Source organism: Tachypleus tridentatus, chromosome 1, assembly GCF_004210375.1.
Source record: "Tachypleus tridentatus isolate NWPU-2018 chromosome 1, ASM421037v1, whole genome shotgun sequence".
NCBI lineage: Eukaryota > Metazoa > Arthropoda > Merostomata > Xiphosura > Limulidae > Tachypleus > Tachypleus tridentatus.
In genome coordinates this window covers 158148173-158220261 of record NC_134825.1, presented here as the reverse complement: position 1 = coordinate 158220261, position 72089 = coordinate 158148173, and the positions used below count along the sequence as shown (strand labels likewise).

At 36.6% G+C, this 72089-nt stretch overlaps 1 protein-coding gene across 1 annotated transcript; it reads right to left on the bottom strand.

Moving 5' to 3' along the window:
* Positions 1-16640: 16640 nt before the first annotated feature.
* LOC143256141 (uncharacterized) lies at positions 16641-34896 on the bottom strand. The gene is made up of 2 exons (XM_076512969.1): positions 33950-34896; positions 16641-17871 (listed from the first exon to the last, which is right to left on the bottom strand). The coding sequence occupies exons 1-2, from the start codon at positions 34803-34805 to the stop codon at positions 17285-17287; spliced, it is 1443 nt and encodes a 480-aa protein (XP_076369084.1). The 5' UTR covers positions 34806-34896; the 3' UTR covers positions 16641-17284.
* Positions 34897-72089: the final 37193 nt, after the last annotated feature.

The window sequence follows — 72089 nt, the reverse complement described above, 5'->3', positions numbered from 1 at the left end:
AGTGGATCACTCACATCCAAACATGCTTCTATTTTGTTTTTCACATTTTCAACAATGTAGAGCTTTGTGGTCCAAAAATCTAGCAATTTACGACGAGCTGTTATCTTATTTCCACTTCGACACTTTTAATCCAACTGTCTACACTTTTTCTTCGTCAAAAGATTTGTTTAACAGAACATTTCACATACTCAAGAAGTAGCTGGGAACTTTGGGTAGAGTTTGTTTTTTAATATGTGCATGGAGAGATAGATGAGCGAATATCTCTGGCCAGTGTTAAGAGAGAAAGAGACGTGGAGCATAGCGAGGACCGGTGTGACATCCGACAAAATACTGATGAAGTATAAAGTACAAACCTGTATAATATTACAGACGTACCATTAATTATGTAAATGTGCTATTTCAATATCACATAAAAGGTAAGACTGCTGAGAGATTGTTAGGCAAAAGCATTCTGATCAATATATGGCATCAAATATAAAGTTGTTAATATAATTTTCTACAGAACATTCTGGTCAGTGCATGTCATCAAACATATGGTTGTTGACATAGCTTCTTACAGAACTCTCTGGTCAGTATGACGTCAAACATAAGATTATTGATACAGCTTCTTACAAAATATCCTGGTCAGTGTGACATAAAACATAAGATTGTTGACATACGTTTTTATAGAAATATTCTGGTCAATATACAATTAAATTTAACGATACTGGTAATAATTCCCCACCACTAGGTGAATGGGGAAGTAATGAATATTTATTTTCTGTTTTCATAGCATATGTTTGCTTTACTTGTTTCCAGATTACGAACCTCACAGTTGTGTATTATCATTGGTTCTAGTATAGGCCAGCCTTTGCCAAAAAAATCTGGTTTGTTTTGAATTTCGCGCAAAGCTACACGAGGGCTATCTGAACTAGTCGTCCCTAATTTAGCAGTGTAAGGCTAGAAGGAAACACTTAGGCTACTCTTTTACCAAAGAATAGTGGGATTGACCGTTACGTTATAACGCTCCCACGGCTGAAAGGACGAGCATGTTTGGTGTGACGGGGATTCGAACCCGCGAACCTCAGATTACGAGTCGAGTGCCTTAACCATGCCGGGCCCAAAGAAGCTGGATTGGTATTATTATTATTATTATGGAAATCAATAGATTCCAGAATAACTGTTTGGTTATAAGATGTTTTTTGTTACATACTTTTCGGTAACCTGTTGTTGGTTTGAACTTAAGTACAAAGATAAACAATAGGCTATCTAGTCCCTGCCCACCACGAGTAAATAAACCCGGTGTCTATGGTTATAAGTCAATAGATGTGAGCCTGGCATGGCTAGATGGTTAAGGCGCTCGGCTCGTAAGTTGGGGTTACAGGTTCAAATCCCCGTCACACCGAAAAGGCTCGTTCTTTCAACCATGGAGGCGTTATAATGTTTGTGGTCAATCCAACTATTCGTTTGCGGTGGGTGGTGATGACTAACTGTCTTCCCTCGTGTAACTTTGCTCGAAATTCAAAACAAACAATCATCAGACGTACTTTTATGCCAGGGGAGCTTTTAAGTTAGACATAAGTACTATGATACGTAAAAAAAAAATTGGTCTGAAACTCACTTGTTACAACAAAATTGTCAGTAAAGTCTTGGATTTTTTTTTGCGTTGCTTTTTATAAACATCAAGAAAATCTGCCACAAAATTACCGACACTTGAGATACAGAATCTCTTTCTGGAACAGTCGGCTAAGAGATAAAGTCAAGAAGGTACGATGCAAACAGTGGAGTGACATCACACATAGTTGTGTCTCTGCCTATATTACAGGTAGAGACTCGTTCCAGTTGCTTATGTAATCCAGAGGTAAACTGGCATTAAAGAGTCATAATCTCCAGTCTATTTTGTCTTGCGTATTACAGTTATCCGACATTTAAGTACATAATTTCGCTTTGCTGATGGATTAAAAATTTAAACAACTTCATTTATTATTTCAATAGCGTTTTTGAAACTCTGAACAAACAAAGAGAAAAGATCAAAGCTAAAGGAAGAACATCTGTCAGTGTTTATACAACAATGAGTTATATTTCCAAGGACTTTATGTAAGTCAAACCCTCAGTATATCAATACCACTGCTCAACTGTTTTTCCATTTACAGTAGTAGGCTTAAGGTTTGGAGATTCCCTTTCGCATCTGATGTCGAGAATGTCAACAAACCTTCTCGACAATCACTTTCGTGGCAATAAGAACGGCTATACGTACTTGAGACTTATAGACCAATACATAACCATAGAAAACACTCAAATACTAAATAAAGAAATAAACATAAACAAACGCAAAATTAAAGAGCCTTATTTATACAACAACTTAAACCCAAAATAAACAAATACAAAGAAACACCTTTATACCTATATTAATAAATATAACCAAGCATCTAAGCATGCCCTCTACATTCCTACACTCAATTACACAACCCCCTTCAAATATGTGGTCAGCTATCGGTCAGTTACCTCTTTCTTTTTTTGTGAACCTGACTATGACCGAAGAAGGTCGAAACGTTGTTTTCTCATCCTAAACCAACCGTTTTTGCACATGTATTTTTCTCTACAGGTGGGTTTTCTTGTCATCACCGACTTGTAGAACAGTTGTTGAATAATGCTATAAGTCGAAGGCTGCTTCAGTTATTTATTTTATGCAAGATTCTTTTAACTGTTTCTCAGTTTTTTTCTTATTCATATATGTAAGCATTCCAGACAGCACTTTAAATGTTCCTTCAAAACATTATGTCAGTGTGTACATGATAATAGGAGTTCCTATATATGAACATGATTCATAATAATATTTTATTTCGATATTCAAATTTCCACCATCTCTGCAGTATTTCAAAGAGATATTCTGGTTCGTACGAATATGATTAATTGCCCAATTGGCTTCAGATTTGTAATATTCGTAGCTATTTGTGTTATTTCCTGCTCATTGATCTGGTTTTGTATGTTTTATGGGAGATATAATGGATAAAGGGAAATTCTGTTAACAGTCAAGGGTGCCCGACATGGCCAAGTGGGTTAAGGCGTTCGACTCGTAATCTGAGGGTCGCGGGTTGGAATTCTTGTCGCACCAAACATGCTCGCCCCTTTCAGCCGTGGGGGCATTATAATGTGATGGTCAATTCCACTATTCGTTGGTAAAAGAGTAGCCCAGGAGTTGGCGGTGGGTGGTGATGACTAGCTGCCTTCCATCTAGCCTAACACAACTGAATTAATGTCGGTTAGCGCAGATAACTGTCATGTAAATTTGCGCGAAATTCAAAACAAACAGTCAAGGGTATCTTGTGATATCAAGGCGCCATCTTTATCAAATCTTCTCGAAGGACAATTGTCGATTAAAGCAAAATTTTTTCAGCATTAGCATACTCTGGTCACTGGAGGTATTTTTCCTTATTTTTATTTTATTTCTGTTTATACAAATCTACAATTGATAATGAAAGATGGTACTCACGGTTTTTAAATTATTTCATTTTCAATATGCTCGCAGGAAATCTATCTTAACATTCACAGCTAGTATAACAGGTACAGTCAACGATGTTTATTCAGTTGAGCTTGACACGTTAGAAACGTTAGATTATCTTGTTGAAAAATTCGTCTCTGGAACTGCTATTACATCAGCATCAACTTCTGATATTACTACTCTGTATGACTTCGTAATCATGAAATAATGAACTGTCATATGAGGTTTGTTTGTTTGTTTTTAATTTCACGTAAACTTACTCGATGGCTATCTTCGCTAGCCGTCCCTAATTTAGCAGTGTAAGACTAGAGGAAAGGCAGCTAGTCATCACCACTCACCATCAACTCCTGGGATACTTTTTACCAACGAATAGTGTGATTGACCGTCACATATAACGCCCCCACGGCTGAAAGGGCGAGAATGTTTGGTGCGATCGAGATTAGAACCTGCGACCCTCGGATTACGAGTCGAACACCTTAACACGCTTGGCCATGCCGGGCCGTCATATGAGGTCCTTATTTCAACAGCATTTTTACATGCATTTCTCACCTGTAGTTTCTAAGTTTGTACATTGAGGAGATTCTGAAGAAATTCGTGACAACTGAAAATAAAACCAAAGAAGAATTTAATTACTTTTCATGTCCAATAATATAATATAATATAATATAATATAATATAATATAATATAATATAATATAATATAATATAAAGTTATCTTGAGAATGTTTTTTTCACGTTGGATGGTAAACAATTAATAGATATTAATAAGGATTGTAAATGTGGTAAAATTATCAAGAATAACCAACAATTTGATAAAGTAGTCATTTTAGTTAAGAATAACTGTAGCATCGTCGGACAATGTAACATGAATATTTCTATTTAGTGACAATGATTTTAAAATATTTCTTCAGGGCTTGGAGGGTTAGGGTAAATCTTAAACTTAAATTTACAAAAAGTAGAAAAAGCATATTTTTTTTATAAAATGGAAGAACATGGAGTACTCAACTTTTTTGTGTTTTCATGGAAAATCCCATATGTTAATTGACTCTAACTAGTAGATCACGTTAGGTTTTGCCAATGTAACAAGTTAAACAGTCTTCACACGTGCAGACGTAATGGGGTGGTATTACTGAGTGCCTCTAAAGCACTCAAACAATACTTCTTGTAGTTGTCGGTACAAGTAGCTTTGTCTCTGAATGAAACACAATTAATTTATATTGAGAGATTAACGTAAACGTTTCAAATTATAAGGTATGAAAGTTCCTTCTAGGGTAACAGTTAAGAAAATAATATAGGTTTAGAATGTTTGGTAAACAACAGCATAATATAGTATTTATTCAAATTAATATTCATTGAATTTTGTTAAGTTTATTATAATAAAACTATATTTGTCACATATAACTTGTTCTCGACCAAGAATATTCTCAGGAAAAGTGTCTTTATCAAGTAGGATAGTGGACACGTGTGTAAGTCAACTGTTGCTCTGTATTGTGTTCTAGACATTCAGAACTACAGCTGTATGTTTGTTGATAGCATGAGAGTATCTCAGTAAAGAAAGGTATTTAGTTGCCATGGTGATTGTCTGTTTGAAATTTATTTTATATCTAAAAGTAATTATTTAGTTCAGTATAGGATGATACATAATCCATTAAAGTTAATATTTCTCTTATATAAACAGTTAACTTATTGTTCAAACTGTCAGTAAGTTATGTGTCTTCATTCCATGGAACTAATAACATACCTCACGATCGTTACGAACTTAAGTGAAATGTCCTGCTGGATTTAGAGGGTATTTATCAAGTGTCTAATGAACAATTAACTGTTATGTTTCAGGACATTAAAATTACTTGTTAAAACACTACACATAAAGAGAACTTTCAAAATGGAATGTTTGAAAAATCCTCTTTGGAATTCTGGCTGAGATGTTTACAAACTTTAGGTTCCACTTCCATACAAATAATTTCAACATATTGTATTTTAACATTTTGGTTACCATCGTATAAAACCTACCATGCTTTCTTCCTTCCAGTATTATTTAGCCCCCATATGGCACAACACTTGTTCTACAGTTACAACGTTAGAACCAGGGTTTCTGTTCTTCATTGTGAACATGACCCGAAATCGTTTTACTACAAAAATAACACACATACAATATCGTTTAATTTTATGTTTACAAAATTGTTTATTTCTCGATATATTTTTTTCAGTAAATTGTTCACTGACGTTTCTGATCTGGATATTTTGTATTTGATATAAAGTTGTTATTCCTGATTTTATTTATAAATTAATTTTAAATATTATGCACATTATTATTTGCCATGTTTTATGATCAGTTTTATTTACACAGTTATATTTATAGCCAATTGTTTATGTTAATTTTCAGCATTTTACTGAATACGCGTCCCCCTCTTAGACAGCGAAAATTCTATGGATTTACAACGTAAAAATCTTGGGTTCGATTCCGCTTGATGGACATAGAAAATAGTCCGAAGTGGTTTTGCTATAAGAAAAAAACACACACACCAAATATGCTACAGAATAATTAGCTGAGATAACTTGAATTTTATTGGTGGAAGTGTTAATGGAAACTTTATACGAAAAGGCTTAGGAGAAAATAGATTTCTGTTCGTCTGCTTCTTTAACTCGATGAACTAAGAATATTGAAATGTTTTTGGATGAATGTGTTTGGAGTTTTACTGGCTGAGCCACATTTTATTTTGGAAACACAATGTAATAAGGTTCCCTGAATTATTCTGTTAGGCACCAGTTTCCAAGTATTTAAGTCTATACACACATAGAAAGTGATATCAGATTAGTGCACATACTCTATGCATGTTTTCATATAATTTCCGATAGAAAATCTTTCTGTTCTTACGTATACAGCTCTCAATATGAGAAAATGATTTTGCTTACCACTGGCCTTGAAACTCCCGTCTATCCCACGTTTCAACGTGATTCAGCTGAGCTGCAACATGAAAATCAACATGCATAACCTTCCACTAAAACACACCCTACTGTCAGAACTGGTTTCCTCTTTAGTGTAGAACACACTCTTTAATTTGATGTTAGACAAAAAGAAGCAACGGACGTAGTAAGTGTTATTTCCTGTCGGAAATATACTCTTCAAAAAAAGAAACGCAAAAGGCAAAATTTGAGACAAATTGTTAACAAGTTTATTCCGGGTAGTTCTGTATGACATGTGTGAAACTTTGCACATTCACTGCTGAACATCCAAAGTCTGCAAAGGCGAAGTCCACGCTCACTAGGTGAAGTTTAACGTCACTCAACGTCAATAACGAGTATGCCCCTCGTGAGCATCAATAACTGCTTGGCATCTCCTGCCCATGGAAGCGATGAGATGACGAATCACATTCTGTGGAATGGCTGTCCACTCAGCCTGCAAAGCTGCTGCAAGCTGAGGTAGTGTCTGCGGTTGAGGTTGTTGCCGTCGCAGAAGTCGGTCCAACTCGTCCCAAAGATGTTCGATGGGGTTTAAATCTGGTGATCTGGAGGCTCAGGGAAGAACGTTGATGTTGTGGTGTCTCAAGAAGACAGTGGTGAGTCGGACTGTGTGACGATGGGCGTTGTCATGTTGAAAAACGTCGTTGACGTTCACCATGATGGGTTGCACATGGGGCCTAAGAATCTCGTCGAGGTATCGTTGAGCCGTAAGATTCCCTCGAATGTGCAAAAGGTCTGTTCTGGCATTGTAGGCGATGGCAGCCCACATCATGGTAAAGAAGGTGAACCAGCCAACTGCCCACAATTGAGGATGCCATCCTCATTTTTACACCCAGTTTAGTGACCCACATATGGGAGAATACTATACCTGGTTTTTGCGCTTTCTCACTAGTGCGTTCCTGTAACAAGAGAAGTCACACTTCAGTTACATTCTTTGAACACTTTTTCAACGAGTTCTTGTCCAGGTAGATTATACACTGGTCCCTAAACCAAGTAAGTGTGAGGTTCTACGTATTCGCTGAATTTATTTAAGATATCCAATCAGAAGTTAATATTTTCTTATACTGTATATATATATACTCTTCAAAACAAGAATCGCAAAAGGGATATTTTTTTTTATTTTAAAGAGAAATATATGTAATAACGTTACAAGCTCAGAGTATGTGATGTTACACGTGTTAAGGCACTGATTGTCAGACCAAAATGACAATAAAAGTTGTGCACTTTGAAAACGGAGGAAAACATCGAATTTTTCGCCAAAACGCATTCGTGTCCAATAAATTTGTTTGAGAGATCTGGATGTTCTGCAAGTGCAACATGTGTAAAATCCCTATAAAAGTGACGGGTTCTTGGTTTTCATAGCTCAGTGTTAAGCCACCGACACGCAATACAGTTACGCCAAGACTGACTGAAGCACAACGCAACAATGTCATTGGTCGCTTGGAAGCAGGCAAATCTCGATCAGATGTTGTCAGAGCTGTAAATGTCCACAAAGCACCATTACAAGGCTATGGAATCGTCACCAACAACATGGATCAACTCGTGACCGTCCACGATCTGGCAGACCTCGTGTGACCACGCCCGCACAGGATCAGGAGTAAAGGTCCAATGAAGGGAAAAGAAATTTTCTAGACAAAACGTTGGACAGTCTAGTAACAAAACACCATTTCTGGTCTTTTCAGGATTCACATGTAAAGCCCTGTAGGAGGATTGATAATGCTCTTCATAGCTAAATAAGGTGGAAGGGGTTCTAAAGAAGATGAAACTGAACAGATTGAGATCTAATAGAAAGGGAGAATACAACTGAAGTGATAGCCCAAGTGTAAGAACAATGGTAGCCCATCCTTCAGTTGACATCTGGGACCAGAGATGTGAGAACTATGACAGACACGTATTCACAGGTCGTGGTTCCTTGAGGTTGTAAAAAAAAAACGAGACTAACAAAACAGGCGTCAGATAAAAGTGAGATGGAAGAAGGTTTGTAATTAGGAAGTAAAAGGGGAACGTCGGAAACAGAGCCAATTTCCGTGGCGGAACGGTGAGTTTCAGAAACTTGATATTCAAATGTGGTAAGAGTAGTGAGATACAGCTTCTTTCATGGATTCAACAGCATTTAGAACACCCCACAATCATCAGTGCACAGGAATGGGAAGAGGTAAAAAATCTCAACAGCGAGACAAAGAGGTTTCTATAACAAATTAGCTAACTGAGTAGACAGAGTACAAAATTAATAGAACAAACCACAGTAGAAAACATGGAGGAACAAGAATCATTCCAAAAGGACTCAACATTTTTATTAGATACTTCTGGCATGAGGTGAAACTCAAACGTAAGGAAGTTTAGACAAGAAGGATCAGGGAAAGATAGGATGACTGTGTGTTTGATAGTTGAACTGAACTCAATGGATCAGCTTTCCAAACATGCAAAATATATTCCAAAGTTTGCGAATCCAGATAATGCAAGTCAGAATAATTATGACTTGTAATAAAAGAATCTGTAAGGCTACGAGGATCAGCATTGTAAAGTTATTATACAGAACCGGAAATCACAGGAAATCTCGCGAGATAACGTGACAGTTGCCTAAAAGAAAAATCTCTAAGGTGAACAAACAGAGCAGATAGCTTATTTGTGTGTGAAAACATTTGTATTATTTCAGAAGGAGGTAATCCTGGTCAACACAACACAATCTAGGGTGAAAATCCTGTCATACCAGAACTCCAGGTTCAACCTGCAGGAAATTATATGACAGGATTTTCACCAGTCTATTGTATTCTGTGATTGGTTACCTCCTTCTGAAATAATACAAATGTTTTCACACACAAATAAGCTATCTGCTCTGTTTGTTTACCTTAGAGATTTTTCTTTTAGGCAACTGTCACGTTATCTCGCGAGATTTCCTGTGATTTCCGGTTCTGTATAATAACTTTACAATGCTGATCCTCGTAGCCTTACAGATTCTTTTATTACAAGTCATAATTATTCTGACTTGCATTATCTGGATTCGCAAACTTTGGAATATATTTTGCATGTTTGGAAAGCTGATCCATTGAGTTCAGTTCAACTATCAAACACACATCATCCTATCTTTCCCTGATCCTTCTTCTCTAAACTTCCTTACGTTTGAGTTTCACCTCATGCCAGAAGTATATAATAAAAATGTTGAGTCCTTTTGAAATGATTCTTGTTCCTCCATGTTTTCTACTGTGGTTTGTTCTATTAATTTTGTACTCTGTCTACTCAGTTAGCTAATTTCTTATAGAAACCTCTTTGTCTCGCTGTTGAGATTTTTTACCTCCTCTCATTCCTGTGCACTGATGATTGTGGGGTGTTCTAGATGCTGTTGAATCCATGAAAGAAGCTGTATCTCACCACTCTTACCACATTTGAATATCAAGTTTCTGAAACTCACCGTTCCGCCACGGAAATTGGCTCTGTTTCCGACGTTCCCCTTTTACTTCCTAATTACAAACCTTCTTCCATCTCACTTTTATCTGACACCTGTTTTGTTAGTCTCGTTTTTTACAACCTCAAGGAACCACGTCCTGTGAATACGTGTCTATCATAGTTCTCACATCTCTGGTCCCAGATGTTAACTGAAGGATGGGCTACCATTGTTCTTACACTTGGGCTATCACTTCAGTTGTATTCTCCCTTTCTATTAGATCTCAATCTGTTCAGTTTCATCTTCTTTAGAACCCCTTCCACCTTATTTAGCTATGAAGAGCATTATCAATCCTCCTACAGGGCTTTACATGTGAATCCTGAGAAGACCAGAAATGGTGTTTTGTTACTAGACTGTCCAACGTTTTGTCTAGAAAATTTCTTTTCCCTTCATTGGACCTTTACTCCTGATCCTATGCCCGGCATAGCCAAGTGGGTTAAGGCGTTGGACTAGTAATCTGAGGGTCGCAAGTTCGAATCCCCGTCGCACCAAATATGATTGCCCTTTCAGCCGTGGGGGCGTTATAATGTAACGGTCAATCTCACTGTTCTTTGGTAAAAAGAGTAGCCCAAGAGTTGGCGGTGGGTGGTGATGACTAGCTGTCTTCCCTCTAGTCTTACACTGCAAAATTAGGGAGGGCTAGCGCAGATAGCCTTCGTGTAGCTTTGCGCGAAATACCAAAAACAAAAAATAACAAATAGTCCTGACTCATTCATGACTAAAGTTTATATCTCAGATGTCTTTCTCTATATTCCCACTGTGGAGTCCTCCAGATGCTTCCTTTGCTTCATCCATTGGTGTTATATTTTCATGTTTGAAGCACTACATCAATTCCTATAATTTTAGTCACGAGGTCAAAGCCTTTTCTCCACATCTCCATTGACTTGGTCTATGATTTCGTTGTTACATACAAGATCAATTTCTCTTTTCACACTCATAGAAAGAGTCCTCTTGTCATACCATCATTCTTTTAAGGGTGGTAACCCACTTTGGGTGAACTGTCAAAGTGTCCAAATCCTTTCTCACTCCCACCCAATATTTTATCCATTTGAGGTTTTTCTTCAATTCCATCCTCAGCTATTCACAGCCTTTTCTTCTTCATTTATAAGCTCTGGAACTATCTGCCACCAGGATATGAAACTCTCATACTTTTTGAGAGGTTCTGTCAATTTGGAATCATAACATACTTTATAACTATATATCGCTTTATGTTTTGCTCATATGTGATTTTCAGAACAGTGGGACCTCCCAAGGAACCCTTTGACCCCACCACTTTGCCTGTTTCATACTGTTCTCGAGATACTTTTGTGGAAACTAGGTCAATACTTTAAAACCATTGTGGTTCCCTTACTTCGATCCATACCGGACCTACACTTCTTCACAATTGCTTAATTTACTGGTTGGGGTACATGGACCAGCATAAGCAATTCCTCTGCATCAGTGTGCTTCACGTTTGTGCTGTCCACCAGACATTTCTTACTTTTGCTTGTGGATTGTTTGATTGTGATCCATTCTGACAATTTCATGGTGGGTTTGTATGTCATTCATAGAGTAGGTACCAGATCTTTAACAGTTTGTTTGTAAACATTCGATCTTCGTTAATGGTCATCTATCGAACGGATTTGCTTTATAGATTCTCATGTATTTGGAACAATGAACCTCATAGCAAAAAAATATACTCTTCTCATCTTTACGTCATTTGTCTATTAATTCAATTTTATTGTAACTAAAAATAATGAATGACTTACTGTTTGTATAAAAAATGTTTATGAAACATTGAAACTAACGTGTAAAACCATACGAACTTGAACATTTGTCAGTGATGATCTCGTGGTCACTTATGCTGTAAGCAAACAATGATAAAATCATTTTCATAATCACAAATGCTTAGAAAGAAGAAACTGTCACTATTTTAGTGGACCATCACCTACTATTATTTGAAGAATTAGTTTACTGATATTAACATTGTAAAACTTGCCGTTTTATATTGATTATTCATTTTAAATCGTATTATGCAATTAAAACACATAACATTTTACAGCCATTATACTATGTCATTGAAAATCACTAAACAAAACATAAGATTTAAAGTTTCGTTTGAGTTAAGTAATATTTCAGTCAAACTTCGACACTGCATTCGATTGTAATGACAAATACAATGTTTTAGAAACACTGAATGTACGCTTAACGAAATCTAGAACGTGTTTCTTCTAAGTGGACAAAGTTTATTTTGTAATACACATCCGAAATGGATAACTCAACCATATTTATATGAATTATCTTTGAATTACAAATATGTAAAGATCATCAGAGTTCTGTGATTTTCTTATACGAAACTCACTTCTCATCAGAGACTAATATTCTGTCTTTAGTATGTGTAAGAACAAATTTGGACACACATATTGATACATTTATTAACAAAGCATCAAAATATATATGATACTACTTACGAAAATGTCTTGGTTTATAGATAAATGCTAAATTATCTATAAATTTAGCATCATTTTAAAGCATCAAAATATATTATGATACTACTTACGAAAATGTCTTGGTTTATAGATAAATGCTAAATTTAGTTATTATGGTTAAATTACGTACCATGAATATTAGTTTCTAACAAACGTCCATTTGATATAGGAAAGTCACGTTTCATGATAACCCGATGTAAAAGTATTAAAATATTTATGTAAAACCACATATTTACTGAAACATTTGTGAACAAAAGTTCATGATATACTGATATGTTATTTAAGAAAACTCGTCAGTTTATAAAACACTTACTACATTTCAATGTAATAATACCTGCCATATATATTTGTTCAAGTGTATTACTATAAATCAAACATAGGAGGCAAGGTTCTTTATTTTATAAACTGTACAAAAGATTTGTAAACTAACATTATTGTTCCCTGTCGTACTGACCTCACTACCTTACAGTTTGAAACAGATGCAAGCAAAATATCATACATACACAGGTTCACTGTCATAACAGAATAAGTTTGTTATTAAAACAAACTGTGTGCCCACTATACATCAACTGTAACAATGGTTTTGTATCAAAATAAATTTATATGTTCTTACACTTAATGTATCATTATAGAAAGCTAAATATATATTCACAATAATTGTTGGTTCACGAGGAAATTACACTTCTAGGTTACTACTTTCTGCTGGTTTTTATTATCTAGAACTCACATATTTGTTGTTTAAATAAAACACACAAAGTTGTATAGATAGTGTAATAACTTAGATAGGTATAGAAATGTCAGTATCGTCCATCATACAACTTTATTTGAGGGTCAGAGTCCTCTGACAGTATGATAATATTTAATATTTACAAATATATAATGCACCTGAATTACCACATTAAATTAACTTTCATACAAATTAGTGTATAATTCTTGTTATAATTCTGTTGTTTACGACATTTAGTAAAGTTCATTGTGTTAACAGGAATAAATCATTTTTATTATGATCTATATATAAAGAAATAATATAAATTATTTCATATAGGCCTTGTAATATAAATAAGAAAGAATATAAAACCCATAATATCTATCAGTCAAGGCGTTAACACTAATCCATTTGTAACGACCCTGCACTCACCACATTGGTTAACCTAAACCCTATCATTCATGAATCAACATATGTCTAAGCTTATACAACAAGAGCTAAACTTAGTAAAATTTAATGTATGAAAAGATGTTGACAGTTATAACCTACCAATCTGATGCGTCTTCGATCTCATAAACATATAACCCATAGAAGATAAAATTTCGATTACAAAAAAGCAAACCGGTAAGTATATTAGAAAGTACTAAACCATCTACTGCCCAATAAAATTATTGAAACGAGTAAAAACCAATCAGAAATAGATAAATACTGTCAAATAATCAGGGAAATCCTTCAAAAAGCGGCTAAACAAGCGATACCACCACAGGAATACAAAACAAAACATGGAAACCACCAATTAGGTTGTCCAGATAATTAATGTTAGAAATATCACGATGATATTCAGAAGTTGAATATTGAGTAACGTATCGTTGGTTGGTTTAATCAAATGCTTGTCACTTACAAGGTGTCTTAATTGTCTGCTGTTTCAACTATACTCAGAGTAAGTTTTGCAACCCCCAAGGCACCATGGACAAGAAGGACTTTCGTCTGATTTTCCTCTACCACTTCAAACTTGGACGAAAAGCTACCAAAACTACATGGAACATCAAACAGGCATTCGGCTATGGATCTGTTACTTAATGTACAGTTCAGCGTTGGTTCCAAAGGTTTTGACATGGAAATGAAAGTCATGAAGACCACGAAGGTCGTGGAAGAATGTCATCCTCAGATGAAAACACGTTAAGGGAATCAATTGAGACAGATCCTCGTACAACAGGACGTGAACTTGCAAGAAAGCCAGACATAAGTAAATTAAGCATTGCCAAAACACCCGAGTGCGATTGTAAAGACGAAAAAGTTGGATAAGTGGGTTCCGCATGAGCTGACTGAAGATCAACAAAATCGACCTTATGAGACCTGTCAAGGATGACACTTCAAAAACTGAACAAATTTGGAATAGAAGTTCTGCATCATTCACATTATTCTCCAGACATTTCCCCAACAGATTTTAATTTTCAAGACTTTGACACCTTTTCAACAACAAACTCTTTCAAACCAAGCAGCTGCAAAAAGCTTTCAAGGACTTCATTGACCATAGAAACTCTGATTTCTACAGAAGGGGCATAAACAGCATCGTTACACGTTGGCAAAAGTGTATAGAAGAAAACAGTGCTTACATTGATTAAAGCATGTTTTACAAAACAGGTTTATACTTTTCCAAACTTCGCAGTTCGAAAACGACATTTATTTCTGGACGACATAATACCTAGACATTCTAGAAAAATGTAATTTCAATCGCTCACGACCATTAAAAATCTGAAATACATTTTCTAAAGATCTTTTCTTTTTAGAGTGTGGCAGAATAAACCCTGATTGTCAACTTTTCTAGATGGCTACCTCGCGTTCTATTTCAGTGATGAAACAGCGTTGTTTTGATGTGAGAATGTTCTAGTAACTGATCATAACTGTTTACAAATGATATAACTTAAGTTAGCCACCAGTTCAATTTTATTAAATGTATGAGCAATCAAACCAATAGTCTTACCGCACACAGCCACACGTAGTTGTCTTTAATTTTTGCCCCCCGCTATTATAGCGGTATGTCTCCGGATTTACAACGCTAAAATCAGGGGTTCGATTCCCCTCGGTGGGCTCAGCAGATAGCCTGATGTGGCTTTGCTATAAGAAAACACAGAAACACACGTCTCTAATTTTGAGCTGACAAACTAGATAAAAGGCAGTTACTCGAGAGTACCCACTGGCAACTCTTGCCTGAACGAATACAGATGTAACAGAATTAGGACATCTTGATGATTTTTAACAAAGAAAATACTTAGTTTGTTGATTAGAAACGAAAAGAAAGTGAATGAATTGTTTTGTGAAATTTATTTCTTATGGACAGCTAGCTAGAAAGAAAATTAATTTTCAATGTCTAAGAGATTACGTAGTAATTATCTAGACTCTTGGGTGAGCTATTTATAAGACTTCTTTATAAGAACTTATAACAAAAAATATGACGACAACATTTTTTTTATAAACCACTTTTCATGATTGTTTGAACGACCCCTGGTGGATCTTTTATCAATAATTAGAGGTGTGTTACCGGCCATAAACATTACAATCCAAACTGAAAGATCTTTCATTTGTCCAACAATCGCATCCCTGTCGCGCCAAACATGCTCGCCCTTTCAGCCGTGGGGGCGTTATAATGTGACGGTCATTTTCCACTATTTGTTGGTAAAAGAGTAGCCCAAGAGTTGGCGGTGGGTGGTGATGACTAGCTGCCTTTCCTCTAGTCTTACAGTGCAAAATTAGGGACGGCTAGCACAGATAGCCCTCAAGTAGCTTTGTGCGAAATTCAAAACAAACAAACAAACAATTGTCCAACAAACGCCATTGTTCAGAAGGACGTTTTTTTTTTTGGTATCAGAGCTTAACAGCTCAACTGTAGCACCTAAACGTCAGTACGAAGTAATTTACGTAAGTGAAACTAAAAACTCAATTCCATGTTTTGATTTGGTTTTAGTTAGGTAGGAAGAGCAAGTGCCTTAATTTTTATGTAAAAACAAACGTGATGCTCCGAGACATTTGATAAATTTATATTAACTGAAGTTGTGTGTTAAATTTAATTAACTAGATTTGTGTTTAAAAAGACGTTAACAGTTTATTAGAATAACATCTTCACTTGTTTCTCGCTCTCTCTTCTTCAACAATTTACTGATTAGATTTAGTAAACGTTGTTTGTTTTGAATTTCACACAGAGCTACACGAGGGCTATCTGCGCTAGCCGTCCATAATTTAGCAGTGTATGACTAGAGGGAAGGCAGCTAGTCACCACCACCCACGGCCAACTCTTGGGCTACTCTTTTACTAACGAATAGTGAAATTGATCGTGCCATTATAACGCTCCCATAGGTGAAAGGGTGAGCATGCTTGGTGTGACAAGAATTCGAACCCTCGATCATCCAATTACGAATCGAGCGCCCTAACCACCCGGCCATGCCAGCTTGTGAGTGAATGAAATTCACAGAACATATGCAGTTTTGAAATAAAATGTTTATTGAGGTCACAAAAGTTTCAAGTTATTTGGGCTTACATATATACAAGAATAAACTTAACACGTAACTTCTAAAATTATGTACACTGAAATAAGATCATTCTCTTTAATGTTAGTTAAAAACGTTTGGAAATGAACAGTTTTAACTTTGGAATGGTAGCTATCTTAACAAACTTATGCTGAGATAATCTCACCCACATCGGTAAATATAAAGTAAAAAAGCTGAAATTTGAATCTAACTTATGGTTAATCTTATGCGGCTCTTTATTTCGTTAGAAATTTTGGTATTATACTTGACGCTACACAGTTAAAGAGCTTTGTGTTCGTGTGGTTCTTCAATAGGTTACGGAAGGTATCACGTCACAATGTTTACGCACTTGCTAGTATGTAGATCTATGTTTCACACTGTCGTTCATGTAAGCATGTTTGAGTGGACTATAACTGTTAATATAACGAATTTCTCTAGTCTCGTTTCTCAGTTTTCTTTGCTTCGTATTATTTTAAGAATGTCTGTAGTACTGTCCAACACAAGGAAGTGGAGCTCTTATATCTTTAGTGTTAACAAGCTGATGTCCTCCACACTTGTTTGTGGATACGTGTTTTATTTTGCAACATCCCAGACTGTGAGTTGTAAAGCACTGTTTATACAATCTGTGTTTGTGCATTGTGACTTCTAAGTCACAGTCAATATTTTTCCGTCAATGTGTGTTTTTCCTGTTTTGTTTGGATATTATTCGTGTGTCAGTACAGGAGGACAGTGAAGAAAGGTTGCAGTGTCATAAAGCGAAGTACAAGCTGGGTAGAAAAGCCCAGAATGGTATATGTCAGGATCATTTTTGACCAGATCCGCATTTGGGCAAAACTTTTCGTCTCCCAACATCTCTTGCGAGTCTTTTATCATATTCCCATCTGAGAAGAAATGTCCATCTAGCGACTTCTTCGTTCCTTTATAAAATGCCAATTCAGGTATCCTATTATCCACATCACACGTGAAGCCTTTAACTAGCGTCACGTGACTGGCTAATGCGCTGTTTTCAAATGTCCTAACAGGGCCTTTAAATACTGTCAAATCCGGCAACTTTCCGTCCTCAGAAGTAAAGTGAGACGACCTCACAATCGCCATTGCTGGATACATAGTTCCATCATCTGTTGACCTCTGGAGGCAACTGAAGTCTCGAGTGTTGTCACGATCGTTGTGCTGAGCGTACGATGATGGGGAACTCTGCTGTGATAGGTTAGTTATTGGATGAGGCGCTATCGGCTCACTGTTGACGAGAGTATCATCTGAAGATGGCGATGAGAATGGTCTTGAGGATTCTGGAATTTATTGAGAAATAAATAAATATGTATTTTAAAACGTAATTGGAATCAGATATAATATTATTTAAGAAATATCATCTTGAGAAATTAAATTCTCACTATTATTGATCTTGTTTGTTTGTTTGTTTTGAATTTTGCGCAAAACTACACGAGGGCTATCTGCGCTAGCCGTCCCTAATTTAGCAGTGTAAGACTAGAAGGAAGGCAGCTAGTCATCACCACCCACCTCCAACTCTTGGGCTACTCTGTACCAACAAATAGTGGGATTGACCGTTACGTTATAACGCCTCCACGGCTGAAAGGGCAAGCATGTTTGGTGCGACCGGGATTCGAACCCGCGACCCTTTTATTAGGGAGTCGAACGCCTTAACACGCTTGGCCATGCCAGGCCCTATTATTTAGCAGGAATAACAGTAGTAACATCTATACATACATTAAATAAAGGTTAGTAAAATTAAAATGTTCCAAAAGATTTTTAAAAATCATCCATGCAAGCAGGACACCAAGTTTTAAAGAGCAACAAGAATCCTTTTATAACGTGCAGTTATTCACTTTCTGAAATTGTGTTTTTTTGGTGAAAAAGCTAATGAAAGTTAAACGTAATATGTAATGACAATGAAGATATAACTTGTTTTTTGTTGGGATTTTTTTTGCGCAAAGCTACACGAGAGCTATTTGAGCTAGCTGTCCCTAATTTAGCAGTGTAAGACTAGAGGGAACGCATCTAGTCATTACCACTCACCGCCAACTCTTGAACTACTCTTTTACTAACGAATAGTGGAATTGATCGAAATATTATAACGTCCCCAAGGCTGAAAAGGTGAGCATGTTTGATGTGATGGAGATTTAAACCCGCGACCCTTAGATGACGAGTCGAGCGCCCTAACCACCTGGACATGCCGGGATTGTGAAGGTATTCAAATGTTTTTCAACTTTATAAAAATTATATTTTAAACTGTCTAAAACGGTAGTCTTCTAGAGGAACATAAGGCTAAACAATTTGTTTCAATAAGTTTTACTAAGCCCAATGTATTGCAGAACGTAAGGCGCCCGAGTCACAATATATGGGTCTCGGGGTCGAAACCCGTCGCTCAACATCTTCGATCCTTAATCCGCCGGAGGTGGGCGTTAATATGTGACAACCAATCCCATTATTCATCTGTAAAGAGTTGTCTATAAAGATGATGGTTGGTATTGCAGGCTAGTTGCTCTTTTTATATTTCGCAACTCTAAATGTCTCCTAGTGGGACAGTGGTAAGTTTGCGGAGTTACAACGCTTAAGTCGGGAGTTCGATTCTCCTCGGTGAATTTGCTATTAAGAACACACCCATGCTTCTCAAAATTAGGCACAGCGACAGATAATCTTTCTAGCTTTATTATATACCAAAACAAACAAACGATTTAATTCTAATTATAATGACGTCCTGTCTTACAGAAATGAAATTCTAAGCCCACGTTTCTCTGATTAAAATTTGACCCTTTAAAAAATAAACAAATATATCCTGAAATTACCCGGAATTTTCTTTAACATACAGAGGTTCGAAACCATCCCCTCAAACCTGATTTTTAACTCAGAATTAACTTTATCTATAAGCCCCAAGATGGCCAAGTGGTTAAAGCACTTGACTCGTAATCTGAGGGTCGCGGGTTCAAATTCCTGTTGCACCAAACATGCCAGCCCGTTCACCCGTGGGGACATTATAACGTTATGGTAAATTCCACTATTCGTTAGTAAAAGAGTAACCCAAGAGTTGGCGGTGGGTGGTGATGACTAGCTGCCTTTCCTCTAGTCTTATACTGCTAAATTAGGGACAGCTAGCGCAGATAGCCCTCGTGTAGCTCTATGTGAAATTCAAAACTAACAAACATACTTCATTTATTCAAAATAGAATGACCGACGCTGCTGAACCGGAACATATTTTGTGATTTTTTTTTCCCATTTGTAACAAAGTTCTGTTTAAAATAAGATTTAAAAGTAACTATTTTTATTCGCGTGTGTTTGTTTATTTATTTATTTATATGTACACTTAAGGCAAAAAGTAAAAAAATCAGTTAATTATTTTTCGTTCTTGATGTGTATATTCTCTTCGATGTACAAAAAATACAAATTTCAGCAAGAATTATTCTATTTTGTTGTTCATACAAATGGTTTTTGCACTTTGTTAAATGCAACATTAAACTTCAAATAGGCTGAAACATAAATGGTGGTAGTCCGACACTGTTTATTTCATTGCAGATATCAAATGAACAGCTACACCGTGTAATGACTTGGATTAGACGAAAATTAGGAACTTGAATACAAGATCCATTTACTCAATGCCCAACAAACTTTGATGGATTCAGGTAACTGCGAAACAAAAGCGACGCCTTAATTAGGTTTTTCTTCTCCACTTTGTAGGTAAACAAAACATTTCTGTGTTTAGCTATGGAAAACGAATTTTACGTGGTAGTAAGCCATTATGGTTTTTAAGCGTAGCTGGAAGTGCAAACGTTCCGACACGTTTACATGCAATGCGTTATTTTACGAGTCTTCATCGAACTCAGACAATATGAAACAATACGTATTAATTGCACCATTTCCTTCGTAATTCAAAAGGATTGTCTCATATTATTTTTACAGAAAATTCAGGTCTTTATTTTTATCGTTGTATGATTTGTTTATATTGCTTGGTGTTTATGACCTAGTTCATCCACTGGCTGTCTAATTAACTCGTTTAGTCTGTAACTATTTCTCCCTCGTCTTTCTCTCTTACTTTCGCTCCATGTTTATTTATTTTTCAACTTTCTCTCTCTCTCCAGTCTGGAATCTATCGCATATTTGTCTAAAGTCACTAGTTTGCTTTATTGCTGAGACTTGGCAAACAAGTCCAAGGGAACTGGCTAAAAGAGAGAGAACACTGCCAAAATACGTGGGTCGCGGGTGAGAAATCGTGGGATTAGCTGGGACAGAACAACAGTGTGCTGCACATGTTTTTAATTAACGTTTGTGTTGAGGTGCTTCTCGCCTGCTCACTTCAAAGGTGGTCTCTCGTCAGTCCGGCTGCGATGACCACGGACGGAAGGGGCGAAACGATATGACCTGGAACGAAGCTTGCGGCACAACGAGTCAAAGCAAGCTCACGCCGGGAAGGGTAGGTTTATAGTGAAATGGAACGCCAGGCATCCGAGGGGTCGAGAAACGACTAAGCACCGGCCGTTCCCACCCACCCACTCCAGATGCTCTCGTGTGTTCCTCTTCACCGTGCAATCTGCACGTGCACTTGAGAAGCGTTTTGTTATCTGAATCGTGGCCACTTCACTTTAACTTTATATTCCACTTTATCCTGTAGTCAACGTACAGACAACAGTAAAATAATTTACCTACTTTTCTGCGAATTTGCGACCCCTGTGCGAGAAGCGAGCTAATCTGGGACGACGTTGAAACAGAGAATTGGAGTTCATTTCGATGTTTTCTCACTTCTAATACTGAGCAGGCAAAACTAATAAAGTAAAGGGGGATTAACTTACGGTTAAATACGCAAGTATTTAATTTGACTTAATTAAATACTTCCTTGTGGAAATTACATTGTTTACAAAGTACAGATTATGTTTCTTCTATTTCCCATATTGTGATTTGTATTTAAAGCTAAAGCTTAATAAATTGGTTGTTCCGAAAGTTCACATTTTCTATGTTTTTTATAAATAAAAAAACAAACAAGTCAACAGTAACTGAAAACAAATTTTCGCGCGAAAAAGCTCGAAAGAAAATTGTAGTCTATTACATAGTTGTAATAGACGGTTTAAGAACAAAGTTTTGTAGTGAAGCATGTTTTAAACACGTGCTTAAAAACTTGTATATCTAGATTATAAGAGATAGTTTGCAAAATTCTGAACAAATTTAAATTTGTTTTTGGTCAGTAGGTTTATAGTGCAAAGTTACGTTCTGTCTAAAAACGAAAACTAACATTGTATTTTAAGTTTATTGTATTCAAGATTTATGAGACTGTTTTGTTTCGTAAATTTCACAAATCAAACATTAACTTTTACTAACATTCAAAGTGTTTTCTTGGTAATTGTAGACATACATAAAAACGTAACAACAGTTTTCCTTTTTTAAAGTTACTTACTTTTGGTCATTGTAGACTTACATTAAGACGTGACAACAACGGTCTCTCTCTTTTTAAACTTACTTAAATTTGAAGATGCGGTTGGACTACGAAGTCTATCTTTACAAAATCATTATGATACAATTTTAAACTAAACTTTTCCAGGTTCGTGTATCGCACGATCTGACCATAATATATCAGTTTTTTTTTTGTGTTGATGGTTGAACTCTTTTGGGGCATACATCATCACTTTCTAAATGATCTCGAACGTGTAAGTCTTTAAAAAAATAAAACAGTTAATGAGATACCCCCATGGATTATTAATCTACTAGGAACAATTAAAGCCTCATAAAAATACTAAAATCCAGAGGGTATAACTACATTATACAGATAAATTACAAGACTGGGACCTCCACAGGCACAGCGGAATGTCTGCGGACTTATAGTGCTAGAAATCGGGTTTCGATACCCATGGCGAGCCGAGTACAGATAACCAATTGTGTAACTTTGTGCTTAATAACAAATAGCAATGTACTCTTGGTGAGCCAGAAACAATTATTTTCCATTATACGTTTCTCTGTGTTTTTTATAGTAAAGCAAACAAGGTAACGTATGACGAACGAGGAGTTCAAAACGACATAAAAAGCTAAAACTCCATTACCTGAAAACCAGAATTTAATGTATTTAAATATTTTAGCTATTGGCCCTTATGACTTGTTAAAATAACAACAAGTGTATCAGTAATTCGGCTGTAGTTTTATTATGACATTAAATGTTTTTGTCGAATAATATCCAAAGGGAGCTTCATTATTATACAAATACGAAACATAGTTTCAAGACTGGCGAAAGTGTCTCCGAAACGTCGATCGATTATTTTTCTTCGTATCTATTATTTGCGATTTTTCAAGTAAATAATGCATTTTCACTTCTGATCCCTAAATACTGACGTAGTTTGGCTTGGTTTGTTTTAAATTTCGTACAAAGTTATACGAGAGTTATCTGCGCTAGCCGCCCATAATTTAGCAGTGTAAGACTAGGGGGAAGGCAGCTAGTCATCACCATCCACCGCCAACTTTTGGGCTACTCTTTACCAACGAATAGTGGGATTGACCACACATCATAACGACCCCAAGTCTGAAAGGGCGTGCATGTTCAGTGTGACGGGGATTCGAACCCGCAGACTGACGTAGTTTTGTTTATGCTTTCCTGACCGACACTTATCTGATATCCCCTGGTGGAACAGCAGTTAACTAACAGACTTATAACGCTAAAATCTGGGGACCGACTTCCGACGATGAAAACAGCAGAGATCTTCAAACAAATATACACTGACTTTTACAAAGTTATCTTTGTTCTTTACTGTCCAGTATTTATTTCGTAGATATTTAAAATAATGAAGAAAATACAGGTCATACAGTTGTGTATCCGAAACTTCTTAATTTTGTCTTGTTAGATAAGCAGCAAGGGGGCTATTTTTAGGTTCGTGCACATATCAGCATATAAAGCACGTGCTTTAAGATGAGTGTAACAAATATTTCATCCTAGCTGTTTTGTACCTCAGTGTTTTCTGATTGGACGTCGGTAAGTCTGCAGACTTGCAACGCTAAAATTCGAAGTCGGATTCCCGCAATGGATATATAAGATGCTCCAATGTGGCTTTTTTTTTTTCCTAAAACAAACACACACGTACATACATATTGTACTTCAAATTGTAAACGTTCTGTAGCATACTGCATTGGCTGGGCAAGGCCACGTGGTTAAGTCGCTCCTCCTTTCAGCTATGGGGGCGTTATAATGTGACGGCAAATTCCATTATTCGTTGGTAAAAGAGTAGCCTAAGAGTTGGCGGTGGGTGGTGGTGACTAGCTGCCTTTCCTCTAGTCTTACACTGCTAAATTAGGAACAGCTAGCGCAGACAGCCCTCGGGTAGCTTTGCACGAAATTAAAAAAAAAAAAGCTTACTGTAATAGACGTTAATACTTACTTTACATTAGACAACAGTTATAAACAATGGGCACAACAGTTGTGCAGACATGTGGTTCGGGAAATACTGCTAAAGTTGTATACAATACTATATTTCCATAAAAGTCTCTTCTGATACTTACTCAAGAGTCAACCGAGTTGATAAGGATAAGAAAAGCAATTCGTTAACCCTGGTGGTGAAAGAAGTTTATTTTCTCCAGGCCTTGCAAACATAACTTTACTGATAGTTTCACCACTCAAGAGGCTTTAAAGTAGAGGGAGTCTCAGGAACGTTTTGCTTAAAATTGCAAACATAAATAAGGCTTAGATACAGATACGATAAGGGTTACGTGATGATCTACAGTTTTCAACGCTTGCTCGTGAGACTTGTGGCCGTTTTAGACACTTTTATATCCTTTGTTACTTCATCTAAACCTCTCTAATACCAGCGACAAGTGTGGCGACCGTAGCGACTACATCTTATAAATGTTGATGATTTGGAGTATATTTCTAATTTTCATGATTTTTAAAGCTCATAAACGAGCCTCTACCCCGAAGAATCCGATCACCTACATTCTTCTGGTAACAACCGCCTATCGGTCTATTTATGAAACATTAACACGTGACAGTCTTATTCAACATGGCGTCATCGAGGTACGATGATCACTGTTGATCACTGATGACCAAAGTTTTCTTTTGTACGTTTTCTGGGAACATTTTATTCTGTATAAACTGTATTTTGTTTCGAGTCCCAATCTCAATTACGCAAGTTGCGCAAGCTAGGTCAGTAAGATATTTCATTGTGTAAAGGTAATATTTACACCGAATAAAAACAAACAACTTGTGTTATCGACAAGTTTGAATAAATATTATAAATGGAAGAATAAGGGTTCGATTAAACGACAATACCAGAACAAGAAGGTGTTATTATGAGTGCACCTTAATTCTTGTGCAGGTGGAACCATTGTTATTAAAAGAAAAATTCGAGTTTCGATTCCCTGTAGTAGACAAGACGCAGAGGGCCCATTTCACATTGCATAGTTTTGGTCTAAACCACCACAACAACAAATTACATTTTCATATTTCTTTAAAATTTCCGGTTCGAGAAGAGTTCATAAATCGAAAACATTATGATCATTACGAAAAAACAACAACAAAAAAACAACACTTAGCTATACTTATAAAAATAATGATGACCAGGTTGGTTAAAGCATTCGACAAGCAATCTGAGGGTCCCGGGTTCGAATTCGAATTCCCGTCGCATCAAACATGGTCGTTCTTTCAGCCATGGGGGCGTTATAATGTGACGATCAATCCCACTATTCGTTGGTGAAAGAGTAGCTCATGAATTGGCGGTGGGTAGAGATGACTAGCTGCCTTCCTTTTTGTCTTACGCTACTAAAATAGAGACGGCTAGCGCAGATAGTCATCGTGTAGCTTTGCGCGAAATTCAAAAACAAACAAACAAACAATAATGCAATCTATTTCGCAGAGAGTAAGAAAAACAGTTAAAAGTATATCAAGGTAAACGCATAAGAATTTTAAAAATTTGTAGTCATGATTCGATAGAGTTACAAACAGTAAATCCGAACATTCGTAGCTCTTAACAGTTTTCGGAATAAGGAGAACCACCGTGTTTCGAACATGAATCACAAGCGACTATAAAAACCTTGTGAACTTTCCAAACATGGGTGAAGTGTTTAAAAAACAAACAAACTAACTACGCATACATATTACTTGTTTTATCTCTATTGTGAACCAATATTACCAGATACTATTTTCTCAGAAAGATCTTTACTGTTAGATACTTTATTTTATAGTTTGAGTTTGTTAATTTACTCAGTAACAGACATTTATTTATTAATACTAAAAGAGTCAAACTTGTCACACTAGAAGCTTTTTCCTTCATTTACTTTCTTGTTACTGAAACACAAACTGTTTATTAGCAAAACCATATAAGGTTTGCGAAAAAAAAAGCTTGTTCTGAATTTCGCACAAAACCACACGAAAGTTATTCGCTTTAGCCGTCCCTAATTTAGCAGTGTAAGACTAGAGTTGGGCTACTCTTTTACCAACGAACAGTGGGATTGACCGAAAATTATAACGCCCCCACGGCTGAAAGGGCGAGCATGTTTGATGTGAAGGAGATTCGAACCCACGACCCTCAGATGACAAGCCGAGCCCCCTAACCACCTAGCCATGCCAGACATAAGTGAATAAGGAAAGATATATAATGAGTGTTATGTCTATTCAGTACAAAGTTACACTCTGTGCTTTCTGCACCGACCCCACTGTGTGCATCAAACCTTTAACTCTAGAGTTATAAACCTTCGAGTTTACCGTTGAGCCACCAGAAAACTAAAGTTTACTGTATCTGTAATATCTGTACTTCTCAGTACCTATAATGTTCTTTTTATATCTTAATATTTTGCTTGTTTTTAGTTTCTATTAAGCTCTATAAAAATGTTTGACGTGAAGTATTCAGTTTCAGTTGTTTTCGTTATAATATTGCAATTAAAACGGCCATACAATCATTTAAACAACGTTGGAAAACTAATTAAATTTTCTTTTCTGAAAACTAATGTTCTTCAGTTTTAAATAATTCACAGTTTGGGCCACTGAAGTTACTATGGCGAGCTAAAACTGCAATTCTAATGTCCACGACATCTTCTCATTTCCTTATGAAATCTTCACTGTGTAGCAAACAGCAGAAGCTAGTTGGATAAATAAACAGAGGATCATGAGAAAGGTCAAAACCACATTGTTTTGTAGCTCCTAAAGCTATTATAAAGTACTAACTTCTTCCCTTCATGATTTATCACCACCTAAACTATTCTGGATGTGAAATATGCACAGTTTGTGGTTGCTTGTAAAGTTTATTTATTTTAATAAACGTAAAATCAGTCCTGACATTAACAGTAGCCAAGTTTGTGAAATATAAAGTACATAGAACGGTAGAGTTACTGTTTAGTTAAGGAAAGAGTTAAATGCAAGGTAACCCTGGTATGTTTCTTAAATAATCTATGAAATACTTGAAAAATGTGGAAGTAAAGTATCATAAAACACATATTTTCAGCAAAATACTCGTAATATTATGAGTGAATGGTTGCATGCTCTATGGTAGATAACTTTTCACTTGTATATCTTCAGCAAATTCCTGATGTCGTTGGAACTGATATATATTTACCATTTTCATAAATTGAAAATGACAGAGGAAACTACACGATACATTCACATGTACATTGAGAGTATCAGTTCTTTACAACACTTACCACCCCAACCCTCCAACAAAGATTCAGTCACATGGACAAGTGGACGAACATCAGTGAAGAACATTTGAAAACTCATTACCTGACATCTCTTCCTCGGTTGTGAGCATTTTACTTAATAATCCTGAGAGTTGGAAAGATAGGCCTGAGCACACATTTATAATGTAAGCGTTTGAATAACAGATACTGAAAAACAATACAATACACTATTTAAATACGCCTGTGAAAGTCTTGTTGCGAAAATCAATACTTTCGTGTAAAACTGTAGGAAACAACGGTTTATGATAAACTTTATAAGCGGATATAAAACCAAAAACGTCTACCACGAACATTGGTTAGTATGAGAGACAATAAGATTTAAAAAATTAAAGACTTTTATTGTCAGAATCTAGTGTTTGTCATATTGCTGAGTGGGAAGCAACGTCGTCAAAATTAAAACATTTTATTGTCAGAATCTAGTGTTTGTCATATTGCTGAGTGGGAAGTAACGTCGTCAAAAATTAAAAACTTTTATTGTCAGAATCTAGTGTTTGTCATATTGCTGAGTGAGAAGCAACGTCGTCAAAAAAAAAAAAAAATTATTGTCAGAATCTAGTGTTTGTCATATTGCTGAGTGGGAAGCAACGTCGTCAAAAATTAAAAAAAATTATTGTCAGAATCTTGTGTTTGTCATATTGCTGAGTGAGAAGCAACGTCGTCAAAAATGAAAAAAAAATTATTGTCAGAATCTAGTGTTTGTCATATTGCTGAATGGGAAGCAACGTCGTCAAAAATGAAAAAAAAATTATTGTCAGAATCTAGTGTTTGTCATATTGCTGAGTGGGAAGCAACGTCGTCAAAAATGAAAAAAATTTATTGTCAGAATCTAGTGTTTGTCATATTGCCGAATGGGAAGCAACGTCGTCTTTCTACCATTATTTATACCAGTGTTTTAAAATAATAGAAGTATACGTTAAAAATTACTGCTTTTATTATGTGTAGTGCAGATAAAACAATACGTAATAATGTCAAAGGTCTCTATAGATGGCACAGGTGGAACAATATGCTGTTTCTATCATAAGCTGAGTTATCTTAGACCGTTCCGTTGTTCCTTTTCTTACAACTGCATTTACATGTATTCTCGCAAAGTAGCGACGACACTTACCGGTGTATTTATTGTACATTTAAAATACGTTAAATGAATATAAACATTTTACTCCTGAAACTAATCCCTAGACTCAAGACCAGTAAACATTTTACTGTCTTCTCATGCAAATCACTAGGCTCGAGATCCGTCGACCAACTAGCAACTGAAACGTTTTCTGTTGTTATACAACACTCTGACGCACTCCATGTTACAAATTAGGGTTACCTAATTATCTCAAAAACCACCACACACTCGTTATGACATGAGCTAATCACTAATACAAGTTTGCTAACTTTACACACTTTGTACTCGTGGAAATTTAAAATCAGTTACATAGTCGATTATTATTAGGAAAAAGATTTATAGGGTGTTGATTTTAAATAAACGAGAAAAGTCATTCCAAAGTAGTTGGATTCACATAAAGAACACAACGTACTTTATAATTAAAGAATCCTTTAAAATATTCATGCATGGCTATACAAAAGGCTATCTGAACATTACCGACCATATATAGAAGTCGTAGCAGTTATCAAAACTGAGGTCTATACTATGCAAAAACTACACTGACAAACACCACACCAACATTATTTATAAAATACAATGTGATAACTGCCACGACTTCTATATTGGAGAAACAAGTAGAAAAATGGAAACCAGATTACCGACCATAGTTTTGAAGTGTTATTCTTTAGTAGTGTAGGATTGGATCGTTAAAATTCATTCAACATTTAAGAAAGTTTGACGTGATTTCATGTCAAAGAAAAACTTGCTAAACATTTCCATGTATGCATATATCAATAGATTCAAAACACCAAACGTTTTCATATACGTTGTAAAAGCAAAATGGGAAATCAGTTTTATTTTTGCGGCACTATTCAGAGCATACTGAACCCATCCAGTCATGCTGTGTTGTCACAAACATAAAGTTATCATCCACTTTTTTTTTATTATTAACCATATTTTTTTTTGTTTGAATTTCGCACAAATCTACACGAGGGTTATCTGCGCTAGTGGTCCCTAATTTTGCAGGCACTGTAAGAGGGAAGGTAGTTAGTCATCACCACCCACCGCCAACTCTTGGGCTACTCTTTTGTCAAAGAATAGTGGGATTGACCGTTACATTATAATGCCCCCATGGCTGAAAGGGCAAGCATGTTTGGTCGGACGGGATTCGAACCCGCGACCGTCAGATTAACAGTCGAGTGCCTTAACCACCTGGCTATGTTGGGCCGTGTTGGCTACCTATAGAATCATAATTATAATTACTTTATATATTTCAAATTCCAAGCGATACATTTCACAGTACAAATTTTCACTTGTAATAGGTTAGAAGACTATATATTATCAACCTTTCAGAAGTTGTGAATAAAGCATTGTTAATTTATAGTAGCGGGTCATATTCCCAATGAAAGCAACCAGATACAGATGTGAGCAACGTTTTTCATAACATACTGTAAACTTTGACCTCAAAGCTAGTCTAATCAAACTTTATGTTAACCGAATACTATTTCAAAATAACCAGTTACCAAATTTACCAGGTTTACCAGTTAGGGAGTTCGACTTGCAATATCAGGGATCGAATCCTTGTCCCACCAAACAGCTCGTCCTTTCAGTCGTGGGGGTGTTATTATGTTACTATCAATTCCACTTTCCATTGGCAAACGAGTAGCTCAAGAGTTGGCAGTGAGTGGGGTTGATTAGCTACCTTCCATCTAGTCTTTCACTGCTGAATTAGGGATAGTTAGCGCAGATAGCCCTCGTGTAGCTTTGCGAGAAATTCAAAAATAAACAAATAAACCTATTTCACTACAATCTGACTGTAAACAAAGCGATCTTTAGTTTAAACTGGGTGGTGCAGTGTGTGACACAGCTGATTCCTGTGTTATGTGTTCAAGCTGTAGGCTGCGACTAGGAAGAACTCAATCTTATACTGTGTTAGGTGTTATCATAAACATGGCGGAGAGTTGTATTGTTAATTCGTATTCATGTTCCTAAACATGCAAGTATAAATGATTATAAGAACAATGAGTTATGTATGAAGTGTTGTTATACGTGTTAGATCCCGTTTCATCAAGGTTGTTTATATCAAGCTTATGGGCCAATCTGTATAGCGCATACATATGTGTTTCAAGCTGCTGGACGAATGGTTATATTTTTATTTTAGTAAATAAGAGTGCAATAGTCTTTTCTAAATACGTTATAATGACTGCAGAAATGAAGAAAAACACAAAACAAAACAAGTGCACATTTAACATACACTTCATTTACTAACAGTTGACTTCCCCCCAATTCTGTGTTCATGGTGTTTCACCAAGTACCAATGGTTTCAGATATAAGTTATATACGTTATATTGAATTAACTTAATACGTCACTGAAAAATTTATACAGCATTGTTAACACTTTCAAGCAGATTAATCAGATAAAGGAAGTTCGTTTAGAGCAAGCGGTTCTGTTACTTTTATTTCTATAATTCGAAATAGCATAGTTTTTTTTTAGGATAATGTTTTGAAATATCGAGGCTGGTTTCGAAAATCCGTATTATTTTCTAGGCCAGAAATTCTGATATCGTAGCAACTTTTACACTGTTTAAACACTTGAAGTGCTTTCCAAGTTGTAGAAGCGTTGTGGCTTTAGTTACTTTATAAACACCCAAATAACCCCGGATTAAGGCATTGATTTACAGGACTGATGCCCATGGCCTCACACTGATTAGGGAGCCTCAAACTATGACTATAAATGTATTGCACGTAGAAGGGGCATCTATAAGTTGAAAAGTCGGGGGCAATAAAACCCTTAATCTGGCCCTGCAACCGACGTAGTTTCGACGTTGAAGGAGCGCTCATATTATAGATGGCTTCACATTATTTAAACACCTGACTTAGTTTCGTAATTGAAGAAGTGCTCTGGCTTTAGTTGCTTTCATATTATATAAACACCCGACAGAGTTTCGAAATCGAAGCGCTTATACTATAGCTAGCTTCACACTATTCAAATATTTGTAGCTAAAGTTTTCATACCACAGGCACCTTTACATTAACCTAGTGATCGGTGAGCAAGAGATGTAGACATCATAGCTGAATTTACATTAAACCAAAACTTGACATACAGTATATACAGATACCATAGTTGTTTTCGTTTTATTCGTAAACTTGACAAGGATGTTTGTTTTGAATTTCGCGCAAAGCTATTTGAGGGTTATCTGCGCTAGCCGTCCCTAATTTAGCAGTGTAAGACTCGAAGGAAGACAGCTAGTCATCACCACCCACCGTTAACTCTTGGGCTACTCTTTTTTACCAACGATTAGTGGGATTGACCGTGACATTATAACGCCCCCACGGCTGAAAGGGCGAGCATGTTTGGTGCGATCGGGATTCGAACCCGAGACCCTCGGATTACGAGTCGAACGCCTTACCCACCTGGCCATGCCGGGGTCTTTTTTGATAAGGAAATTCAAATGTTGTGAATGCTTTTTATTTATCAAACTCCACCCTGATCCCTGATGAGTATATACCTGGTGATTATTACGAATCCATTTCTTTACGTTGAATAAAAGATAGTATTGAATGAAAGAAGTAAGGGTTCATATTAAAAGTTTAGTTTAGACTGAATTTCGCGCAAAGCTACACCAGGGCTATCTGCGCTAGCCGTCACTAATTTACCAGTGATAGAATAGGCGAAAAACAACTAGTCAACACAACTCATCGCCAACTCTTGGATTACTCCTTTACCAAGGAATAGTGGGATTGTACGTGACTTTATAACACCCCACGGGTAAAAGGACAAGCGTTTTCGATGATATGGATTCGAATCCTCAACCCTCAAGTTGCCTTAACTTCCAGGCCCTGCCAGGTCTGGAAAAGAAGGTGAGACTGACTGTAGAGTCCTGGCGGGAAGGAAGAAAAGATTGACTTCAGAACTCTATCTGTCATGGCCCTAACCACTGACTAACCCTTTTATGAAGAACATATGTGCATAGCTAAACGTTATAAAAGCAGCACAGTAAAAATAACAAATTAATCTCACATGTCTGAGGTTGAGGCAATGACATTCACAAGTTTAGTTGTTTAATGGTTTTTAACACCGATAGAGGAACTCAGTTTATTATAATTTAGACTTCGTTTGTTTTTGAATTTCGCGCAAAGCTACTCGAGAGCTATCTGCGTTAGCCGTTCCTAATTTTGCAGTGTAAGACTACTGGGAAGGCAGCTAGTCACCACTACCTCACCGCCAACTTTTGGGCTACTCTTTTACCAACAAATAGGGGGATTGACCGTCACTTTATAACCTTCCCACGGATGAAAGGGCGAGCATGTTTGGTACAACGGGCATTCGAACTCGCGACCCTCAGATTACAAGTCGAACGCCTTAACCCACCTGGATATGCCGGGCCTAACATGAGTCACTTAAATTTTTATGTTATATTAAATATGAGGAGACTAAAATTGATTCTATGTCAAAAATATATTTCTCTGGCTCTAATAAACATAAATTGTTTATGACTGTATAAACAAGTGACATAAACGAACTGTTTTTAGGCCAAAACTTTTAGGTCTAATAATCTTGTGTGAAGGGAGTTAACAATATATGCGTATCGAATAGAATTTTGTACTTTTGAAACTGGTAGTTCGAAATATAACAGGAAAACGTAATAAGTATTTATATTAATAAGAACGTTAAAATAATAATGCTTATAAATATACATATTAACATTTCTAGTTGCTCAATGTGTATTTTGAGTTTTAGGATTAGATTTGACCAATCAACAACGAAAAAAACCTAACGAAGATAGACCCAAAACTCATTCGAGGAGTGCTCTGACCTGAAAAACGCTTTAACCTCACCTTTGACCTCACAGACACATTAAGTGATTCATTTTCATTACACACGTGTGTACTTAACTTTTTACCTAATAAGATTATTAATCCTCAGTTGATCAAACAAGATCTTAACTTTAAGACTGCATGTAAGTCTGGCTTTAGACCTTACAGGCACCTAAAGTAAACTATTTCCATAACACTTTGATGTCAGTGCGTTATCTAATTAATAGCTTGATTAAGCCTTTAATAAACACAGATAATCACAACTGGACTTTTACCTAATAACCTTATTCATCCACTAATAATCAAACAAGACCTCAACTTTAAGGTTTGTGTTTTTGATTCCATATAAGTCTGACTTTAGACATTACAGACACCTAACGTAATCTACTTCTATAACACTCAGATGTCAGTGCGTTACCTAATGGCTTACTTAAACCTTTAATAAACACAAATAATCGCAGCTGGACTTTCAAGTTCCAAACGAACCTGAAAGACGAGTCACGTGGTAATCTTACATTTCCTGTTTTCCGGGCACTCCAGAGTTATGCGTGATTTTTATTTGATAGACGAAAAGAAAAATTAACTTGATATCAGATTTCTTATAAGCTAGTGATATTAGTAAAATCGAATGCTGTTATTTATAAGTAAAACGTGTGAGGTAAAGGTACGCAAATTTCCCGCTGAAAATTTAATTTTCTCTTGGTTGTGACTTACTGAATTATTTTCCTTTTTCCAATTTATAACTTTCTTTATTTCCAGTATCAGCAATACGTATAATATATTAGCATAATCTCACCATTTTCTATACTTACTTAGGCTGATATGCGTTCTGTCTCTTTGGCGTCTGTTTTTGAACCAGTTGCTAACCTGGGTTAGGGTCAGACCGGTTTTTTTAGCCAATAATCGTTTTTCGTCAGGTGTGGGGTAACGGTTCTTTTCGTAGCAGTCTTTCAGCATCATTCGGGACTTTTCCTTGAAACAGTAGATGGTTTCCTCTCCGTCCCAAATGGTTTTGGGCAGCGGATACTTTCGCCGTAGACGGTATTTGTCTACTGCGCCCAACGGCCGGCCGCGGATTTTTTCAGCCTCTCGGTAGTGAGCTTTATACCACATCTGCTGGAGTTTCGAGTGATGCTGGGGATCGAAAGTGTGACTTTCAAGGATTGTGTAGAGTTCTTTGTAATTGCCATGGTGAAAGGCTACGGTTGCTCGCGCTCGGAGGACCGACTCCTTACAGCGTAGGTGCTCGCTAGATGGGAGTGAGCACAAAAAACGAGCTAGCCGGTCATTGTCTCCGGCTTGCTGAAGTACGTCACATACACAAGCCACTTGATCCGGAGAGAATATCCAGCTTTTGGCGGACAGCATTCTAGCCAGTTTTTGGTTGTCCACCATAATCGGAGGGTCAGTTAACATGTCCTGTGTGGACATTACTTCTTCCATCCCAGTTAATTTATCACCAACGGATGAATCTGTGGACAGGTCTTGCGTCTCGAGACTGGAGGTGTCACGTGCACAATAGTCGTCCAAAAGTACATCCTCGGGCGTTACGAGACGTCTCTGCTCGTGCACGCTCGGACAAGCGGAAGTACTGTAAGGTATCAAAGATAGAAGTTCACGGCAGGAGTCTTCGAAGTTGAGTGGGTGTGGAGTCACAACTGAAGTCATAGTTTTACACTCTTTATCACTTTTCACGTCTCAAGTGTACCAGCTAAATTAATAGACTCTCTTCCAGCACTCGAGGACGCCCCCTTTTAACCAGGACTCCATACCTAACCTTGACGACTTGCGCGGAGCATTTCATTCGACGCGATCTCTGTATCTGATTGGTCAATTTGTTTCCTTACAGCGCAGAAGCTCCCACTAAACCTATCTAGTAACGACTGTTGTGAGAAAGATCAAATCCGTCCGTCCACAAATGATGTCACAAAAGTACTTTCATTTAAGAAGAAATTTATGTTACACCAGTGATTAAGAATCGGGCCTCTAATTCTAGAAGAAAGAACTGTTTTTGTGAAAATTAAAAAAAAATGAATGTCTTACTAAGTTACTGGTATCTACGAAAAGGCCGGGAAGTTTGAATTTTAATGAGAGATTTCGTTTCATTTTTTATCGTTCTACGTTAACCACGATACATTTAAGAGTTGTTTTCTAAGCGATTCAAAATCAAAACGGGCTCATGTTATCGATCACAAGTTATTTTGAGATGATATACATTTTATTTTTGAAATTATGTTTACTGAAGATGCGTTTGAATATGTACCAACAGCATTACGGTAGCGTCGTTAAACCATTTAATGCTATTTTATGTGCATGACAGTATATACAATGTTATGACGCATGATTTGTGTGAATAATACCGTGTTTAATATCATTAGCTAATAAATCTCACTTTAACGTATTGTTTATATGCTATGCATCAAATTCTCTAGTATGCTACTGAATAAACTTTATATATTCTCATCTGTTATTTTTATTAATGTTACCCGTGATGTTTGGTTTAATCCCTGGCACGCTATTTCATCCTCAGTGCCATTCGCCTGACGATTTTCAATGAGGGACACCTTTAAGTTGTGACGTATACAGGGGCGTAGATTTTTTACACCCGATGGGGGGAGGATGATTTTTGCAACCATTTATGTGGACTGTTCAATTTGCAAATTACGCGAACCTGAAAGCTGTAAACATGCAGTCACAGAGTAATCTTGTTGCCACGATACTTGCATGTATACTTAGGCCTACTGACTGACACTTACCAAATATCGCTTAGATCGAAAAGCTTAGGAGCACGCCTATATTAAAGATGTACATTTCGGCTATTGAAAAACCTACATCTAGGCCTAATTATGTAATTCGATTGGTAAGAACACGAGAATCACAAGAACAAACACACAATTTGTTGGCCTGTGATGCAATAAAACAATTCAACAGATCAAATTGTAGTGGGGGGGGATGATTGTATGCACCATACCCCACCTAAAATCAAGGGGGGATGTATCCTCCATCCCTACCCCAGGATCTACGCCCCTGGACGTATATATTATGTAGAACGTTGTCTGTCGAATCGCTTTATTATGTGACACATAATAATTCGCTCTGAATTTATGATGTTCTATTTTATTCATCTTGAAAGTCACTTAACAAAGTCGGTTTTGTATTATGAACCACAGTAGTGTTCATAACTGCAATCATCCAGGGATTTTATAAAATTTCAAATAGGACATAAGGGCAAGAACCATCTTAAAAAATAGACTTGTTCTTGAAACAAGAACTGTTATCACGATGGCTAAAACCTGCAAAATATTATTATAAAGGAGCTTGCGATGAACACGTCCAAAACTCGGACCGTGGAAACTATAGCACCGATTATTACCAATCATATCTGGGTTTGGTTTGTTATGAATTTCGCGCAAAGCTACACGAGGGCTATCTGCGCTAGCCGTCCCTAATTTTGCAGTGTAAAACTAGAGGGAGGGCAGCTAGTCATCATCACCCACCATCAACTCTTGGGCTACTCTTTTTACTAACGAATAGTGGCATTGACTATAGGGAAGGTAGCTAGTCGTCATCACTCACCGCCAACTCTTGGGCTACTTTTTTACCAGCAAATAGTGGAATTAACCGTCACATTATAACGCCTCCGCGGCTGAAAGGTAGAGCATGTTTAGTGTGATGGGTAATATTGTTATAACTAGCTGTTATTTATAGCTGAGAAATAAATAAAACAATTAACATTTCCACAGCAAAAATATCTTTCAGATTTGACCATTAAAAATTATAGATAAAATGAATTAAGTTTCAGATATAAAATAAAAAAACTTACAATTAATTTACTTGTTTGTCCTTAGTTAATTCAGTATTGAGTGTATTATAGAAAACTTTTAAAATTAATTCAATTAGCTTCACTTTTTAGCTATTGAAAAAAACCGGTTTTTACTAATACTCGTTTATACGAAAATAACGTACAACTTATTCGTGATTATTGGAAAGTCCCACGTTGAATATTCATCATTTCTCGCTTTCGCTGTTTTTCTTTGTTTCTCGAGTTCACTGTATGACTTTGTGCGTGGTTTTCCGCGACTGTTTCGGTGAGTTTTTGTAATAGTAGACGACTATCACAGTAGATTTCTCTACTCTTGTAAGTGGCGATTTATTCTACTTGTTTTCTTACTTCACTGAGATTGGGAGTATTATTTTAGTATTAATGTTATCGTTTAACAAGTTTAAAGCAAATTCTAGACGGTTTTTTTTTGAATTTCGCGCAAAGCTACTCGAGGGCTATCTGCGCTAGCCGTCCCTAATTTAGCAGTGTAAGACTAGAGGGAAGGCAGCTAGTCATCACCTCCCACCGCGAACTCTTGGGCTACTCTTTTACCAACGAATAGTGGGATTGACCGTCACATTATAATGCCCCCACAGCTGAAAGGGCGAGCATGTTTGGTGCGACCGGGATTTGAACTCGCGACCCTCGAATAACGAGTCGAACGCCTTAACACGCTTGGCCATGCCGGGCCCAATTCTAGACAGATATGCTATATGAAACGCTGCGAATGTCCATGACCTATTTAAAACGTTTATTATTTGTAATTGAAAGGTGATTTATGTGGCTGTATTTACTTAATATGTACGATGTTGCTATGAGCGGCTTCCTTTGTACACGACGCTTGTTAAACGCGTGTTTACACAAAACCTCAGGCAAAACACACATGCACACAAATACCCATATGACTCAATAAAAAATGGCTTGGTAGAAAAAGGTCTGTGCAGCAGTAAACCGTACGTGGCTTAAAATGTATTCTTCCTAAGTTGACATAAAACTTAAAAAATAATATAATTAAAAACTGTTAACTTACAGAGAGGAATAGGGATCGTCAAAAAAGTAGAGAAACAAGTTTAATCAAAATGCAAAGATTATATATTCAAGCCTAGAACTAGGGATTCTTAAAAAATAAACAAATAGGCTATTAATAGTATCATCCACGTTATTTTCTCAAACTACAAATTCATACTTTAACTTCACTAAAACTGATACGTAATGTAGAGTGGTAGTAAGAATAGTCAGTCAATATTATAACCCACCACACAGCAATAAAGTCTGGAATAGTGATGTTGCTGGATGCGAACCACGAATCTTCGGATTCACAAATCTACTAATGGTTGGAACCAAACTTAAGTATTGGTTAAATTAGCAACAACTGAGAAAATTGGTTCCTGGATAGTGAACAGTCAGCAGTTGTGAACTTCGTTTGTAGTCAATAAAAATAAAATAATCTTTGGATTTACAAATGTTCCCAAAGAAATAATAGGAATAATAATCCGAAGGTCGCGGATTCGAATCCCTATCGCATCAAACATGCTCCCCCTTTTCAGCCGTTGGGGGGTTATAATGTGAGTAAAAGAGTAGCTCAAGAGTTTGCGGTGGATGGTGATGATTAGCTGTCATTCATCTAGTCTTACACTGCAAAATTAGGGACGGCTAGCGCAGATAGTCCTTGTGTAACATTGCGCGAAATTCAAACCAAACCAAGAAATAAAAACATATAAAATGTATTTTGGGAAACATTTTCTCTTTTGTTTAATGTATCCAGGCGAGTAAGCGATAATATTGTAGTCTAATATCACTAAAATCTAATGTTCTACACTTTTTGTTCTCTTCATTAATATATAAGTAGACATTTTTTAGTAATTAATTAGATGTGAAATTTCTCTTTTTCAGTCCTCATTTCATAGCTGTATTTCTATTTGCAGGTCTTATAGTGTACTCTAAATGTTTCGCATTAAAAGTAGCCACCTGCTAGTTCAGAGGTAAGTCTACGGATTTACAACGCTAAAATCATGGGTTTGATTCCCCTCGGTGGGCTCAGCAGATAACCCGATGTAGCTTTGCTGGAAGAAAAACACACTACACGCATTAAAAGTTATACAGGGTATTTTAAAGATACAACACTTCCTTTCTTTTGAAAACTGGTTTAAAAAATGGTTAAACAGAATACACTCTCTCCGAGAATTTTGAGTGACGTTCATTCGCCAAGAAATTGTTGTTAGACAGAGGAAGTGGTCGAGAGTAAAAAGGTGTAGGAGTCGAGTCGAGAAACTTGGCAAGAACAGTTGAGCCACTTCTTGTTCAAAGTAGCCTATTTTACAGTAGAGATGTGGCCAAGATTTTTACTGTCTGAACTTGGTACCTTTAATGCATAAAATTAAATAATAATATTATTCTTTGGTTCTATGGAAAATTATATACTACATCAAGAACTAGAGAAGTAACCTAAAATAATTTTAATTGTAAGTGTTTAGGTTAAGCACAAAGCAACACGAAGTGCTATTAATGCTCTGCCCACCATGGGTTTCGAAACACGATTTCCAGCGGTTTGACATACACTACTGTACCACTGGGAAACATTTAATCGAGAAATGCTTTTTTAACCAACCTTAAAAACTTATTTTAACTTTAGTATAAAATGTATCGGGAATGAATGGGAGTTTAAGAGAACAACAAAATATTTAATATCCGCCCTCGTTCATGGTGTTAGAAAAACAAGCAGATTCAATAAGTCTTGATAGAAATTAATAAAAACCAAATAATCCCAGCGCTTTCGAAAAGTGGATCTTTTATTTCGGGTTTATCTTTCGAAAGCGCTCGTCTTATAAGAGTTTTCATTCATTTATTATTATTGTAGTTGGGTATGTTTTGGTTATTCTGGGAAAGATTCCAAACTACTGAAAGTTTTAATTACAATCTTTGACTTGTAGGAATTTGTTGTGTTCAAACTCAATGTGTTTGCAATAACTACTGCAGTCACAATATAGGATTTATTATATAAAATATTTTATTTTTTCAACATATTAAAAAGTTTAATATTACATTTGGTTTGCTTTTGGAGTACTAAGACAGCATGCCGACCCGGGTTTTGGTTCGGGTTTAGAAGGAGATACGTCTACCAACAGAAAGAATGTTTTCCTTGATATTGTACAATTACATTCCTGGCATGGCCTAATGTGTGTAGCATATACGTGGAAAACGCTTATATTCCTCTATATTCTATTTCCTTGTGATACCTCTAATATGAACTGCACATCAGCGCGACCCGCGACCGGATCTGCAGTGGTCTCCAAACTTTGAAGGAGAAAAAAAACCCACATCCAAATCCAGCATTCCACACAAAACATGAAGTGGCCGCAAATATTGAGCAATGCACGATCTGGTTCCTCAGCTTAATAAAACTGTTTTCTCGCATTTTTACAGAATTCTGTCCATAGAAGTGGCCGATGAAGGCTTATTGAAACTTACTTGCCAGTTTAAGGTATCCTTCCCTAATTTAGCAGTGTAAGACCAGAGGGAAGGCAGATAGCCATCACAACCCACCGCCAACTCTTGGGCTACTCTTTTTACCAACGAATAGCGGGACTGACCGTCATATTATAACGCTCTCACGGCTGAAAGGGCGAGCATGTTTGGTGCGAGCGGGATTCGAACCCGCGACTCTCAGATTACGAGTCGAACACCTGGCCATGCCGGGGCCTTTTTAAAAACAAAACAAAAAGGATTTCGTCAAATATTTTGTTGTTAAGTAATTATGATGCGCGATGTTGTTAAGGTTTAATTTATTTAATGTAAACTTACTTTGCACTAAATGTGGTAAATGTATCAAATAATGTTAACATTATGCCAAACACACCAAGCGGGTCTCGTCTTAATTTGCTCGGCTGTTCTGTTAACTGAAAACCTTGATGTTTATATGGCTGTTACTTGTTGATATCACATTCTTTTAAATTTGTACTTAATTAAATAACTAGATAAATGAAAATTTGGTAAAGTTTTGTTCAAATAATCAAAACACCTCTATAAGTCTACATTCTTTTCTCTTTCCACAGGCTGGTATTTTATTGCTCTCCGATGGCAAAGCGGCATGTCTGCGGACTAATAACGCTTGAAATCGAGTTTCGATACCTGTGGTGAGCAGAGCACAGATTGACCATCTTGTGATCGATTACAAATAAACATATTTTAGCATGAAATTATTGTTTCTGAGGATTCTAAACATTAATTGTCTATCATTGCTTTAGGCAAGAACTATTTGGCAATGGCGTATTTATAAAGTTGGATAAGGAATGTGGAAAACAGTTAACGAAGAAAGAAGTAAATCGAATACGTTAAACCAATAAATGTAGTATTTTATTTTACACAACTAATTAGAAATTAGTCACCAGGTGGTCTTTTAATGTACTGAAATGTGCCCTTTACGGATAATATTTGAAAAATGGGTTATTTCATGTAAAATATCATAATTATAAGGGTTATGTGGAATAATTCACCTATATTTTCAATGTTTAATGAAAACTTGTGATATATACAAGCGACAACGCTTGGAAGGGTATTTAGAAATATCTGACATTCCAACGAGGGTGATGTGGAGGATTTTGAAACAGATGCCATCCTTGTGGGTCTTAAATGTTTATTTACTGTCCTTTTACGACCTGGGGGGAATTTTTAAATATGCACTGTTCCACCAATATTGCTTTTTGTGGGTAATAAAACATATACACTGCTAGCTAAAATCTTAAGGCCAATGAACATAAAGAAAAAATATGCATTTTGCGTTGTTAGGCTTAACCACTTATTTGAGTTGAGCTTTGAAAGATGAAAATAAGAAAAGGGAAAATAAAAATAAAAACTTTTTTTAGCATTTAATAGGGAAAATGTGAATACTGTGAAATTAGCCTAAATACCAGCTGGTCAAAAGTTTAAGACCATACCAAAAAGAAGTCCTAAACAGGGTAGGAAATGCCCAACATGAGGTCTCAGTAGTGAGTTGCACGGCCGTCATTGCGAATAACTTCAAACATTCGCTTTGCCATGGTCGATATAAGCGTTTGCAGAAGGCTGGCTGGAATATTATTCCAAGTGGTAAAGATGGCTTCATGAAGATCGTGCACTGTTTGAAATTGACGTCCATTTCTATAGACTTCCCTTGTCATCCACCTCCAAACATTTTCAAATGGGTTCAGTTCGGGCGAACACGCTGGATGGTCCAAAAAATCACGTTATTTGCCATGGTAAAGTTCTTTGTCCTGCGGGAATTGTGGAGTGCAGCGTCGTCCTGCTGAAAGATCCAATCATTCCCACACAAGCGAGGGCATTCAGTCAATAAGGATGCTCTTTCCAACATGACAATGTAGCCAGTTGCTGTTTGACGCCCGTGTATAACTTGAAGCTCCATTGCTCCATGGAAGGAGAAAGCACCCCAGATCTTGATGGGACGTCCTCCACTGTTTCGTGTAGAAAATATCTCCGGTGGAATATTCTTATCGTGCCAGTAACGTTGGAAGCCATCTGGACCATTGAGGTTAATTTTTTTCTCATCAGAGAACAAAATCTTCGTCCACTTTTCTATGTCCCATGTTTGGTGCTTCTCAGAAAAGTTTAACCAAACTGTTTAGTGGTGTGGAAGGAGGCGTGGCCTTTGAAGACGTTTACGGTTTTTAAATGCCGTCTTATTGTTCTTGAGCTGCATTCTGCGTCCGTAAGGGCCTTAATCTGGTTCGACGATCGACTGGTGTCTTACCGGACAACCCATCGAATCCTTCTACTCAACGCTGGAGAAATTTTCTTGGGCCGACAACTTCAAATTCTCGTTCCGTATCCCTCAGGGTCTTTTAAGAAATTTACAACAGCAGTTTTACTTCGCCCAATCTCACCAGCGATGGCACGTTGAGAGATATCTTGCTTTTGCAGCTCGACAATTCTGCCATGTTCAAACTCTGTCAACATTTTAGTCTTTGCCATGTTTTTACCTTATGTAACACAAGAGATTTCAGTGGGAGATGTTGACAACGCTAATGCTTGAACACAAATGACTAAATTTCGTTACGTGTTTACCGATTAACGCTTCGTTTCAGTATGGTCTTAAACTTTTGACTAGCTAGTATTTAGGCTAATTTCATAGTGTTCACATTTTCCCTATTAAATGTTAAAAAAATTTTATTTTATTTTCCCTTTTCTTATTTTCATCTTTCGAAGCTCTACTCAAATAAGTGGTTGAGTCTAACAACGCAAAATGCATATTTTTTCTTTATGTTCATTGACCTTAAGATTTTGGCCAGCAATGTACACATTTTTTAAAAAAATTGCCAGAGGACCTTTGGATGCGTGTTACAGTCTCAATAGTGTTTTCTTTTTGAAGGAGTGAATGGAATATGTACACAATCTCTAAGATTTATTTTTGGGAGGGGTTACTTTTGAATATATGTTTTCTTTTGCAATATATTCATATACGATTTAATAATATGAATTAATTTCTTATTGGAAATGAATATTTGGTTATAATAAGAAACAGTACATCACAAAGGTTTTGTCAGGTTCTTGGGATCGCATAGCGAGAATGACTGAAATTTTAAACATGGTCTACGACATCTCATCTGGAACCTCGGATCTTCCAATAAGCAGTTTGGTACGCTAATGAATAGACTATCCAAAACCAGTAGGAAAGCATTAAAATATTATTTGTACTTATATCAATCACACTAAACCTGTCTTATTTATTGCTGACGAGGCCTCTCGGCTAATACTAGGCTCATCAGACGGACTTAGTTACAACAGGTTTAGGCATTACTTAAAAACATCAGAAACAACTGTAATATTTCAACTAGATTGAGTGAAGTGTAATGATTATGAATTTCTTTACAAGTCAGAATGACGGTACAGGTTAATAACACAGTATATTTTCAATACCAGGTTTGTTCTGTTATTATTTCTTCACTTGAAGTAATTTTTCTTGTCATTCAGATATCAAGACATTAAGCACTGTATTGCTTGTTTTTTGAATTTCACGCAAGGCTACGTGAGGACCATCTGCTCTAGCCGTTCCTAATTTAGTAGTGTAAGACTAGAGGGAAGGCAGCTAGTCATCACCACCCATCGCCAACTCTTAGTATACTCTTTTACCAACGAATATTGGGATTGACCGTAACTTATAACGCCCTCACGGCTGAAAGAGCGAGCATGTTTGGTATGACAGGAATTGGAACTCGTCACCCTCAGATTACGAGTCGAACGTCTTAACCCACCTCCATGCCTGGTCATTAATCATTGTTCTCATAAAAGCCTAAAAGTGTCGGCATCTTATTATTCAGTCTTATTTGAAATCCAAATCGTAACTTTATGGTCGTTATCACGATAAAAAATCAACTCTGTGAGACGTTAATAAATAGCCTAATAATATTATTCGAAAACTTTATGTATATTTTGTTCGCTGATTCCAAGAGTAGCACGTCACATAATAAGGAAGTGACGAGTATTTTTATGTTATAATAAATTCAGCTCGAGATATTCAGGTCATAGGAAACTATGATAAAGTAACATTAGTGACAGAACAAATATAGTTTGTTGTTTAAAAGGGAACTTTCCTTCTTCTTCTAAACCGTAAGCTTGATACATGCAAGCTTAACAGGAACACAAAAGTACAGCACGTAACTGTTTTATTTGTTGTTAAAGGTAGAGCTATATAATGGTTTATCTGTGCTATGAACACGTTGGTATCGAAATCTGACACTTAGCATGATATCTCCTAGGCTTGTCACTAAGCCATCGAGATGGCTGTTGTATTTAGCATTAAGCGCCTAAAGGAGCTACATGAGTTCTGTTCCTCCGCGGGGAACGAATCTGGGATTTTAGCCTTTAAGCTAGTCAACTTACTGCTGACCCATTGTGAAGTACTTAACTGCTACCGTAAGCTTAACTAATGTGTTCCAGTCTATATTCGTAACTTTTATTTCAGTTTTAATCATTTTTTGTACGGTTTGTTTGTTTGTTTTCTGAATTTCGTGCAAACATACACGAAGGCTATCTGCGCTAGCTGTCCCTAATTTAGCAGTGTAAGGCTAGAGAGAAGGCAACCAGTCATCACTACCCACCGCCAACTTTTGGACTACTCTTTTACCAACAAATAGTGGGATTGACCGTCACATTATAACGCTCCCACGGCTGAAAGGGCGAACATGTTTGGTGAGACAGGGATTCGAACCCGCGATCCTCAGATTACGAGTCGAACGCTTTAACCCACTTGACCATGCCGGGTCTTTTTTGTAAGGAAGACAAATGTATGTGCAGATACTTTATCGCGGAGCACTGAGCCCGGGCCTGGCATGGCCAAGCGTGTAAGGCGTGCGACTCGTAATCCGAGGGTCGCGGGTTCGCGCCCGCGTCGCGCTAAACATGCTCGACCTCCCAGCCGTGGGGGTGTATAATGTGACGGTCAATCCCACTATTCGTTGGTAAAAGAGTAGCCCAAGAGTTAGCGGTGGGTGGTGATGACTAGCTGCCTTCCCTCTAGTCTTACACTGCTAAATTAGGGACGGCTAGCACAGATAGCCCTCGAGTAGCTTTGTGCGAAATTCCAAAACAAACAAACACTGAGCCCGACAGTAAAAAGTGAACTGGAATTGTAACAATCGTGGATGAAATGGAACAGTTCTACATATCCGCATGCAATAATTGGGTTAGGTCCACCAATGGACTTACAGCGCTAGAAACCGGGTTTCGATAGCTGTAGTGGGCAAGAGCACAGATAACCCTTCGTCTAGCTTTGTATTTAACTACAAACAAGCAAATCAGACCGAAGCTCAAAATAGGTGGTTAGCGTGTCTCTGATTTGAGGAGTGGTGCCACTGAACACGCTACGCACCTGTAATCGTGAGGACATTAGAAAAAAGACAGACAATCCTGTGGTCAGTAATTCAGAATCAATAACGGCTGCATCTGACACATAAGGGTCGCTGACCTGGCCATATAACTCCAGTGAGTGTTGAAACCATCAGGGGGATCTTTTCGAAACCATATTTCATAAACAGGTTTAGAAATAATTATTAATAATGATTAGCCTTCAGAAGTATCACGTGAAACCGGTATCCGACTGATACATCAAGAGTTCCTTCTGACCATTTGTTATGAAAACCAAAATCGTTTTGCAATTTTTTTTATATGTATACCTATAAAAACTGTTAGACGGTCGATGATTTTGCGTTATGCCATCAATATATTTATATATACATACATACTTTCTATGTTTATGTTTTTCTTTAACTTTTAAAGATCTGGCTCGGAGAATATCTTATTATTAGTTGTGCTTGTTTATGAAACGGTCGCTATCACAAATGGATGAAAGTGTTGTAAAACCACACGCTGTTGGTCGATAAGAAAATTACAATATGTCAAAATGTTTTCACATGCACATCCGTATCCAAAAGAAGATTGTTATAACCCATCACACGTGGAATATTCGTCGAAATGTACTATATTGGCCATTTCTATTTTGTTTGAAAAAAATTTGGGGATTTTTTTCTTTACGAAGAAACACATAAGAGATAAAAGAATTCAAAGCTTGTGCTTTTAGATGAAGTAGATTACAGATGTCGTTCTTTAATATAATAGATATGTTTGGAAGTGAAAGAGCGCCCCCTATTGAGCTCAACCGTGAGAATATACCTGAAAACATTTGTATTTATTCGCGTAGTAGGCTTTGTAGAAAAGAAGAAACCCACTCCAGTGTATTAACCGCGACAGAGATGTGTGAACAGTCTTCCATTGTTCCTTTACAGCGTGTACAAAGAGGAACTATATTTTCAATAGGGGCCGCCTGGTGTGATAGTTTGGGGAATTTTAGGTTCAGGCGAAAGAGAGAAGGCGGAGTTTCGAGGAACGATTGCTCATACAACTTCATTTCTTTGTAGGAGGAAGGAGCTACTTGGATATACGGAGCTTATCCTATAGAGGGACTTGCTTTCAGACATGAGAATAATAATAAAAAAAAAGTTTCCTAAAAGAATAAACCTTACAAGTTATCGTATCTTGACCAGTAACTTGGACTTGTTTCCACATCGACGTAGCGAATTCTCAACCTAATGTACTGCTGGTTAAATGAAGATATGACCAGTGTTTTACAATAGTTATTGTTTATCAATCTATAGTACTTAAGAAAAAAAAGACGTTTATTGTTTTAATTTGTATGTGTCATCCATATAATGCTAACGACACGTTTATAAACGTCGTCCATATAATAGCGACACGTATATGAACATCCACATAATAATAACGACACGTCAGAGGTCACCATTCATATAATAACAAAAGGTTTGGAAGGGACATCCATATAACAATAAAGACATATTAAGAAACATAACCTATGTGATTATAACGACACGTTAATAAACATAATCCATATAATGAACACGATAAACTAGGGGACATCGTTCATATGACGACAATGTCACGTTAGGAAGCGTCAGTGATTTCATGATAGTGACATGTTTATAAGAATTTACCTCAGAAGATCTGCCTTTGGAAATCCTGGAGCTTCTTGTCTCCTGATATTGGTTAGTCTGTGTATTTACAAGTAGGGGGATACATCTATTAAAGGTGAGCAGTAGTTGGTGTGTTCAAAAATATTATGATAGGAAAGAACAAAATTATAGAAATAATCTCGTTAAAATAAATTAATAATAAGTTTAATAAATTAAAAGGTTGAAGACAAATTCGTTGAACTAATTAAGTTTCTGTTTATGACAAAACTAGAAAGACTACTTACAGTTGTCCCTAATTTTGAGTTGCCGACCAGAAGTAAGCCAATGGGCCGGCAGAACACGATACTAACGTTTGGGCTGTTCGTTAACAACGAATGTTGCGCTGTAACCTCACCACAAGCGGAAAAGGGTAACAGGCTATGTTTGGCAACAAGTGTCGAGCTGTTTAGCCATAGGCCACAAAAGATGTTAATTAATTGATAAGACAAAGAGTTTGTTTGTGTGTTTGAATTTCGCGCAAAACTACACAAGGGCTACCTCCGATAACCGTCCCTAACATGACAGTGTAAGAAGGTTTGTTTGTTGTTGTTTTTTTAACTTTCGCACAAAGCTACTCGAGGGCTATCTGTGCTAGCCGTCCCTAATTTAGCAGTGTAAGACTAGAGGGAAGGCAGCTAGTCATCACCACCCACCGCCAACTCTTGGGCTACTCTTTTACCAACAAATGGTCGAATTGACCGTCACATTATAACGCCCCCACGGCTGAGAAGGACGAGCATGTTTGGTGCGACGGGAGCCCGCGAGCCTCGGATTACGAGTCGAGCGCCTTAACCACCTGGCCGTGCCGGGCCTGATAAGACAAAAGAAGAGCAGTGATATGAAAAGTTTTGAAATTCCAGTATAATTAAAGGCAGGGTAGGAACTGAAAGACAATCATAAAACTGTTAAACGAAATATGATGTAAAACGAAACTGAAACCATTCCACATTAACATGGAAAGAAGTGGAGAAAAACACGTTTAACCTGGCTGATCTGCGAGAGAAGGATTAATATCCTTGGAGAAATGAAACGGTGTGTCAGATGACATAACAAGTTATGCTTATATTCAGATTAAGTTGGTTCTTCTTAGAGGTTTTCATAGCGTGAGAACAATTGAGTTGTTCTTGTATTGGTATCAAGTGTGCGCGAGAGGGAGCCACATATACAGTGGGAAGCTATGTGTGACAAACCAAGTCTGCTTCACTGTACTAACAGATAAAATATTGTCCGGTGACATGTCACTTATCACTAAATTCTGATCAAAAGTAAACTAACTTTATAAACCAGAACCGAAAAGTTCTATTAACAAAGTATATTCTATATAACAAACAGATAATACTGAAAGAAGTTTGTACAATGTCAAACCTGAAACTTTTAATATATTCACTAACCTGTTGAGAACTTTCGCTGTATTAATGATGCATTGGTCCGTAAAACCATTAATATCTCATGAAAATCTATGAACTTAGGAGGTTAGGGTTAGTCCTACATATTTAGCTAACAATGCAAAATAATCTTCATAAGTTAAAAATCTCATTAATTGCGACAATAAATTATGATAATAAAATTTACAGGTCTCAAAGTTGTGATAAAAATGTCGTTAATAATAAATGTTTCGTTTTCCACATTCTCTTCGTTTTCCGTTTCGATTTCAGTGTTCCATGTGCCCAGTCTTACGTACATACGTATAACTAACACACGAATACACTTGTTATAGCTATATTTACAAAATATCCTTCATGAACATACGTGGAAAATGTTGCATTTTAACTCTGTCACTAACACATTTACAATGAAATATTGACTCTGTGTCATAAAACACAGCTGTAGATAATTTAACGGATAAGTAATGACGTAGGCATTAAAAATTTTCTTGATGTCTGTTTGAACCAACCAATCAACTAGGTTGAATGCAAGGAAGTTTACGTATAAAAGGAAGACAAAATTTTTTTTGATGACTACTTGAACCAACCAATCAGCTGATCGAATATAAGGAAGTTTACATATATAAGGAAGAACTTTGATATCTGAGACGAAACTCAATAAGCTCACAATGTTGTGACCCCGAAAAGACGAGACAATAATACTGATCTCAAAGCTATAAATAATAATTCAAGACGACTCATAAGCTGCAATTGACCACAATACCTCGCTCAACCTTTGACCTTGTATTTCAAAAGTATCCAGTTTTTGAGATAATATTTGGTTCATCTGTCATCGATCGAAAGGGACACTGACGAATGCCGAACATTGTATTGACTGTGAGCAGTGATACTTTCCATGAAACTGAGTATTTTATGAAATGTTTTCTACTGCTCGCAGAAACTTTGTGTTAAACCGAGCGTAAAATTTCATTCTACTCGAACTATTACAAGTGCTGTTCGTGAACAGCATTTTTGTTTTATTTAAAATGTTTTAGGTTTCTGAAACTACAAAATATAAAAGAACAATACAAATGTTTTTGTGCTCATATTTTGGTTTCAATAAACTTGAGGAAGAAACGCTTATTGTAACCTGTTATTTCTTGACAAAAGCGTGTTTCATCTGATTTTTTTTTAGCAAAATTGAAGCCTACATAATAGTGAAATCTAATTTAACTCTTTTGTTATCTAATGTTTCTAATATCATTTGTGTGTTACGTCTAAGGCTTGTGTTAATTTTTGACAATTTTAATGCTTTGGTACGAGTTTTATGTTAAACCTGCTTGCTTGTTTGCTTGTTTGTTGTTGTTTTTTATAATTTCGCGCAAAGCTACTCGAGGACTGTCTGCGGTAGCCGTCAATAATTTAGTAGTGTAAGACTAGAGGGAAGGCAGCTAGCCATCACCTCACACCGCCAACTCTTGGGCTACTCTTTTACCAACGAGTAGTGGGATTGACCGTAACATTATAACGCCCCCATGGCTGAAAGGGCGTGCATGTTTGGTGCGACCGGGATTCGAACCCGCGATCCTCGGAGTACGAGTCAAACGCCTTAACACGCTTGGCCATGCCGGGCCGTTTGTTTCTATACCATCCACTACAGATGGTGTCCACATACTGAATCTTACTGAGTTATTTGATCTTTCTACCCGATATAACATTCAGACAAAAGAATTGGTAAAAGACAGCGAAATCATTCCTTTTCTATGCAAAATATTTAGCAAAAAATTAGCGGAATGATTTATAATATTTATACTAATCTTGTACAGTTTTTATCACATATACATTATTATAGATCATGTAGCCAAATACTTCGTAGAACCATAAGAAGGTTCTTGTTTAAAAGATCTTTTAAGTCCACCACTGTTGTTATATTAGGGTTAACCACTTCAGTTGCCATACTTGACGATAATGAAGTTGCAAAGAGTAACATCATGTAAGGCATGAGAGAAGAAAGTTTTGGTTTTGTTTCACGTCTTGATTGTCTATATAAAGCCGCGGGATTAACAAATGGCCAATCAGAAAGAGCTCGACTTTATTCGGCTCTGTTGATCTATCGATGCGCTGGTTCTAATCTTGGTGAAAGACCTAACTGTCGCGATTCTCCGGCACGCAGGTTCTTGTGTTTCTTCGCGATCAGGTAGCTGTCGGAGGAAGGACTCAGTTATCACTCGCACGAGGTGGTAACTGAAATACGACTCTACGTTTCGAACAACCGAAGACCAAACGTCCTTAGATGGAACGTGGATCGTGTCAAATGGCGTCTATGACCAATAATCCAGCCATCTTTCCGAAAGTTTGAAACGAAAGCAGATATTTAATCAACTATGTAGGTTTTTTTTTTAAAACGGATTCTTGTACATGTTAAAAGTAAACAGTAAACATGTTAAAATGAATACCAGACCGTATTATTTTAACAACAGAAGATGTTGGGGAAATGTATTTTAATGAGGCTTAGCATCATTGTTTTATTTTTTCTTATGGTTTGTTTGCAATTGAGCACAAAACTGTACACCGGGTTATCTGTGGTCTGCCCATCATGTGGTCCGCAGATATGCCGCTGTGGCACAGGATGTTAACATCAGCTGTAGACCAACGATATTAAAACCCTAGTTTTAAAATAAGTACAATTACCTAAGTAATGCGATAAAGAAGTTGAGGAGTGATTTTTAATTATTCTGATATATCAGTATTTGTAAATAACTTATATAGATGAAGATATTAATATATATCTTTATCGTTTAATACGTACATATTTTAGAGGGAAAAAAACCAAGATTCATAAGTTGTTCTAAAGCGCCATCTCTTGATGTTTTAGTAATGTAACGAATAAACCTGTGAATGTTTACGAATCTTTATAACAAATATTTTTCTTTTACCATAAAAGTAGTAATATATATTTTTTAAATTGCAGTCGAGCACAAATAGAGCTCACTCAAACCCTGACATTATGAGTGCACGTTTAGACGTTTTAATAAGCACCAGACGACAAAACAGTACTGTAAACCAATCAACGATGAATAAAAAAAAAACGGTCAATTATATATTACTAATTCATTCATTAGCGAAGGTAAACAATTTTACAAGAAAATTGTACCATGATTAAAATGTTTCAATGATTATATAATGGAAACCTACACTTTTGTTTTTACATTCGTGAAACAATTATACGACAGTTTTTAAGTTTGATTTTATAAATTTAAGTCTGATTTTTTATAGAATTTCCATTTTGTTTCAATTCTACTAGTTAATTCTAATATTTAATAGCTAGTAATTATAACTTTACAAAATTATATTTATTTTAAAATATTTCTATCTGAACAAATATATATTTTGCTATATTTTTACAATTATTTTAAATATTCTTAATATATTTTTGAAGCGTGTGAATTGGAACGAATAGCAGCGTAAGCGTCATCTCGTGCTAGTTATTATAACCATTAGTTATATATTATTTTTAACATCGGTGTGATGCTTTGATTCAATTTAGGCCATAGTTTCTCGATAAAAGTGAACTTTTTCATACATATCTAACACATAATTACAGTCACATAAGTGATCCCTTTTCCGGCCATGGTCATGAATGTAAATCAGCTTTATATTATTGATGTCCCAACTTGATGACATCACCTGTTGTGTCCGTTCGAACAAAGAGGCTCGTCCTTACAAACAACTTGGGTTCTTTTGAATTTCGCGCAAAGCTACACGAGGGCTATCTGTGCTAGCTGTCCCTAATTTAGCAGTGTAAGACTAAAGAGAAGGCAGCTAGTCATCGCCACCCACCGCAAACTCTTGGGCTACTTTTTCACCAACTAATAGTGGGTTTGACTGTCACACTTATAAAGCACCCACGGCTGAAATGGCGAGCACGTTTGGTGGGACGGGAATTCAAACCCGCGACCTTCGGATTACGAGTCGAGTGGCTTGACCACCTAGCCATGCCGAGTCCTCACCTGTGGCACAGCTGTATGTCTGCAGACTCATACCGTTAGAAGCCGTGTTTCGATACCCTTAGTGAGCAGAGCACAGGTAGCCCATTGTATAGCTTTGTGCTTAATTTCAAACAATGATCCGACATGGCCAGGTGGAGAAGAGTTCCATTTTGTATAGTTTCGGATATTGTTTGGTTGTTTTGTGAACAGAAGGATTTGTATTTTAGGAGCATTTATCTTTATTTCCCAATTACCGGAGAACTCGTTAGTTTCATTTAGCAACTGTTGTAGATTAGTAGCAGCTTGTTTTGAACCACATGATTGCTTTTAAATAGAGGCCCTGAATGGCCAGGTGGTTAGGGTACTCGAGTCGCAATTTGAAAGTCATGGGTTCGAATCCCCGTCCCACCAAACATGCTCGTCCTTTCAGCCGTGAGGGCATTATAATGTGACGGTCAATCCCACTATTCGTTGTTAAAATAGTAGTGCAAGAGTTGGCGGTGAATGGTGATGACTGGCTGTCTTCCCTCTAGTCTTACGCTGCTAAATTAGGGACGGCTGGTGCAGATAGCCCTCGTGTTGCTTTGCGCGAAATTCAAAAACGAACAAACAATCTTTTAGAGAAAGCGTAAATAATAAAAACAAGTGTAATTTGGATCTATTTACGGCATTCCACTTACATACACAATGAAGATAAGTAGGATAATCACCCCTTCTCGGAGGAACACGAGCCTCAGGAATAAAACGGGTACCCACCACACTAACTTTCACCTTCTTATTTTCAAGGAAGTTGGAAAACCAGTGAATTATATCGTTAGGTAATTTCGTTTAGGACATCTGAAACCTTAGCCTGTTATGCCACACAATGCCAATAGAGTTCTCTACATTGAGACAGCAGGTGGCAGTACATTCCTTCCTACCAGCCTTTTCTAGTACAGCAGGTATGTCTCCGGATTTACAATGCTAAAAGCAGGGTTCAATTCCCCTAGGTGGGCTTAACAGATAGTTTTGTGTGGCTTTGCGATAAGAAAACACACACACCTTCCTACTGAAACAATCAAGTGTCGTTTCTGTTAAACGACTAAGTGATCCTTTTGGTTTACCTGTATTTTCAGAATCCATTTTGTATTTCTGGAAACTTGAGTGAGTGTTGTTTGTTTTTTAAATTTCGCACAAAGCTACTCGAGGGCTATCTGTGCTAGCCATCCCTAATTTAGAAGTGTAAGACTAGAGGGAAGGCAGCTAGTCATCACCACCCACCACCAACTCTTGGGCTAATCTTTTACCAACGAATAGTGGGATTGACCGTCACATTATAACGCCCCAACGGCTGAAAGGGCGAGCATGTTTGGTGGAATGGGGATTCGAATTCGCGACTCTCATGTTGCGAGCCCAGCGCCCTGACCACATGGCCATGCCGGGCCTTCTTAAGTAAGGGAAATGAGTATAAGTTGTTGAGTTTGTTTGTTTTGGAATTTCGCACAGAGCTACTCGAGGACTATCTGTGCTAGCCGTCCCTAATTTAGCAGTGTAAGACTAGAGGAAAGGCAGCTAGTCTTCATCACCCACCGCCAACTCTTGGGCTACTCTTTTACTAACGAATAGTGGGATTTACCATAACGTTATAATGTCCCCACGAGTGAACGGGCTGGCATGTTTGGCGCGACGCGGGCGCGAGCCCGCGACCCTCGGATTACGAGTCGCACGCCTTACGCGCTAGGCCATGCCGGGCCTAAGTTGTTGAGAACCACAAAGTCCTGTCAGTGAAAAGATATTTTTAATGTTTCTAATTTATATCTCACCAGAACTTCACTGATATCAAACGTGAAAACCTGTTTCAGAAATAACAAACTCACCTTTTATGATAAATGAAAGATAGTTTGGGCGTGAGTAATTCTTTTGTCATCTTATTGAAACCGTTTATTTGAAGGATATCCCCCAGTGACTTTTTAGAAAAGGTCGAGTTATTATTTTCCAATTTTGTAGAAAATATTGAAATTTTGTACTTACAATGAGGTCACTTTGTAAAAATAATTTAGGTGAAGTAATAAAAAGTACTAACGTTAAAATTTTGACGAACTGCACCCACGCTTAATTAGATTTATTTTTAAGAATGAAATAAAAGACCTATTTTAGACAATGATGTCCCACCAAACATACTCGCCCTTTCAGTCGTGGGGGCGTTATAATGATACGGTCAATCCCACTATTCGTTGGTAAAAGAGTAATCCAAGAGTTGGCGGTGGGTGGTGATGACTAGCGCTTTCCCTCTAGTCTTAAACTACTAAATTAGGGACGGCTAATTTATAAATAAATCAAACCAAACTCATGGACTGCTACATCATAAATGATTATGATAGTTATCTTATCCCTTTCTAGACGGGTCAGAGGTTAAAGATCATGTCTTCGCGTTTGTTGATTTTTTTTTCAAAATTTTATTAAACTACTATTTTATGAATTCATTTCCTTACGTTTGGTATCAAACTGTAGGTTATAATTCATATTTTATTATTATAGAGCTAAAACTCGATTCGGAAGTATTCTTTCCTCTTTATGATGTGGTTACATTATAATGAGGGTAACCAATCTTTTGGCAAAGATGATGGATGATAAGATACTTCTGCCTAGCTGTCATCACTGTGGTCAATAGTTTAAAAATTTGTAAAGTTTGTAGCTTTTGGATGAATAAAAACATAATCCAAAAATTACATAATAAAAATACAAAATAAAACGTGTAGTGTACAAATTAACCAGTAGATGTCAGCACTTCTCTCGCTTATCAGATTCTCAGATTTTTGCATCATTTGTATTTGGCAGTGTTTTGTTGATCATCTTGATATCTTTTACGTAGAATATAAGTTGAATGCCTTAAGAATAATAAAGCGGAAATACTGGAAAATAATTTTCATATATTTATTTATCTATAAATTTACTTGTGTTTCGATTTAACGCCTCGTTTGTTTTTTTTGCAACTTTTGTTTGTTTTGAATTTCGCGCAAAGCAACACGAGAGCTATCTGCGCTAGCTGTCCCTAATTTAACAGTGTAAGATTAGAGGGAAGGCGGGATTCGAACCCGCGACCCTCGGATTACGAGTTGAACGCCTTAACTCACCTGGCCATGCCGGGCCGTTTTGCATCTTGTCACATTATGTGGAAGTAATCGAATACAGAACGATACATATGAGAACTCACTTCATAATGTCAAATATGCTAGATCAGAAAAATCATTTAGAAACTGATTTGTTATTTTCATACATATACTATCAAAATGAAAAACAAATAATTAATGAAATCTATAGTAATTAAACTTCGTGATTTATTTTCTGTCATTTAAAAATCAACAGGTAATAACTTCTTACGCATATAAAATTACCCCAATGTTGTTACTTACTACAGTTTCAAATAGTCTGAAATTTTGAATTTAATTCTTATTTAGACGTTAACCTAATGTCAATATATATTAAATTTATGATATCTGCCAAGAAGAACACATTTTTCTTTTTTGACACAAATATATTTCAATATACAAACAACAATACAATCTGTAATAATGGTTACTACAAATAGTTATTATAAATAATAGTTTATATATAAGAGTTTTACAGACTTATAAATAATTCTGCGTTTTCTTTCTTGTTTGGAACAGACTATTTTATCGAAGGTTCACGATGAACGAATTAATTTTTAGTTGACTGCAGTACAGTTCACTTAATGGGTAGCTAGCCAGTTCTCTATTCTATGACGGTGTCACGCCGTTTACGAGCTGATTTTTCACCGCTGAAGGTGTGTAATGTTTTCGAAAAAATATTGATGTTATAGCTTCCGGGGTTTATACTACACCAACTATAGCAATCTAGCAATATATTATATCTCTTGGCGCACCGATTTATAAACTTTAGACGTTTTCTCGAAATTTTAATTAGCCTACAATACTTGAAGATAAGTTAGTGCTTTCGTAAAACATATATTGTTTATTCTTACATTCAAGAAGCTTGTACAAATAAATTTCGCAATATATATTTAACAAAACAAGTTACATGTATTTCTAAATATATATATTTAACTGACACAAACATCGATGTTAAAATAAATATATAATGACCAATTAGTTAGAGTGTAAACAGCTTAAATATTTTAACATCTAAAAATATTCGGTGACGTCCAGAAAACCCACTTGTATAGAAAAATATATGTGTAAAAACGGCTCGTTTGGGTTGAGAAAATTTTTATGTAGTGGAGCGAACAACGGTCAGTTACCTCTTTCTTTCTTTGTGAACCTGACGATGACCGAAGAAGGTCGAAACATTGTTCGCTCCTCCACATAAAAATTTTGTTAACCAAAACGAGCCGTTTTTACATATATATTTAAAAATGTTAAATTCTTTAATAAAAAGTAAGTTAAAAATTCTAATGCATAAATTATGTTAGTAGATGGCAGCACTTTACCTTCTTATCGGGTTCTCCAATCTCGCATCAAACATGTTTGACCTTGTTTTCTCAATCTTCGTAATATTTCGATTTTTGTTCGAAGTTCGCACAAAGTTACTCGGGGGCTATTAGTGGTGGCCGTCCCTAATTTAGCAGGGTAAGGTAGCCAGTCATCACCACCCACCGCTACCTCTTGGGCTCCTATTTCACCAACGAATAGTCATATTATAACGCCCCCACCGCTGAAAGGACGAAGCATGATTTGGCGCGACGGAGATGCGAACACGCGACCTTTAGATTATGAGTCGCACGCTTTAACACGTTTGGCTATGCTGGGCCCTAGTGATATTTTGCAATGATATAAATAAATTGAAAACGCTACCAAAAGAGTTTAAATTTTCCATCCATTATTTTGTCATAGTGTTAAGTACGCGTGATTGGAAAAATACTATTTATTTAGTTATAAACTTTGTAATTAAAAGCTCAATTTAATAAGTGTTTTAAATGATTTCATTGTAGAAATTGAAACGTAGACAAAGATTTTTTAAGTATATGATAAAACCTCATTTTCGTTTCATGAAAAGTTAAATAAATTAAAAATCTATTATTACAGAGTAAGCACATTTTGGAAAAAGGAAAAAGTTCTGAGAAGTGACAGAACAAACGGTTTTACATTTGAATTTAGTTAAATACATCAATATTAGTAAATAAAACTAAAGCTTTGAAACAAACGCATTAATATGTTTTTAAGTTTAGCTAAGTGTTTTCAAACAAAAATTAAAACTATTGTAAGAAAAATATAATTAAAAATTGTAAGATAAATATTTTTATTTAATTGGAGGAGTAGTTGAAATTATTAAAGATTACTTTAAACTTTTCAATATTATTCACACTATTAAACAATTAAGAAATAAATTAAATTAATGATTATAAAATTAATTCTAATGACGTTTCACCGCCATGGTTACATAATCAGCTTTTATTTATTTGTCTAAAATTCTCCATTTCTTAAGATAAAAAGTTACTTTCATTATAACGAAAATAAAACCTACTGAATTACAGGCCAATTTGATGTGTTTTATAAAACATCCTCTAGAGGGCACTAGCTAGACTGTATTGATTCATAGACGCCATATTTAGAAACAAAACTTTTTGTTTTAACGTTTCACTTTATAAATATAATCCATACGATTTGGAATTGTTCAGACTGTTATTCTTTTTTATTTCAGCTCATTTCGAATACTTGAACATACGTTAAATATTAACCGTATTAATGAAACACTCTTCAGTTTTTTCCAGAGAGAGTTCGCTTTCACACTTTCTATCCAGATGACCTAATTCAAATCTCAACAGTTTCACTAACAATCTCAGAGTAAAATGTTGGGTAATTCTTTAGGTGAAGAAAGGGTAAGACATTCAGATTATTAATTAGACGTTAAAATTCTGAATTGAAATACACGTTTAATCATTTTTCGATATCTTTTCAAAGCGATTCATGACAAAACATTAACATGTTATAACAAGTTAATTTATTTCGTTTCTTATCTTATAACTGTTATATTTGACACTTATGGCACACCCTGTATTATGAAAATGAAAATAAAGGTGAAAAACAAAATATATCTCACTGTTTTTGTTTCCTCTCTTTTTAAAACTCTTGTTGACAGATGGCAGCAGCAAGAACAAATGCTTGTCTTCCTCTGTCATTCGTTGATTTTTGAGCGCGTGTGTTATGCAATGAAGAACTATCTGCCCTTTGTCCACCGCAGTGAATCGAATCCTAGCTTTGAGCGCTGTAAGTCCGTAAACGACTTATTTAAAAATTGTAGTTTGATAAGTTAACTAATTATTCAAAAATTAATTGTTTGTACATACAGACGTTGCATCCGGGAATTTATTAAATAGTTGTACATAATTTTCATACTAAAGTTGCTGTTATTGTACACGATTAATTTCATATTACCGTGTTTCTCCGAAAATAAGACAGGGCTTATATTAATTTTCATCCAAAATATGACACTAGGGCTTATTTTCGGGGGATGTCTTATTTTGATATATTAAAAAAATGAAGTTACAAAGTAAAACTATTAAACTAACTATTTAAAATAAATTATTATTAAACTATTAAACTAACTGATTAATACTTAAACAAACTAATTAACTAACTATTAAACTAATTAATAAATTAATTTTTTTTTATTTCTTTCCTCTTCCTGCCACTCTTAACTAGGGCTTATTTTAAGGGTAGGGCTTATATTAAAACTATCCCCAAAAATCACACTAGGTCTTATTTTATGGGTAGGTCTTATCATCGGAGAAACACGGTATGTATCGGTGAATGGTCAAGTCTTATTACTCGATTAATGTACCCCACGAGTAATGTACATTAACTCTTTTCCTCCTAGTCTTCTACTCAAAATTAGGAATATTTAGCGCGGAAACCCTCGTGCTGTTTCGCGTCAAATTCTTCAGACGATAATAAAGTTTTCTAAGATACACCTCTTTATTTGTTTTATAAATCATTTTACAAATACTCAATGTTTATTAAATAAGACACTCATGTATGCATATATATTTAAATTTATTTTTGTTTTGACTTGTTTTTCAAAGCTATAACAAACTAATACCATTAGTTAAGAACTGACACACACATATATGAATATATATATATAAGGAAAAATATGTACTGCTCGTCAGGCATAGGCCCAGCATGGCCAGGTGGGTTAAGGCATTCGACTCGTAATCTGAGGGTCGCGGGTTCGAATCCCGGTCGCACTAAACGTGTTCGCCCTTTTAGCCGTGGGGACATTATAAGTGACTGTTAATCCCACTATGAGTGGGTAAAAGAGTAGCCCAAGAGTCTTACACTGCTAAATTAGGGACGACTAGTGCAGGTAGCCCTCGTGTAACTTTGCGCGAAATTCAAAAACAAACAAACAAACTATCGTCAGGCACAGACTTATGAAAAGATTATTTAGTAAAAGAGACAAACTGATTCGCCACACGGATCGCTGAAAGTCCCAGTAAAGATTTTTTTTTAAAAAAAAGGTATGCCTGAAAGCATCTGAGAAGTCTTGACGTCATCACGAACCACGTAGATACAGACGAACTCATTTACATACATGTAAATACGTATTTCACACAGTTTAATAAAGGCTTTGTTGCAACACAAGCAACGAAACGTCCATGAAACTGATCCATTTGATCTGAGCGTCTTACCCGAGACAATGTCATACGAACACTAACATTTCTCTGAAATGTACTCTGCACATCTTGTCATTTATTTAAAGAGCAAGAACATCTTTTTATGTTTCAACATTTTATGTTGTATTTGTATTAAACAATAATAGAAGTAATGATGTGTTATAATATTTAAACGTTATTATTTTTCCCAGTGAAAAATAAAAATATAAGCCAAGGGGCATGTCCCCATTACCCCACGTCAGTGATAATTCACACGGTTATATATATAATTGCATATCTCGTTCTTATCGATGAAACAAATGTAATTTGCTCTCTGATTATTTCAAATAAAACATTCCTTCTATATTTGTATCTTTCAACTACAAATTAACTAAAATTAGTAAATAAACAGTAGTACTCACACTGATATATATTTAAATGTTTTCTTTTCCATTGCATAAATGTATATTTCTATCAAGGTCAAAGTATCAATTTTTTTTTTGCCACTCAATTCCTTTAAGGAACATAGGGCTGCAATCACTGCGGTTTCCGTAACAAGTTGTTTAAGTGAGTAGGTTGTTAGCCTATTGCACCTAGCCGCCCCTAATTTAGCAGTGTACGACTAGAGGGAAGGCAGCTAGTCATCGCCACCCACCGCCAACTCTTGGGCTACTCTTTTACCAACGAAAAGTGGGATAGAACGTCACATTATAACGCCCCCACGGCTGGGAGGGCGAGCTTATTTAGCGCGACTCGTATGCAAACCCGCGACCCTCAGATTACGAGCGCATGTCTTAACGCGCTCGGCCATGCCAGGCCAAAGTTTCAAAATACCGTTACAAAATCGTCGGTATTGAACATAAATGTATATTTTTGTCAAGGTCAAAGTATTAATATACTGTTACAAAATCATTGGTATTAAACACAACAAACTTTGCTTTCCACAAGCGAAAGCACCTACTCATACTACTACAGTCATGTGAAAAAGTTAGGACACCCTATGAAAGTCTGTGTATTTGTGTAACATTTTTGGATATATAGATATTTAATCTCAATTTTAACAATACTGAGAGATTATAGGAATATAACTAAACGATTAAAACTGAAGAAAAGACTTTTCAAGATCTTCTGTAAATGTAATTCTACAAAAATGTATATTCTAACTGAGGAAAAAGTTAGGACACCCTACCCTCTAATAGCTAGTGTTACCCCCTTTGGCTGAAATAACTGCAGTGAGACGCTTCTTGTAGCCATCTACCAGTCTCTGACATTGGTCTGAAGAAAGTTTGCTCCACTCCTTAATGTAGAATTCTTTCAGCTGTGAGATGTTTGAGGGGTTTCTTGCATGTACAGCCCATTTCAAGCCACCCCACAGCATCTTAATGGGATTAAGATCTGGGCTTTGACTCGGCCATTCCAGTCCTTGGTGGATTTACTGGTATGTTTTGGGTCACTGTCGTGTTGCAGGGTCCAGTTCCGCTTCAGCTTTAATTTTCGTATAGATGGTCTCACATGATCCTCAAGCACCCTCTGATACACAGTAGAATTCATGGTGGATTCTATGATTGTGAGCTGTCCAGGTCCTGCTGCAGCAAAGCAGCCCCAAACTATGACACTTCCACCTCCATGCTTCACAGTTGATATGAGGTTCTTTTCCTGGAATGCTGTATTTGGTTTACGCCAAACATGTTCTCTGTTCTGGTGTCCAAATAATTCAATTTTGTACTCATCTGTCCAAAGAACATTATTCCAGAAGTCCTGGTCTTTGTCTGCATTCTTTATGGCAAACTTCCGTCTGGCCTTGATGTTTCTCTTAGATAGCAAAGGTTCCCTCCTTGCACACCTCTTGTGCAGTCTCTTTCTGATTGTAGAGGCATGCACTTCCACATAAACAGTAGCCAGAACCAGCTGTAGGTCCCGTGATGACATGTTAGGGTGTTTGGAGACCTCTTTTAGCATCTTGCGGTCTGCTATCGGGGTGAACTTACTTATACGACTAGACCTGAGCATGTTGGCAGTTGGTTTGAAAGCCCTCCACTTGTTGACTATTTTCCGGACAGTGGAATGGCTGATTTCAAAATCTTTTGGGATCTTTTTAAATCCCTTACCATAGTCACAAGCTGCTACAATTTTCTTTCTGAAGGCCTCAGACAGCTCTTTTGCTCTCACCATGGTACTCACTCTCACTTCAACTGTCAGAAGCACACCAAACTAAATGTCTGAGGTTTAAATGGGGCAAGCCTAATTCAAAATGCTGAGTAACAATCTTCTAGTCATGTGCACCTGGTGTGATACACCTGTGTGTGAGTTGAGCCATTTTAAGTGGGAATAAATGTGGGGGTGTCCTAACTTTTTCCTCAGTTAGAATATGCATTTTTGTAGAATTACATTTACAGAAGATCTTGAAAAGTCTTTTCTTCAGGTTTAATTGTTTAATTATATTCGTATAATCTTTCAATATTGTTAAAATTGAGATTAAATATCCATATATCCAAAAAATGTTACAAAAATACCCAGGCTTTCATAGGGTGTCCTAACATTTTCACATGACTGTATAATATATTAAAAACGTGTATTTAATATTAATAAAATAGCCTTTTATATTGCTTTGTGTTGAACAACAAACGATTCATACAAAACTTAAAGCTGCCTAGTAAAGCCAGATGGCTAGGTCACTCGACTTGTAATGTAAGGGATTCGAACTTTTCAGTTTTGGGAGTTATAATGTAATGGTCAATCCCACTTTTTGTTGGTAAATGAGTAGCCCAAGAGTTGGCGGTGGGCGACGATGACTAGCTGTGGTCCTTCACTGCTAAATTAGTGACGGTTAGCGCACATAGCCGTGGTGTAGCTTTGAACAAAATTAAAAACCAACCAAACTAAACTTATGTATGTACAAAACAAAGGAGAGGCTAATTAGACCTTGACATTTATTTCATCATCTAGTTACAAGGTTATACATTGTAATACTCTATCAGTTAACTTTACCCGTGAATTTTATGTAATTGCATAAACCGTAAGGTAGAGTTGTTTAAACTATTTTGTTCTTTATTCAGTACAAAGCTACCAAGTTAGCTTTCTGTGATCGAGACTCCAACAGCTGTTTAAAATAATAATAATAATTGGCCTTCAAACAAAAACTAAATTTTCCTGAGATCCATTTGCTTGTCTTTAAATATAAACTTTCACAACGTGTTATCTGTGTTGTGTTCACCACGGGTTTCGAAACCCGAATTTTAGTGTTGCAAGCCACCAGTCTTACTGGGGTACTCTACATTCTGTAACATACCTTTCAGCCAAGGAAGAAAGAAGCTTAATTGTAGGTACTTATCTGTTCCTTGATGACAAATGAACAAGCCACAGACATACGCTTCAGTCAATATAAATGGCCCGGCATGACCAGGTGGGTTAAGGAGTGCGACTCGTAATGTGAGGGTCGCGGGTTCGCGCCCGAGTCGCGCCAAACATGCTCGCCCTCCCAGCCGTGAGGGCAGTATAATATTACGGTCAATCCCACTATTCGTTGGTAAAAGAGTAGCCCAAGAGTTGGCGGTGGGTAGTGATGACTAGCTGCCTTCCTTCTTGTCTTACACTGCTATATTAGGGACGGCTAGCACAGATAGCCCTTGAGTAGCTTTGTGCGAAATTCCAAAAAACAAACAAACAAACAGCAACAGAGAAGAAACATTCTAGTTCCTGGATGTACCAAAACAGTTTAATTTTGAGATACAGACACAACTATCAATATTCCAGTCAGGAACTGAGTAAACATTTTCTAGTAAGTCGTGGACTGCGAGTTTGTAATAATTGGGCTTCGTTGTTGTGTGATTTACAAAAATAACGAACAAGAAACCATAAATTGGCAATGTTTATACATTTTTTACTTTTGTGTTAGATACATGTATGTGTAGTTGGCAAGGATTATGGGTGTTCATAAATCGGGAAGGTTGTAATTTACAATAGTGACAATGTGTTCACAATAACGGGGATAATTCTCCGTTTGCACGCGATGCTGTCTTGATATTTTTTTTTGTTATATTTATGTGCTATATCTGGTTTGTTAATGTGCTGAAAACGGTGTTCGGTAACACTAAAAAAACAAAGGCAAACTAATTTGTTCATACGAAAGTAAACTTTCAAAGGAAAATTACACATATTTTTGGGCAAATCTACTGAAATATATGCTGTATAATACAGACTGAGAATAGGTCTCGGAGGTTGTCTAAATAAAAAGAAAAATCCATTTATAGATAAGTATTCGTATCTTAAGTAGAGGAACAAGGGTTCATAGTTCAAGTGTATGAAGAGTCATGTATTTACATACATCAGAAATTCCTCTTAAAGGAATGTTTTTTATACACCAATTTTATTCAAGGTGTATGTGTTGTTTTTTTATAGCAAAGCCACATCGGGCTATCTGCTGAGTTCACCGAGGGGAATTAAACCCCTCATTTCAGCGTTGTAAATCCGTAGACTTACCCCTGTACCAGCGAGGTACTTTTTTTCAGAGTGTGTGTGTGTGTGTGTTTTCTTACAGCAAAGCCACAAAGGGCTATCTGCTCAGCCCACCAAGGGGAATCGAACCCCTGATTTTAGCGTTGTAAATCCGGAGACATACCGCTGTACTAGCGGGGGGCTTTTTTTCAGAGAACAGAGAAAAACAACTACCTCTACACTGACTAAGAACCGAGGCACTATTAAAAAAATGTGAGAGATGTTCTGATGGACTGAAGAAAACTGTGTTGTTTTAAATTATCTTCTGGTCGTCGTTTTCAACGACAGACAACAAATCAGGTGGTTATGTGGTTTTACTACTAATATGAGGGTCACGGGTTCGAATCCCCGTCCCACCAAACGTGATAGCCCTTTCGTCCATGGGAGAGTTATAATGTGACGGTCAATCCCACTGGTCTTGGTAAAAGAGTAGCCCAAGAGGTGGCGGTGGGTGATGGTAACTATCTCTCTTTCCTGTACTTTTTCATTGCTAAATTAGGAACGGCTATGCAGATAAACTACGTGTAGCTTTGCGAAAAACTCACACCAGAAAATGTTTTTTATTAGAAGCAAAATACACGTATATCATTCGTTATTGTATTTCCTGCGTATTTCGGTAAATAAACTGCAGGGGACATTTTGTAGTTAAAATCTACTCGTACATATTTACATTCACCCACATTCCTTCTGTATACTATGACGGCCCCTTAACCGGTGACAAGACGTTACCCGAGTTACAAAACAAACAAACAACAGTTAAATAAACCACTGTTCAAATCGTGTATAGTAAAACCAGCAAACCAGAGACAACAGTAAACAAAATTCTCTGAAACTAACACCATCCATGGATCAACACTGCCTGACTCCGGGTCAACCGACGAGAAAGTCAAATATTTGGAAAAGAAAAGGACTCGAGGGTGGGTAGCGTGGGAGCTCGTAATGTCATCCACCGTCCTGTTTGAGCAGAACGTTAGTATCTGGGCAGATTAACTATGTAACCACGCACATTTCTATAAGACCCAGAACTCTTAAACTTTGTCGGTTCAAGAACTGGCGACTCGTACATTTCGTAATTCTGTCACGTGATTTCGTAATTCTGTCACGTGAAATCTTTGTACAATATATTTGTGGCGGTGGAAATTTTTATGTAAACAAATAAACACACCTTCGTATTTTCCCTTAAATTACTTACACTTTCAGGCAAGTTCAACATTCGAGTTTTAACAATTTTTTTGATAAATACATAGGTGAGCGAAGGTTTGTAACACGAAACATTCAAGTTCACGGGTAGCTAACAAAACTTGTAACGTGACCAATCGAGGATTACAGTTTCTGCTATTATTAGTCAATCTAGGTTGATGGTTGAGGTTGTAACCCAGTGAAACGTTATATATTTAGATTCGCAGAATGATCTATTATACTCGTATAAGCACTTTAACTTTTACACACCTCTGCACTGTTTACGTTTTATTTTTGGTCAGGTTTTTCTAACAGAGTGAGCTATATGTTTTTTGCCAAGTGAGATGTATTACAAAGTCTATTTTTCTTTCTTTCGCAATGAACGAGTATGTTTGAAATAAGAAATAATCACACCCAACGGATACAACGATATGTAGAATGATGTGTAGAATATTTTTTTCCGGGGATTACCATCTGTAGAATGACGTGTAGAATATTTTGTTCCAGGGACTACCTTCTGTAGACTGATGTGTAGATTATGTTGTTACAGGGATTACCATCTGTAGATTGATGTGTAGAATATTTGGTTCCAGGGATTACCTTCTGTAGAATGATGTGTAAGATATTTCGTTTTAACAACAAGAAAAGCTTCAAAATGTCCTGCAAAGATGAAGAAACTAAAGTTATGCTTTCTGTTGCAGTAATGGTTTTCATAAAAGTGATACTTGTTATGAGCTTGTTTAATGTAATATTGAAAGCTAATTATTCATGTCTTTAAAAATCAAGTTTGAAGTAAAGTATCAGAAGAATGAAGTAACTGGCATTTAAGCTGTGTTAGGGGGCTTGTCTGCATGAAGGTTCTTGTTAAAGGTAAGGAAGTAGAGATCCGAATGTAGATAAAGTAATAAGTGATAGAGACGTGCAAGTGGTGATAATTAAAGTGAAACCAGCTTTAGATTTACTCTTCAAACTCATAGCAGTAATAAGTGATAGAGACGTGCAAGTGGTGATAATTAAAGTGAAACCAGCTATAGATTTACTCTTCAAACTCATGGCAGTAATAAGTGATAGAGACGTGCAAGTGGTGATAATTAAAGTGAAATCAGCTTTAGATTTACTCTTCAAACTCATGGCAGTAATAAGTGATAGAGACGTGCAAGTGGTGATAATTAAAGTGAAACCAGCTTTAGATTTACTCTTCAAACTCATGGCAGTAATAAGTGATAGAGACGTGCAAGTGGTGATAATTAAAGTGAAACCAGCTTTAGATTTACTCTTCAAACTCGTGGCAGTAATAAGTGATAGAGACGTGCAAGTGGTGATAATTAAAGTGAAATCAGCTTTAGATTTACTCTTCAAACTCATGGCAGTAATAAGTGATAGAGACGTGCAAGTGGTGATAATTAAAGGGAAACCAGCTTTAGATTTACTCTTCAAACTCATGGCAGTAATAAGTGATAGAGACGTGCAAGTGGTGATAATTAAAGTGAAACCAGCTTTAGATTTGCTCTTCAAACTCATGGCAGTAATAAGTGATAGAGACGTGCAAGTGGTGATAATTAAAGTGAAATCAGCTTTAGATTTACTCTTCAAACTCATGGCAGTAATAAGCGATAGAGACGTGCAAGTGGTGATAATTAAAGGAAAACCAGCTTTAGATTTACTCTTCAAACTCATGGCAGTAATAAGTGATAGAGACGTGCAAGTGGTGATAATTAAAGTGAAATCAGCTTTAGATTTACTCTTCAAACTCATGGCAGTAATAAGTGATAGAGATGTGCAAGTGGTGATAATTAAAGTGAAACCAGCTTTAGATTTACTCTTCAAACTCATGGCAGTAATAAGTGATAGAGACGTGCAAGTGGTGATAATTAAAGTGAAATCAGCTTTAGATTTACTCTTCAAACTCATGGCAGTAATAAGTGATAGAGACGTGCAAGTGGTGATAATTAAAGTGAAACCAGCTTTAGATTTACTCTTCAAACTCGTGGCAGTAATAAGTGATAGAGACGTGCAAGTGGTGATAATTAAAGTGAAATCAGCTTTAAATTTACTCTTCAAACTCATGGCAGTAATAAGTGATAGAGACGTGCAAGTGGTGATAATTAAAGTGAAACCAGCTTTAGATTTACTCTTCAAACTCATGGCAGTAATAAGTGATAGAGACGTGCAAGTGGTGATAATTAAAGTGAAATCAGCTTTAGATTTACTCTTCAAACTCATGGCAGTAATAAGCGATAGAGACGTGCAAGTGGTGATAATTAAAGGGAAACCAGCTTTAGATTTACTCTTCAAACTCATGGCAGTAATAAGTGATAGAGACGTGCAAGTGGTGATAATTAAAGTGAAATCAGCTTTAGATTTACTCTTCAAACTCATGGCAGTAATAAGTGATAGAGATGTGCAAGTGGTGATAATTAAAGTGAAACCAGCTTTAGATTTACTCTTCAAACTCATGGCAGTAATAAGTGATAGAGACGTGCAAGTGGTGATAATTAAAGTGAAATCAGCTTTAGATTTACTCTTCAAACTCATGGCAGTAATAAGTGATAGAGACGTGCAAGTGGTGATAATTAAAGTGAAACCAGCTTTAGATTTACTCTTCAAACTCGTGGCAGTAATAAGTGATAGAGACGTGCAAGTGGTGATAATTAAAGTGAAATCAGCTTTAGATTTACTCTTCAAACTCATGGCAGTAATAAGTGATAGAGACGTGCAAGTGGTGATAATTAAAGTGAAACCAGCTTTAGATTTACTCTTCAAACTCATGGCAGTAATAAGTGATAGAGACGTGCAAGTGGTGATAATTAAAGTGAAATCAGCTTTAGATTTACTCTTCAAACTCATGGCATATATTAGCCTGACGTAATGAGCCACAATCAGTTCTTCAGTTTAAACTCTTGCTAAGTTCCCAACAGATTTAACTGGTGTGATGACGAGAAACCCTCTTGAAGTAAAAATGTATCTCAAGACTACCAGTATGGGTATTAAAACTTTTTGTAAAATAAGAAACAACGTTTCGACCTTCTCAGGCCATTTTCAGGTTAATACAAATTCAACTGCCATGAATCTTAACTTATTAAGAAAAAGGACCCTACTTCTCTGTTTGTTCTTTGTTTTTGAATTTCGCGCAAAGCTACTCGAGAGCTTTCTGCGCTAGCCGTCCCTAATTTAGCAGTGTAAGACTAGAGGGTAGGCAGCTAGTCATCACCACCCACCGCTAACTCTTGGGCTACTCTTTTACCAACGAATAGTGGGATTGACTAGAGGAAAGGCAGTTAGTCATCATCACCCACCGCCAACTCATGGGCTACTTTTTTTACTAGCAAATAGTGGGATTAAACGTAACATTATAACGCCCACACGGCTGTAAAGGCGAACATGTTTGGTGCGGCGGAGATGCGAACCCGCGACCCTCAGATTACGAGTTGCACGCCTTAACTCACCTGGTCATGCCAGGCTCTGCTTTCCCTGTGACTCAGCGGTAAGCCAGGGATTTATGACACCTAAACTGGGTTGCGATAACCGCGATAAGTCTTAGCAGAGGTGGCCATTAGATAGCTATGTGACTAACAAACAAACAAGAAAGAGGACTAGTATAGGTATTACGAACATTATTTAGAATTACCACTTTATTTGTACAATTCAGCACGTTCCGTAATAAACATATTATATCTTGAGCAAAATAATAAAAAATACATTAATAAAAACCAAAGAGCGAAGGTGCATTTTATGAGAGAGAAATGTAAAAACTACAGGTAGATAAATCAACTTTAAAATTAAAAGCTCCGTATTGGTCTACAACGTTCAATTTCGGATTTTGATACCTTGGTGAGGAAAGACTAGGCCAATTGTGTAGCTTTGTGCTTAATATGTACTTGTGTTTTCTTAGAGCAAAGCCACATCGAGCTATCTGCTGTGTTCGCCGAGGGGAATCAAACCCTTGATTTTAGCGTTGTAAACCCAATGTGCTTAATAACAACCGAAAAGTAAGAGCGAAATTTTAAGGTTAACAAACATAAACACAATAATGCAATTAAAAGAGTGGGTGGAAGATTAGAGCCTGAAATCATTAGATCATTTATTTCTTCCTCTAATCTTAATGTCACAGGTCCAGACATTATTACTGACATAAATGTGGTCATTATTTCAACCTCCTGTTTTGTACCCGCCTCCTCTAGTTGTATTATATACTTTTCAATATTGCATTTGTATTCTTTTAATTTATACATTAGGTTTATTAACGAATAAGTCTATTGCTTGTATCTAGTTTCACTCGTTATCCATGTCGTTTGCTAACTTTATTTTGAAAAGGCTGAACCGGGAAACAAGAAACATAGGTCACGTTAAAGACAACAAACTTTCATACTAGGTTAAGATTTTCTGGAGTCCACGAAGTCGTGATAAGATGGTTCCTTTAAAGAACGGAAGTCTTGGAGAAGTTACGCCTGATGGCAGTGACAACGAGACTGCCTAAAGTTACACTTCAGTGGGGAGCTTCCTGTTTGTTTTAGAATTCTGAGTGTCTAGGTTGGCGACAGCGGCACTGGGCCGTAAAGCGCTACCTGCCGGGAATACGTTTTGCTCGGGGTTACTGTTTCAAACTGGCTCCTTCTTAGCGGTAGAACAGACGGCTTAATGAGCCTTTTCCAGCGCTAATCCTAAGGTTTTTTTTTTAGATATGTATTTTAACATTTTTTGACGGCAGAGAATCCAAGGAAGGGAGAGATTCTGGACATGAGGTCATCACGCACGTGTTTTCAGCTTCCTTCGAGCAGCTTAGCCGTTTCTCAACAGCAATATCTTGTTTTGTCACTGATTGACAGAGCAATGACAGCCTTTCCACGTAGTGGTCTAGTACAACGACCGCAGGTATGAGCCTTGACAGGCCCCCCCATGGGCGAAGAAAGTACTCCGTAAAATGTACACTTCTTACACGGACAGATAGACATTAATACACACTGAAGCACTAAGACAGTGTTTTCTTCCAACATCAAGATGGATTGAAATTTCCTCCCGAGGCATGTTTCTGGTTTGGCTGTCTGTGTGAGAGGACGAACTGTGTTTACAATAATTTGTAACTAATGGTCTAATCGTTCAAGAGCGGAGGGGTTGGCTGAGTGGAGCAACAGGGAATTATCTGGAATTCTCTGCTCAACCTAGTTGGCCACCTAATTGAATAGCTTCCCAGCACGAGATCGAGATCACGAGGCTGCAGGGGTGTGAAAAGGGCGGACGGTTTAGATGCGAACGCACAAACATGCGATGTCATCGTGACATCTCATTCTATATCTGAATATTTCTTGACCATCCTTAGCCTATGGCAGTTGTGTTCTTCAAATTCCTCCATACGAAGAACCTGAAATGATAGAACAAATCATCTTTCTGTTTAGCACTGAAACATAATACGAAGGATATTTATGATAAATAAATATAAATTTTTACAAGAAAATTGCATTTACAAAGTTAAGTTCTAAAACTTTAGCAATGACCTTAAAACTTTAGTAAAACTTGACCTCTACCTATTAGTGATTATAACCTTAGCCTTTCGCTAAGCGACCTTTTTAACTATTACTTAAATCAACCTTGACCTTTAAGTACTAGCAATAAATATCAACTTTGCCCTTTAAAAAGCATGAGTAATAATCTTTTTTTTTTTTTACAACTGGGAATACAAACCTTAACCTTAGAGTATTACTGAAACCAACTTTGACCTTTTACATATCAACTTTGGCTTTAATTACCAGTGATAACAGCCTTAACATTTAATTATATGCGATACCATGATTAACCTTTAATTATCGAGGATGATAACCTTAACATGTTGTGGATAACAATCTTGAACGTTAATTACCAAAGGCACAAATCTAGTTCTTTAAATTTCGCCGGCACCACTCGTGATCTGAAAATTAAAACAATTCAGTTGATAAACCAACTGAATATTGTTGGTAATCACAGTTCATTAATTTGTATTCAC

Coding starts and splice junctions, on each gene's coding strand:
- LOC143256141 (XM_076512969.1), bottom strand. CDS start 34,805: ATGACTTCAGTTGTGACTCCACACCCACTCAACTTCGAAGACTCCTGC. Junction 17,872..33,949: donor CAGAACGCATATCAGCCTAA/GTAAGTATAGAA, acceptor AATAAATTCCAG/AATCCTCAAGACCATTCTCA.